The sequence below is a fragment of the Homalodisca vitripennis genome, chromosome 5 (assembly GCF_021130785.1).
Source record: "Homalodisca vitripennis isolate AUS2020 chromosome 5, UT_GWSS_2.1, whole genome shotgun sequence".
Classification (NCBI taxonomy): domain Eukaryota; kingdom Metazoa; phylum Arthropoda; class Insecta; order Hemiptera; family Cicadellidae; genus Homalodisca; species Homalodisca vitripennis.
The window spans coordinates 111525440-111586387 of NC_060211.1; the positions used below are offsets into that span (position 1 = coordinate 111525440).

The window sequence follows — 60948 nt, forward strand, 5'->3', positions numbered from 1 at the left end:
TAAAATGTTTGATAAAACTCGTAAAAAGTTTTATTCTGAACAAAAAGGTGTAAATAAAGTAGACAGAAAGTGAATAAATATTTTGTTAATGAACTTTTATTTCTAACAGTCCTAATTTCGTAGCCGTTACGAAGCATTTCCGGACCTATGCTTATATGAACTTTTTCATTATTTTTATATGTAGAATGAGCTTTTACAGTTTCTGTACATCTTTGGTAATCATCCTGTATAATAATATGAATGAGCATGGATGTAGTACACATTAAATCATAAAAGTTGCACATTTTTTATATTGCATGACTTAGGAAAAATATTTCTTTTTATCATAAAGTCACATTTTAAAGAAACCAAATTTTTCTAGCCAAAAAATAGTTTAGACATACGTTTTTACAAATAAATAGTGTAAAAATGTTAAGCGTGAGCTAAACAGTTTTTAATTAGCGCCGGTAACTGTATTACAGTATCAAAGCTGTCATTAATTACTGTTAAAAAAACAAATACCTCAAACCTATCCAGACGCTTCCGTAGGACTGTTTGTCCTACAAAAGTCCTAATGGTGATTGAATTGTGTCGGGCAGAAGACTGTGAGTGAAGATACTGGCTAACGAGGGATTCTCTGAAACGTTAGTGGCGTTCAGAGCTAAGCTATTTTATTTTCCTTTTTTATTTTCGTCATTATCCTCCTAAATAAAGAATGGAAAGCTGAGATTGCGCGATCACTTCGCTTCACCGATGGTTTTGGCTCCAATAAATGTGCCTACAATCTTCTTAAAACTATATATAATGCAACATAAAACTAGAAGTGCATAAACTCTAGGTTCATGCTTTGCAGACTGGATTTATCGTAAAAGTAATTATTTTCAGTCACTATAAAGACGTTTTATGAATTTGTCTTGCTCTAAATGACCTTACTAGAGATGGTGGGAACAGATATTTTCAAAGTATTTACATGAAAAGTGCTAGAACACTTCACACATTGACAGAATATTTGACTTAGAGATAGCCAGAGTGTCTCTGCCTCGGTTTTTGGATAGACAGTACTTCCCATGGAAGCCCACGAGATATTACGTTTAATTCGTTCACGTTTTAATTAAGAATGCCTGTCTCTGAGAACACGAACTGGTCCGATTTAATATGCACACTACCACTAAATTACTGGTATCGTTAAAATGAAAACCATTAATCGACATAGATTGGTCGTAAAAACTATTGTGCGTTGAAGATTGTTTTCTATTTTAGTAAGTATATAAAGTAGGTAATGAGAAAAGTAATAGTTTTTGTATTAAGTAATCTTATGAAACATGTAATAATCGTTAAAAGTCTAAAGAAAATAAGATATATATATAACAAAAATAATCTCTGCGCACGATAATTTCTTCTTAAGATCTTTAAGAGAACGTTGCGATTTCACTACCATTAATTCTAAATTAATCATTATGTAGTTAGTTCACATAAATACGAAGAAACACAATTCCGGATTAAATTAACACTTAAGTACTTTCAATTTAGATTCGAGATCCTTGATTTTTATCCTCCCGATAAAGCTGAGTAGCATGTTTGTTTTTTATATCGTAAGAACTCTTAAGAACCGGACGGCTGTAATGAAACTACTTTGAGTTTTCCCTCGTAAGAATAATGTTAAACTGCGTGCATGTTAACGCTCTAATTTTTTATCCTAGTGTTATGAAATAAAGTTTTTCTAGTAAAGTTTATACACTTTTAATAATTAAATTACAAAATACAACGAAGTTTGAATAACCTGTTTCTGTGGATATGTGAGTCATTTGGCACATAAATTCTCTTTGAAGATTGAAAAAACCTTCTAGAAAATAGTTATATTTTCTTAATTTTGTTTCCGATATTTTTTATCTTATTACACTATACAGCTCTTCGTTTTTTATTTTGAATTTCTTCATTATGAATATCAACAGAGCAAACAGTTAGCACGCTTTGATGAAACAGTTTAAATTTAATTCTATGAAAATAGCTAAGCTGAACTGTCATATTGTGTTTGTATTGTGTACATGTCTACATTTAGGCGTATGTCTGAAAGATTTTGTTACAAAATTGCCTACATCCGGATTGCCTGTTTTGCTTCATTATGACATTAACATCGTAGCTCTTAAAAGCTTTATGGTGTCCAATTTAGTATTTCAATAATACAAAAGATTGTGCAAACAACATTTTAATGAGCTGAAGAGTAATTGTAATAAGATTATTACGGAATTCAAAGGAAAAATTCCACTGCTAGAGATAAAAGATTTATTATCGCGAATAGACTCGTTCATGAAAAAATCAACACATTGCAAAAAAACATTAAACCACTTTGGTGTAACGCGATATCCTCAAATGTTAACTTTGTTCTTAGACATAAATTTCTTTTAGTTAAAATTTTAACTCATCAATATTACCTGTAACCTCCGCTTTTAACGAAAATAAAAATGCACAAGGAGATCTGTCTGATCAATCAAGACCAACTTATAATTTTAAAATTCATCATACTGATCCAAAAGATTCGTCGATAGCCTTCGATATCAAAGAAACACTGGAAATCTGTCTGTATATGTTCTCAAAGAAGGGGAATAAGTTTGAAGAAAGCCTTCTTACCTTTTGCTCTACCCATATATCTGACCAAATCAACTTAGTGCACGATGCATTAAAACACTTTCTACAAACAGCTCATAGTCTTCTAATTCTCAAACTCAAAAATGTTTTACTCACAAAAACATATTATTTATACATTTCACATGACATATTATTACCTATATGAACATGCTCCTTGCATAGATTATTAGTCTGTGAGGACTCTTTAAATCATAATTTCGATTATAATAACCTTTTTGTTATAATAACCATTATAATGCAGGAAAAAAGCTATCTTGATGTTTAATTTTATGTTAAATTAAGACTGGCCTTAACATATTTTAACCGAATAATTTATTTAATTATTTATGAGAGAAATTAACAATAATAATTTAAGTTATACATTTATAATTACTAGTCAACAGTTCTAACCAATCTGATTTTTTCATGAAGTTTTGTAATTAGAATGAACGGATGATAGATTTAATTTAAATCTCCTATTTTCCTTTAAAACTGTTTTGATGATTGTTCTTTCAGCGTAATAGCTAGTGATTCTAGAATAATGGAGGATGCGCCACGCTATCCCAGGATACTCGTACAGTAATATGGACTGGACGTAAGCGTAGTATCACAGACTATAGATAGAGATACTCGTATATCTATAGTCTGTGGTGGTAGTAGTATATGCAGTCCTGCGGTGATCCACGCCCAACACCTCACTTAGTTGTTTAAAAGCGCAGATAAACTTTCTCAAAGTGTTTTTAACATATTTATGTGTGGGTACCATCTCATTTTATGGTCAATTACAATCCCTAAGTACTTATACCGGTCCACACGTTCAATAATGCCGCAACCGCAAGCCGTCGATCGCGGATCACCGCAGGAATAGAGATTTAGATTTCTCCTACCTGGATCAATCAAGCTTTTAGCTACTATTGGCAGAGGCTTAGTTTTTCAATGTTCACTGTAAGGGGATTATGGTCAAAACAGTTTTTAGTTTTTACCAGGTCAATTGAAGCTTGGTTATAATCTTCGTCCTGTACGTGCAGCCTGAAGAAACCAACGCCGTATCGGCAAATAAGAAAAACTCACATTTGACACTTCTTTTACATACATTGTTAATATAGATAAGAAACAGAAGAGGACCTAGGGTACTTCCTTGCACTACTCTGTATTCAATACCTGACAAAACACTACTTACACTTCTAATTGAAACTACTTGAAATCGATTTTGAAAATAACTTTTGAACTATTCAATTGATGTGTTTTTAACTCCAATGCTCGTTTTCATAAGCCGTAGATAAGGCAAGGAAGATAACTACAACTTTGTTTTAAACTTAATTTACTCATAATTTATTTAGTTGTATCAAAGAATGCGTCCGAGCTATTTTTATTGGCTCTAAAGCAGGAATTATAAAGTATTGCTGTAAATTATTTATTTATTTTTATTTATTTATTTATTTTCAATTTTACATGACAGCTACAGGACATGATATAGCACAAACAAAGTACAAAACCTTCAATTATTCCCAAAACAGCTATCCTAACTAAAATTAATGTACTCTTAATATGAACTTTACATAACAAACTAAACTAAACTAAAACTGCTGGCAGTTACACAAATTAATATTAAAATTTCTTTACACAACATAAATAAATGAACTCTATACAATTTAAAAAAATAACAACTTGCTTCATTGTACACATACACTTCTACAATGAACAATAAATTAAATCAAAATAAAAGGTTGCTGCATATCTTTAAAATATTTTCCAAATTATCGTTAAAAATATCTATGTTTGATTGGTTTAAATTAAGAAACCGTAGAGCCTTGTACAAAGGCAAGTTATAATGAGAAACTGTTCTACATGTAGGTAAAGCAAATAAATTAAATTCTCTAAATATATGATGTGGTACATGCAAACCTATGTGACTTAACAAATACGAACTATCAACTGAATTATTAAGTAACTTACATAAAAAACTTATTGAGGCTAGTTCCCTTCTTATGGACAATTTTTTAATCTCAAACATTTCCCTTAAATTAGAAGTGGGCATGTCGTAAGGACATACATAATTATGTTGTTTGTAAAATAAACACAAACTGACACAAATTATGTTGTTCGTATTCAAATAATTTGTAAGTTGGAATTGTACACACTTGTGTACACATAAAATCTATTACATACTTTTATAATATTTTAAATATTGTTACTAATAAGGAGACAGAAAGTTTGTAAAGGTAATTTTGGCTCCGGATTTGTAAATTTGAACTACTTTTTGCAATATTCAGAGCTTCTGGAAATTTACCAAATTTTATGCTATAATTTTTAAGTATAAACTAGGATCAGATAAATGGTTAAAATCTAATAATGGACATAACCTCGAGGTTATGTCATCATAGCCCGGTGATCTTTGATACTACTCACTGCATCAAAGAGCATTTGCTGAGTGATAGGATGTAGTTCAAAGACAGAATCCTCAGGGTCTGTCGGCACCGGAAACCTCCACCGGCCCAGTAGGGCGTAAGCTGTTTGGCAATTGTTGGCAAAAACATTAATTAAATGGACTACATATTTCCTTTACTTTGCATGGATTGACAGTGTCGCCGGGGTCAAGAAATGTGTCTAGGGGGGAAGAACTCCTAACCCGCGGCCTACCAGCTATCTCGTTCACTACTGACCAGAACTGTTTTGCGACTCCAGAAACTTCATATATCTTGTTTTTATAGTAACTAAATTTGGCTTCCTTAATTAATGCATGAACAGTGTTTCGAAGAGGAACATATTCGTTTCGTAAGATAACAATGAATGGCTGCTTTTTAAGCCTTTTACTTAATTACCTATTCGTCTTATGGAAGTCAAAAGTTCAACATTTTGGAAACATTATAAAATTAAACTGCGACGCTCCAATAAACGAAGCACGTAGTTTTCAATCGTGCCAGAGTAGGCATGCCTCGGTGGCAATTTCTGTTCAGAACGGGTAATTAAAAAAATCTATAATTAATTTAGAACGAATACATTTTGTTTCACTCTTGCTATTCTAAGGCGGGCGACAACGAAAGCGTGGAAGTCTCGCCACAGGTGGGGTGTTTAGCTAGGCAATTACTCGTGTAATGATAGAGATGTATTTATTTAATCATTATGAACCGCATTACCTTTAAGATACATGTGACAGTCCCTATGATATTGGACAGTTCATCTCGAGAAACATCTAAATAATAATAATAAGATGATTAAATAATACTAAACGTAATTTAATTACCACATAATAATGAACACGGGCCAATAGAATTAAAAAATAATTTATTCGAGTCCTTTCCTCTCCGTTCGCCCTTGGCGAAAAAATAAGTACTATTTTGCCATTAATGCTAAATTACTGCTATTTTCATCAGATTGCCTAATTCCCGCCATCACACCGCCTCTACTATTAGTCCCCTGTATTAACAAATAGCAACACGTACTATAATGGCGTCGACATCCCAAAAATAATATATCTATGTGATGGGAACTGGCTGTCTCCTTCGTCCGAAACTGCCTAATGCTCCTACTATAGCAATAACAACTGTATTTAAGGGCCGTTTCAACTAACGAGACTTTTGAGTTCGATGTTAAATTATCAATTACCTAATGAACTTCTCAAGCATATGCTTTGAACGATGAATTGGTTGCTCTTGCATTTAGGCTATAATTTTTATCCCAAGCCAAATTGAAAATTGGCTTTTTTATCTACTCTTGTTTAAAAAATCGTTGCTGACAAAAGACAATGATTCTTTTCTCAGATAATTTACTAATTTGAGGAAACTATTTTGGAAAATGCATAAACTGTGGGTGCTTTTAGGGCTTTTAAGGTTCATTTTGTTTGTACCTAGTTCTCAAAGCAGCGTGGAAAATGTATTCTCTATGGATAATGTTCAGTGAAGTGATGAGAGAAATGTGCTAAAACTAAGTACGACTGAGCAAATATTAATCACTAAACGCAGTTTTTAAAATACCACTTGTTCTGGTTTTCTGAACTATTTAGTATTAGGCTACATCCAGAATGTCATACACATGGAGAACAGTAGTAGCTTCAAGTGAAAAGTATATGTAATGACAAGTTTACATTGATTTAATCATTGAGAATTTAATATTGTTTTGCTGAAATTAGTTTTTACTATGAAACTATAAATAACATAATTGACTTATATGCATGTAATGATGCAGCATGTTGAGTGTGGCAGACGCCCTAGTGAGCTCGCCGTATTATTATAATACTTATCGTCACTGGGCATTGACCAGCAGTGAAGGTGTTAAAATGTAATATTAACAGTTTCGAAGAAGTGCTTGTAGAAATTAGTTCTCCTTTCCGCAGGCAAGTTCCGCCCATTGGAAAACTGAGTCTTGTAAAAGAATTTCCTTAAACGGTTTAGAGCTATCTGAACTATATAAATCAAGAAGTATAAATTAATAGCCAAGTTAGACACATAATCTAAAATATAGTGTCATTTAAAGTTGCACTTTAATATTCCAAGGTAAATGTACAATCTGGATATAACAGGGAGCAGATTTCTATTTGTGGATAACACTGTAAATATGTGTAACGGTTGGAGCTAATAATGAAGTGTACCACGTATCACAACAGTTCCATAAGTTCATTAATGGATAAACTCGAAGAAAAACTAAAATTGAAACTGAAATTTAATGCTACCTGATAGCCCTGTGAGCCGCCTACTAATATAACATTGGCTTTGATAAAGTCTATAACCTTTGTGCCTGCTCTGTTATTGAAAGAAACCAATACAAATAAATGGGGCTATACTATTCTACCCACAATACTTAGTACCGCCATATAAAAGCAATCTGAAGAAATAAATATATACTTTTATCAACCAATCTATAATTTAATTTAATTAAATCAAAAGAATATAATTTTGTCATATTATATCGTATACAAGTTTAATATTATACAATATTGTATTATGTTGCGCTCATAATATTGTTATAATCCTTTTTTTATACAAATTAAATAATAAATATGTCTATATTAATCCAAAACACCACCAAGACAAACTAGTTATTTATTAAGAGATAAACTAGTTGTAAATCTCTCAGATCGTCTTAGCCAGGAAAGTTTTATTAGTAAAGTTTAGTTTATCTCCTATTGGGATGGTACTCGAAGACAGTGTGAAGTGCACAATCTTCAACTGAGTACGCTGTAACACAGTGACAGCTGAAATCTGCTGTCTATCTGTGTCTGAAGAGACGAAACAACGTTGAAACAGCTTTCACTAAGCGGAGTATCTACTCCTTTGCTAAAACTTAATTTTCCAAGTAAGCCAAGTGCATAGCACGGATAAACATTCCTTGCCTGGTCGTGCTCTAGTGGGCCTCTTGCTCACTAGAGAGGGGTTTCTCCATAATCTGAGTTCAGTAACTCCTCAGAGTTAAAACGTTGAAACAAGTGTGTTACAGCGTACTCAGTTGAATATTCTGCTCTTCGCACTGTTTTCTAGTACCATCCCAGCCAGTGTAGGAGATTAAACTCTACTGCGCAACTTTCTTGGCTAAGACGATCTGATAGATTTACACCTAGTCTATCTCTCGATGAGTTTTTTTGGTTATTACAAGCAGATTTATTATTGACTTTGTATAAAAATACAATCTAGTATAATCTTATGATTGCATTACAATTAATTTTATACGATGTAAAATGAAAAAATTATATTCCCTTTATTTCAGTCACTTAAACTATAGCTCGGCTGTTAAAATGATGTATTTATATCTTCCGATTGCTTGTCTATGTACACACGTTAAAACACGTGTGTTACAACGTACTCAGTTGAAGATTGTGTACTTCGCACTGTACAATTATGAGTCTAAAATCTACTGTTACCACTTATCACTTTCACTTTTTTAAGAGACAATATATTTTTCGTATGACAGAGTTACACAACATTTCTCCTGGTCTATAACTTCACTCACCAATATTTTGATAATTTTGGGTATACACGAACATCGCACCAGACGTGCTCATTACACCAGTCTACAGAATCCCCCCACTTAGTGGACCAATGCCATTAATTTTAAAAATTAAGTTACTAATTCTATATTGATATAAGAGATCTACACGTACGAAATCTGATCACCGTCCGAGTGAGCTGCTTACCCCACTTAGTATACATCAACCGTTGTAAGCTATTGATTGGCATAAACCGTAATATTGACGTCTTCAATAATATTATATTTCTAAATCTGTAAGTTGTCACTGTTTAGATTTTTCATTGATTTTGATAAAACTTATGGTTACAACAACTTGTGGTTGATAAAACTTGATAAAAAGTGTCACAACAATAGAAACCACGAAATCTAATGAAGTGTATTGAAGTGCTAATCATAAATAATAATAAATTTATGTATACTCGTAATAATGAAACACCAATGAATACACAATGTGTGTATTTTTTAATTCAGTGTAAAAATATACACTTAGCTAATAATGATTTTGTAGCAATACAACTTTAACTAATTAAATTGAAAAATATTCATTTAATATGATTTAACATGATGTTTTTTTATTAAGGACCGATAGGTCCTTCTTAACGTCGAGTCGTTTGCCCGTGCGTCTGTTTGTCTATCTGTGAGAAAACTCTTGATAAAAAGCTCTTATATACTTGAAACTTTGTACAATTGGTTCCTCTTGGTCCGAAGAGGACCTCTACTGTTGGGGTCAAAATCAAAGCTAAATAATAAAATTATAAATTTTCTATATTGGTCTATAGATAACAATGATGTACTAATTATTACAACCTGCACTGCTACTTTCTACCTCTTTTTTGATTAACTACATGCTAACGATTCGTTATAGTAAAAAACAACATATTCTCAATATGAATCATCAATGATATGAGATTAAATGCTTCATATATAATGCTAATATATATATATATATATATATATATATATATATATATATATATATATATATCTTTTTTTGGAAAAAAAGAGAAGTCAATCCCCTTTTATGCCTTACTCTGCCCGTCCTCATGGGCCACTGGCTTGTGTGAGCATCTTATCAAGCAGAATAAGGGGGAGAGTCGATACAGTACTAGGTCGATGGTACTGATAAAAATGCAAGGGTCAAAGTATCTATAACTCAGACTCAAAGTTCCAACATCTTAGACTGCTCGGCCATCGGCACTCCCATTTTATATGGTAAATGTATTCTTTTATTTAAATATAATAATCCCTTAAAATGCTTATGTTTATAAGACACAGGGAACGAATATTTCGATGTGCTATTAATATTGAACAAAGGATGACCACTAACTTTAAAATTTAATAAAAATAATCGATCTGAAAGAAACCTAAAATATAAATTAAATTAAGTACAATTTGTTATTTACTTGGTAATTTGAAATCATGTTATCAATAACCTATTGTTTCCTGAGCTATACCCTAAAACACAAGCTCTTGATTACATTCTGACTGAATATGCCATTAAAAGAATCCGTGCTGTCGAAAAAGCTGCCATTTTTTATTTAAGTGCCATGATAATCAGTCAGAAAAGGATCAAGCCTTGTCACTTTTTTTACTTGAAACAAATTATCGGTTCAGTGTTTACTTCCTCTAACCAAACCTCTTGTTTATTTAGGTAGTTAATTTAAATGAATACTAGTTATATAAGATTTTGTTTAACTGAGAAGATTTACAAATATATAAGTTACCTGTTTAGTAATGCTCAGCCTAACTGAATCGATAAGGATGTCTGTAACAGATGGTATTCACATTTGACCCTTCAAGTCTATACAGGGCACAAATATTTCTCCGTGCTGTTCATTTCGTACTATTCATAATAAAATTTACTTTTTTTGTGTTCAGTTTAAACTCACATGTAGAGTAAATTACTGCCAGGATGTGTAAAATGTAGTGTAATGTTACTATTTGGAGATCTGAAATAGGTAGGCCAGATTCGAAGCGGAACAATTAAGTATGGTTTCCTGAAGGCTGATTGTGTTTTGACTGCGGTATTTTACGTTGGCTGGTTATGCCCGCACCGCCAACCCGCGTGCTTTTCTCGGCAAAGTTATGTTTTGCGTGGGCTTATTACCCACCAGAAAAGACTTACTACCGAGTACCGGTGTGTTTGAGTTGACCTGGAACATTACTCATAACTGGACCTCACCCAGTAGAGCAGGGAGGGGAAATAAAATGGTGTGGCCACCAGCCAAAACACGTATATGGAGCTTGAAGCAAAGTTAGCTAGAATTACAACAGTTGGAGTGTGAAACTTTTAGTTCACTCTCTTTATTAACACCGTCCTTAGAGTGTATTGATAAAATATTGAAATTTTGCAGTCGTTTTCTCAAATATGTTCTTGTATGAATCCTACAATCAGAATAATGGTGTTTTATTCTTTTATAATGCTTCTATTTGCTTTGTTTCTTGGTCTAAACAGTTTCTCGACCTCGATAAACAGCTATCGACCGATCTCGCTCATCTCAACTTTCTCTAAAGTCATGGAGAAAATTGTTCTGGAACAGCTCACGAACTATTTTGACCAAAACAATGTGCTGACCAATGAACAGCACGGATTCCTAAAAGGCAAATCGACGGCAACCGCGCTGATACAACTAGTCGAATACATCGTAGACAAACTAGAGGAAGGCTGAATCGTTAACAGCCTTTTTTCTAGATTATAGCAAGGCCTTTGATTGTCTCAGCCACAACTGCCTACTACAAAAGCTACAAACAATAGGCATAGTAGGGAAATCAGCAGAATGGTTTCAGAGCTACCTAAAAACAGCAAGCGGAACTACAATACACATCTAACAATATATCACAGAAATATCAATCTGAACCCATCAGTATACAAAGAGGAGTTCCCCAAAGCTCTGTTTTAGGTCCAATGCTGTTCCTCTTACTAACAAATGATCTCCCTGTCCACCTGCAAGACAGCTGCCAGACTGTTATGTTCGCGGATGCCACTGTTGTAACTCTTGCACGAAAAGACAAGGAACAACTCTTATTTAGCACTTAAGAGGCTTTCACTGCGACCAACGAGTACTGTTCTTCCAACCACCTGGTCCTGAACAAATCTAAAACGGTACAGTTGGGCTTCACTACTAAGAGCAAGGAAGCAAACATTATGGCACTGCCTGGCCTGGAATCCAAGAAAAATACTAAACACCTTGGTATCTTAATCGATTCCAACCTAAATTTGAAACCCCACATCGACCAATTGTGTAAGAAATTGAGCTCTGGGATATATGTTATTCGCAGACTAAGTCAAGTAAGCAACTCAGAAATAGCAAGAACTGCTTACTTTGCTCTGCTGAAATCTCATCTGAGATACGGCATAGCTACATGGGGGGGGACTGCCTCTTCTAACCTAGAAAAGGTCCTCATCCGACAAAAAAAGCGGTCAGACACCTAACAGGACTTGGCTACCGGGACAGCTGCAGAACGGCCTTTGTTGAGCTAAATATTTTTACCGTTGTGGCAATCTACATACAAGAAGTCATCCTCCACACAATCTCAACTTCGCAGCTCAGAAATCAAGATGTCCACAAGTACGGAACAAGGAGCTCTACAGACTTTGTCCTGCCACCCCACCACTTGACACTCTACAGCAAGAAACCCTCTTACGCCGGAGCCAAGTTCTTCAACCTATTGCCAGATAACATGACAATTTTATAATTATAATATCGGCTGTTAAAAAGACCTTTCTACTCCATAGAAGAATATTTAAGATGGAAGGACTTCCCAGACTATACCCTACCTGACTTCGTTCCACAGCCCACGGACAATAATATACTACTTCCTCATACTTCATTCATTTTTCTGTAACAGTTGTGACGCCACGCTGATCTCCAAGATTATGCAAATAAAGATACTGTCTATTGTCTATTCTCAAAGTTCATTATAATGAAATTCTTGATTTTTATGTCGAATGGTTTTGGTAGAATAGTTTGTTATTTGAGCGTAAGAATTTAGTCCTATAGAGCATTATCGATGTCGAGCGCCGCTATACTGCAATAAATACAACTAAAAACGTTATTACTAAAACGTTGATTATTTTTGCTGTATTGATGAAATTTTTTATCTTGCATACGTTTTAAGAAATTGGTCTTCAGTACACATTTGGTAAAATGAAATCTTATCATTATTTAAAAATATGAACATATTATTATTTGGTAGAACAAAGGAAAGCAACGATAAATCTCACGGTCAATAGTAAAATATTACATTCCATTGTATTTAATTATCATATAATACTCTAAATATCCTTAATTAAAATGTATCGTATTATGATCATTATTATATCATTAAACATTCTTAAAATGTAATTGTAACTAAATAAATAAAAAGTTACAACAAGCTATTTTAAATAAAAATGTTTTTGATACAGTAGATATGATGCATGTAAAAATTTTTTTACATTCGGACCTATCTTGTTCAAACTCGTACAAGATAAACAAACAAAAAGTAGTTTGAGCCAAATTAAAGAAAACAACCTGTAAAGTGCTTCCAAATACAGCGGGAACCACCGCAATAGATCATTTTCTTTATGTGAATTTATGAGAAGACCTACCCCGTAAACAATGTTCATTAAAATATAATTAGGAAGAGCAAATAAAGAGGAAAAAATAAAAGGCGAAAAGAAGATTTTGATTAAGAACCCCACAATTTAACACAATGCCTTTGTGATTATACAAAGAAACGTCTGTTTGTACCTCTTCCCGTATAGTCAGAAGTTTATTTATTCACTTCCAGAGTGCATGCCTGGGAACATCACAAGCCGCTCCTCGTTAGTATATATTATGTAGTCGGTACGTAATTGTTGCTGTTAATTGCCTATTAGAGAAATCTGGTAATGTTAAGTATTAAACCTGTAGGTCTTCAACTTCGTCTTAATAAGGCCTTTCAGTTATAATATTTAATTAGTAATTCACTTCCAACGGCCTTAAAATATCTTATAGTCCACATTTCTTTATAGTTATTAAAAGTGGGCTTTAAAACATTTGTGTGAAAAAGCTTCGTTCATAAATTTTTATTTGCGAAAGATCCATCAAATTCCGAAGATCATATACACGTATCTTTTTATAGTTCCGTACCTTTGAAGAAGCTCTATATCCCCACGAATTCACTCGCTCATAAATGTAGCACATCCGTCACATTCAATTGTGTTCTGCTTTTTATCTTAATTATTTGTTTTCAGTGGTTGATTATAATATTTGAATGGTTGGTTTTTAAAAGCATCTTCGTGGAATATCAAACTTTAAAAACGAATACCAGCAGATACATTTACTGCAATATACACGCATACAAATTGAGTAAACATTCACTCTAAACACGGCTTATAGCTGTATCTTATCGCATAGAGCTGTTAAACGTTCAATATGGACTCCAGTTTATGATCTAGGTTCCACATCCGGTGCATAAAATCATTTATGCTCGGGTCCCGAATTACGATATTCCAATGCATGATAAAGTACTGCATAAAACCTGAACTAATCCATTCACTCAACTGTTTGTAGAATGGCAGGCAGTAAATGATATTGGTGGTGGCGCTTGACTGCGGCTGTGGCGGCGGGCAGTCCATCGCTAGCGGCAGCTGCTCAGTCAGTTCTCGCGCGGCAGTCGGCCTGCTACCAGGGAGCTCTTCCTTACAGGTACGCTGATTTGGGATTTTTATACATTACAAAATTGAAATAAACCAAAAACTTCGTGTTTTAAAAACTAAATATTTTAAATATAGCAAAAAGAACAAACATGACGTATATTGCCAACTTATCAAAACTTATACAACTGATAATATTATTTTCAAATAATTTTGAATTTATTCATATTGTTGTATAGGGCTTTGGAGCTCTAAATAGTAATTACAATAATTGGCTAACATGTATTTTTGACAATTATCAATAATTTACTTTAATTTAGTTATATGGAATTTCTGGAACTTTTTATTACTTGAATACACTGCGACAAATTTTAAATTTGGTAAACGTAGTACACCCATTTCAAAAGTAAGAACTAAAATTATTTATATTGTTTCACTTTTATCGTTATTTATATGTTTTGATGACAATATTATTTCTTATCTAATAGGACTACAAAAAAAATATGTACTGCTATTTTTATTATTGTTGGAGTTGATCTGCTATTGAAATTTGGTTACTTATTTATGATGTTCAAAATTAATTGTAATAGATAAACAGTTTTAGTTTCAGTCAAGATATTAGGATAAAATATAAATATTTTACACTTATTATTGTGTTTACGATTAACGAAATACTTAACCGCTCGTGTTTACTACTTAAGTATTTAATTCCTCCCATTTAATTGTAACTCATCCCACTCCTTACTAAATATACGATAATGTTTTTATGTTTCGTTGGCAATATAAACAGAGATGTAATTTACTTAAACCCTGCTCGTAAACTGCGTGTCACGTCGCCCCAGCTCTTAATCTGACAATCAACTTCTATTTGAGTCCTGTCCTTCTTTTGTGACACGTTACATGCCAGACATACAGACGTCAAAGCTTGTATTCGACATCTTGTGCTTCAGTGATAACTAAGAGATTTTAATATTTCTGATGATTGTATTTTTGTTTCCGAAAATACGTTCTCAAACATCATTGTTTGTCTGTTACATCATTACTTTTGATCTTTGGTAAAAAAAAAAATGGCTCTTACTGATTTCCAATATATAAGTGGAAATCAAATAAAAACTGTAATTAGGACTGAGCTTTGCATGGGTTAGCGAATTTTCGAAATATTCTACATCAACGTTTTGTAAAAAAGTTAAACTTTTTGTAGTCAAAAATCTTAAAATAACTATAATTGTTTGAGTATTAAACTACAGAAAGTTTCAATATACGGGTATATTTTACCGTATAAATCGATTTAGAACAACAAAAATTCAGATGATTTATGCAGTTATGTTATATAAGTACAGTACACATTTTGGAGAAGTGGCAGGATAGAGGCCAGAAATAACATACTTTGTCACTATAACACATCGTCATGACTAACTAATCAAATCTAAAATATGTTTTCCCAAATGGTGTGATATGGTTTAGTAGGGTCTATATGCATTTTTCAATATACCAAACATATTATTTCATGTATGTGAAAATAACATGACGAATAACGTAGCTGCGGTGAGAAGTGTTGATTCGATGTGAATTTTGAGTTTAGCTCAAGTTCACCTTCTTCCTAGTGTAGCGTCTGGAAACTGACGCTGCCACAGACTTGACATCTGGCATCTGGAGTCATGATCGTCTGAGGAGATCTAACAAGGCGGCGACGCAGACGCCCAAAATGAACTTTTTACATTGTTTTAACATCAGAGATACCTGGACTACTCAATATAGTGTAATTTAGGTATTCTCATTGTTTCATCAGGTGAACAATTGAGTGACGCAGCATTTTGTAGTCTGTGTCTCTAATGATGAACGAAATAAAGTAAAGAGTTCATTTTGGACTCTTTCGTTGACGATTTATTTTGGATTTCTTTAGACGAACATGACTAAAATATCAGGAGTTAAGTCTCTGACAGCGTTCGATTCCAGACGCTGCATTGGAGGAAGGTGAACAGGAGCTAAATTCAACATTCAAACATGATGAATGAAGGCTTATCTCTTTCTGGTGTTACTGGATATTTGAGAGTTATTGTTCAATCGGATTATACTCGTACTTTTAATTGTCTACAATAATAAAAACTAGTTTTACAAAATTGTTCTTTTTATCATGTGTGTTTTTTTTATGTTAACAAATTCAGTTTAAAGTAATTTATTATTGGAACCACCAATATTTTACCATTTCAATTAATATTAAAGATGTTATGATACCTGATTTCCGTATTTGCGGAGTTTGGATTAGCGGTACTCTATTGCACAAATAGAGTGTATGATTGTCTAAACAATAATTAAGTTATACTATACATTTGTTGGCAGTCCTTTAAAATGGTAGAGAAAGTATCATGAATAAAAATATACTAGTTTGACAATTATACAATAACACCTTTTAAGTACTCTGCCTGATCAGCATGTCAACACTCATTACTATAACAAAGAACACGTCACACCACGTGTCGCGTAACAGGCTACACTGAGGGTGCAAGCAAAATTTGAAGTATATCGCTCATCTCATTCTCCAGACGTCCTGCAGACAGGCAGACACACAACCATAAAGAAAATAAACGTTTACATCCCCCCGACAGACTAAAGAGATACTGTGCCAGCCTAATCAGTAAGTTAATCAGTATTGGGTGGCTGTCATGGCTTCAATGACGCTCAGCCAAATCTTATGGATGGACATGCACCATCATAGAAATCATTCATAGTTAAGTAGACGTTTCATACAAAAATTTGAAGTCTACAATTTCTCGAGATGTCTTGCATATAGTTAGGCTATATGTGTTACTATGTCGTTATACTCTACATTATACACTATTACTATACCCAGTTTGTTTTTAAATTTATTTATTATGTGATTTTCTCGTTGCTATTATGATTATCTATAAAACCAATATTAAAATATTCGCTAACGCTCAACCCTATCCTATGGAGTAAAAACGAACTTTCTCCGTAATCATTGTTGCTTATAAAAAAAAAGTACAAAAGTTTCATGTAAAATTTCAATCTATGGGTTAGTTTGTTGCGGATATACTGTAAATAGACAAACAGGCAGACAGGCAGAAATGAAATTCTTCAATTCCCTAAGTTATAGATAAGCTTCACTAACGCTCAGCTAATTACATACATATTGTGTAACAGGGCATATTCTACAGAGTATTAAAGACATGTGTATCATTTATACTTCTCAGATTCAAAAATCGAGCAACTAGTGAACACGTCTAACAAGACAAAAAATACTCATTCTAAGCCACATACGAATTTGACAGTTGAGTCGCAATTAATAACTAAAATCGCCTTTTCTCGTGAAATCTTCATGAAATAACCTTCATTGTGGATATTAACTATTAACCGTACTAAATCATTTACAATCTGAACAGTCCACATATATTTACTAAATGAGTAAGTATACTGAAACTATATTCGTATTTTCTATAGCATTAGCTATTTTAAGGGAAATATAAAATTTTAGTTGTGAGACATTAGTCCATATTTTATGAGGAAGGGGAAATAGATCGTTCCGTCATTTTTTAAATAATAGTCTAAAGGTACATGGTGTTTGGGAAATGTAGTAAAAAGACAGGAAATTGTCAAATGGACTAACAATATGTAATGTACCATTGTATATTGTCGTCAATCTACATGTTAACGCGCATGAAGCAATGTTTTTATCTACTATGTTGTGGTGAATGACGTGAAATAACTAGCATACTTGCTTTGCGTATTCTTATAAAAGTAACGGCTGTCTCTTGAAATACCTAAGGTTCCAACTGCAATAAGAATTACTAAACTTTAAATACTTGCAATGTATATGACAAAACAGACAGTGAATACTGTCAGATTTAAATTAATACATATATTGGATCTTTTATTCGTTAATTACTCATTTTCAGTCTGAAAACGTGAAAATTGTATAGGTTTGTATAATAAACTTTAACTATACATATAATGTAGGTATGTAGGTCAGTTACATTATTAAATAAGTACGCTTAAATGACTATAACGTGTTTTAGATGTTGTAATGCAGAGACAAAATGTTTCTCTTCCGTCAAGTTGTGAACAGACAATGCAAGCTGCAGAAAAAATACAGGAGTCTCACTTAACTGAGGCACAGTTAAAGTGCTATCTTACGGTCAGACCTAGAATCTACTTTTTACTGCCAGCGAACTCTGTTTTACTGGTCCTTAATCTCAGTGAGGCGTCTTGGTTTGGATCGTTTAATGCAAAATCTCATTAAATAAAATTTAAATTCATTACTTTAATTCGGGTTGAAGGTTTGGATAGCGATCAATTTTTAGAAACTATTGACAACTATAACGATTTTCGCTGAGCGGATTGACGCTGATAGTGTTCGCTCAAAGAAAGATAAAAGAGAATCATCACTGGTAAAGGTAATGTTATTGTTTACCATTCGAAAATCTACTGCTTCTACGCACGAACTCCTTAGCCGAAGAAACGAATCGAAGTCGAACCAGAAAGACATACCAAAAATGTCAGAGCATTAGCTCAGCGAATAAGATTGACACACTCTCAAACGCGTTTTTTTTTTTGTAGTTACGGAGTCCCGGATCCCAAAAGGGTAACCGACCTCTTTTAGTCTTTACCCTTACAGCATACGAGTGTACGAGTACCGATTACATACATCACCTGACTGTATTTATTTTAAGTTGTTCATACAACTTGTTCATACACTCACAGTATACTGCTGTAAGCAGTATAAAATCGGTATGTTTGTGTATGTGTGTATTTTATTTAGACTTTATTTTGACATCATTGGTGACTCAGCAGAGGAAATAAACATTTGCATCTTTCTACAAACTGACTGACGATGATGTTTCGACATCGAAAACGTCTTAGACATAAAGTAAGGTAAATAAAAACCAAGAGTTTAAGGTAAGATTTTTTTCATTCAGACGCTAAGAAATAAGAGAATATATTAAAGTTATCAATAAAAGTACATTCTTGTAAGATAATTTAACTACTTTATCAAACGACTAAGCGGGGGATGGTTCACCAAATCTCCCCTTTCCCGCCGAAACATGGATACGTTACGAGGTAATTTGCATTTTACATTTGATGTTCTGCATAATTGGTTATATAACATGCAGTTTTGTACACAGTTTTAAAATATGAAGGTTCTTTGAAAAAGTGTTTTCCTCTATAAATTAACTTTATAAATTACAATGGGTGATAATAACAAAATCCGACATAAAAATAGGAATACGTTTTTAAATAGGAATATTTAAATATTGGAAATTTCAATCTTGTTTTAATATAGGAAGAAACATATTTTAATCCTATTATCGTTATTTTCGTTTCATTCTCATTATTATTCAACATGATTTAACCTTAAAACCGCTACATCAAGTTGTAGTGGAATATTATAACAGCTTCTAAAAATACGGATGACTGACCATTGGGGGCATACATCGAAATTTCAAGATCTTCTGTATTTATGAAGTATCCATTTTTGAAAGTAACTTTTCCAGACAAAACAATAACTTGTGGCCAGTTAATTCCAAGATGTTCATTTTGTTCATATTAACTTTGTTGTTTTTGGAAGGAATAAAAAAATATTTATATTTACAGTATAAACCAGTATAAGACCTAACAAAAAGAAAACAAGATGATCAAGCACAAACAACTTTAACCATTAAATGTTATGGCTTAGTGTTCAAAGGCATGCAAATTTCCAGAGAATAGTTTCTCAGAAATGACTTTATTTTATTACCATGACAGTCATGTTGAGTTATTATTTTGAGTAATTATTATTGTTTATCAGTTAATTGCGTTGTAATTTTTATGTGTAGAAGTATTACTCGCAATCTCGTAACACATTACGCGTGAATTATTTTACAACAAATAAACGTGAACTATAGGATTTGTCTTATTTCAGATCGCAAATATTTATTGCGAATTCCAAACATAATAGGGAACCGTAAATGAACTAATGGCAAGAGTAAGTTGGATCGTTAATTTTGAACTTAAACAAAGTGATTTAGAAAAGGACCAATTCCATTTATGTGCATAATAGTTCCAATTTTATATTAATACAAAACTTCTTCCCCAACAGTATATTAAATCTTTGTAATAATTATTTTCTTATTTATAAACTGGGGGATGAATTATTCTCAGTTTCTTACTGTTGTAATTATTAATAATAGTGTTTTTCATGTCTATTAATATTACATCGAATTAGTATTATTTTGAATGAGCTATATTTAATAATAACTTTAAAATGGTAATTAAAAGTAATTCGTTCTGTTCTATATCTATTTAATTTATAAATTATTTTGTAAAGGATTTATGTTTATTCCTTGTATATTCAGTTTTAAAATGTTGTCTTCCTATATCTTTAAGATTCATTATTTTTTATTTTAGTTAAAAATTTAGTTTTTTTTCTTTTTTTTGTAAATTTATTACATATTTTCTTATATTTTCAAAATATAAGTTTTCAAATAAACTTTTCCTGTATACGTACGTGTGTGTGTTTTCATTACGTCGTCAAATCACAATCTTCAAATAAACCATTTTCAAACCACCGTTAGACTTTCAATTCTTATTTCTGGAATCGATAGGCGAATGCCTCAGCTTTATTGAACAGTAGTAACCAATCTGAATGAAAGCTATTTCGGACTACAATGCGACAACAAACAAGGAACCATGTACATTCCCAACAATTTATAAACACAAACAAACCGTTGGCTATTTCAGGTTTGAGTTGTCTTCGCTTAATTAAGTAATGCTTACATTCAACCCTAAACCTTACTGGACCTCTTCCTCTGGCCAATGAGAACTGATCAATAGAACTTTTCACGGAATAAAAAAGGAAGGAGGAGTCCATACGCTGCCAGGAGCCATGTAGAAGATCCCCCCTTTCAATATTTGGAATACGGCAACATCTACTCTCCATTCTTGTTTTAATTCTGGGAGGTCAAACAATACACCCAACTGTAATCGATTTATATATATATATATATATATATATATATATATTAAACACAACGTTAACGTTCCCGTTCGTTATAACGTTCGTTCGTTACATATATAATATAAAATATATAACATATGTTCCGACCATATGTTAGTTTGGTTATTTAAACACATATGTGAAAGAAACGGCCAAATACAAAATAATTGAATCGTAAAAAGTAAGGGCTCTGTGGTGTAATGATAGCACATTGACCCGGTAAGTGAGAGATTCGGGTTCGAGTCCCGGCGGAGCAAGTGCTTTGTGTGATTCAACGTTGATTGAAATTAAATGAGGCTATTGCTACTTATACAAATTTAATTAATATAAATAAAAGTAATTTTACAGGTATTTGGTCTTCCGATTATATGTTAGTTTGGTTTTTTTAAACACATATGTGAAAGAAACGACAAAATACAAAATAATTGAATCGTAAAAAGTAAGGGCTCTGTGGTTTAATGGTAGCACATTCACCCGGCAAGTGAGAGATCCGGATTCGAGTCCTGGCGGAGCAAGTACTTTTTGCGATTCAATGTTTATTGAAATTATATATATATATATTATATATATATATATATATATATATATATATATCTGGGTGTGTATATATATATATCTGGGTGTGTGTGCGTGCGCGCGCGCACACACACACACACACACACATTCATGAAATATGTATAAAAGGCAATAGTTTAATTTTGCCAAACTCCACGTTGTATTTACGAGGCGTAAGTGTAAATTCCCTCATTCAGGAGCTCAGATTGATTTGACCTTATCAGTTTTATGTTATTTGATAAGCAGCTGCTTAAACAAAATGTCAAAATAGGCATGTTTCATGCCTTCTTAAGGCTTTCGCATCATAAAAGTGTGACAAGGCTCGATTTTTCCAACAGTTTATATTCATGAACCGAGGCGTGTTATACACGAATAAAATACAAAACACACTAAATTTTCAAATTTGTCATGTCATCTTCAGTGAGAATTATTGTGATACTTCATATATTCAGATTGAAATCAATACAAAAGATAAGACAAATACAACTTTTTGGATTGAGGAGTAATGAAACATTTCCGTTGGATCTATCTTACTTGTGATATTTTATCTCCAAACGATACAATAAGAATAGCACGACCGCCAAAACGAAATGATGAGTGAAAACTGATGTCCCATCTTCAAACGAATGCCACGCTGCGATCTGTTTGTCGAATCGTGTCGCACACAGTCCAGCTGGAAAATTAACTCTATTTATAAATGTAATGGAGTTTATTATTGGCACTCTTCTTCATTTTTATTTTTGTAACTGCTCGATTGAAAACGTACGCCCAATACTTTGGACAGGGGGCTATAAATATCATGGAGTATATTTTCCAAACCCCCCATGAATACCAGACCTGCACACTCCAGGCTGTCAGATCAACAAATTTAGTGTGCACAGGTCTATTAATAAACTCGGATTATAATTCCCGTTTGATGTGAACTCAATACAATTGATCTTGGCATCTTTCACAAATAAATTAAACACTTAAGGTGGTGCGATCGGGCGTCGGTTGGATCTTTCAACTCTTAAAAAAATGATTTACAGTATGTATATGAAAGGAATATGACTTGTGGTATTTCATTTACATCATAAAATATATGCCACTTTCTGAAGCTGTAAATTATGCATATACACATTTTTACATTAGCCATTTTTATTTGGACCTGGTTACAAAATTGCCATTATTTTATACTTTAAAAGTATGAACCTTCACTTGGTAACAAAGACGTCATTTAAATTGCTTAGACGCTGTTTTAAATTTTACTTCTCGGGCAGTTATAAAATTCTCCTACTTTTCTTATTGGAAAGTCTCCAGGGGTTATCTTATAACTTTAAATGAAAAAATAGGCGAACTAAAAACCGACTGCAACAAACTTCAGTACAAAAACACGACTATAATAATTACAGATTAGTTCAATTATTTAGTAAACCACTGGCACTCCAAAGATGTGTACTGTTTTGAGTTTAGCATGATTTTCAAATATAAATTTTAACTTATAGTTCTGTGTATATTTATAAATGTTAACACATACTTAATTAACTGGCTATTATTTTTCTGGCAGTTTAATATGGCCATAGTTCAATCCGATCAAGAAAATACAGAGGAGGAGAAGCAAATGTTAGAAAAAAAAAACTACTGACATTAGGTTTGTCTAAGGTAAATATGACCGCAGACCTGTGTGTTTAGCCTTCCGTCTTCAAGTGTGAAGTCATTATTGACTTAGCAGATGCCTGTTGCCGGGTATTCACTTTGACACTCGATATATGCATTCATTACGGTATGCAAGATAAGTGCAAAATCATTAAACTATTATTTTTGTTAAAATTTGAATGGCTCCTCGAGGAGTCTAGATATAAACCAGACAAACAAGAATTAATATAGACATTTAAGTACTATTATTCTGATATTTTTGTACATTACCAACGAATCACAGTTACTCTCATCATTCTTAACGAACTGTAACAAAACTTGTTATAGTTACTGCAGTACTATAAGTAACAGCATACTACACATATAATGTAATTGTATATATTTGCGTGAGCGTTCTACACACCGCATTTCAAGAGTTTGAGTAACTGTACATGAACTTTTCGTTTTTATAGTTGGTTTCACATATACGAGTAATATTTGGTTATAGACCATTTCTAGGATCTACGTTCGGGTTTTATTGTAGCCTTTAATTAGTGTAGCAAAACTTATGGTCATGAAGAATGAAAGCAAATATGGTTCTTATTCCGACGTCTAAGCCAAAATGGGAGTAAGAGAATTCAAGCATACCGCTTCGAGGAAAGGAAGAAATCGACGACGAACTATTTCAGAATAAGCATTTAGGAAATTATTAATAGGAGACAAGTAAAATTTGATTTATGTTACAAATACATGTTTTAGTTATAACTCGTTTTACTGATGTAGGGCATGGTCGTCGTTAGTCATTAAATGACTGGACCTAAAGGTAATCGTTTTACTCAGTTTATTTCAGTTATCATCTACTCTCTTCTGTGCTGTTATGATAATTTTGCCATTTTGATCATTATAATTGAAAGCTTCGAAGTTGCTACAAATCCCAAAACCCTTTACAGCTTTAAAGCGGCATTACCATTTTCCTACTAAGTTAACAATTAGTATTATATACAGAAGCGATTAAAATTAAAATTGTGTGATTTTAACAAAGCGTACATCTTACACTGTTTAAGACACATTTAATATTTAGTGTAATAAAAGTACTGAATACTTGTATTACATGATCAAGTATTCCGAACACAAAAAGCATCGATGGCAAATTAAAATATTCCTTTAATTTATTCAGTAGAACTATATAATAATTACTTAAAACTTCAGAACGATCTCACACAAGTAGATGTATGGTCTCAAGCGAACTCAATGACTCTCAACCTTGACAAGTCCAGCTGCATCACTTTCAACCGCAATAAGTCTCCATTCTTACACACCTACTCAATCAGAGGTCATGCACTTCAAAGAAGCTTATCTGTCAAGGATCTTGGTGTGACTTTATCATCTAATCTATCTTGGGAATTTCACATCAGGAATATATGCAACAAGGCTGCTCGCAACTTGAGCTTGATACTGAGACTCACCAAGACCTTTAACGACATTCACTCATTGAAGATTTTGTACTATGCACATGTCAGACCCCATCTCGAGTACTGCAGCATCGTATGGTCACCGTGCCAGCACTACCTTGTGGATGATATTAAGAAGATACATAGACGTTTATTGCGACTTGTTGGGGTTCGTCTTGGTTATAGATACACAGAGGTCCCCATACAAGATATTGCTACTTTCCTGAACTTGCTCCATTACTCAGTTCTAGACGCTGTATTCAGGATGTGATGTTTCTCTACCGTTTAATCAACGCTGAGTTGGACTGCCCTGACCTTCTAGAAAAAATCAACTTCAAGGCATCGTTTGGAACCAGAGCCATGAATTCTTTCACCAAGGTCGCAGCTTCCTCCTCTTATGCAGCAAATGGCCCAATGCTGAGGATTCAGCGGCTAGGGAACAACATTCCATCCACCCTCGACATCTTTAACGGATCCAAATCTGCAATAAAAAGCCGGCTTGCATCACTGTAGCTGTTATTATTATTGGCTCGTCTCTACACCTACCCTGCCTGTGTTGTGTCTCAGTCTTTTATTTTATTATTGTTTTTCAAAACTGTTACCTACGTAATAGTTCATTTCTTGTTTTGCATCGATCTTGTTAAGCATCTTTCTTTGTTATTGTTATAATATTTATCTATTTATTGTTACACATTACTTGTTATCTATTTATACTTTCTTGTTATGCATCTTACAATTCATATCTATTTGTTTCATTATGTGTCTATTGTTTTGTTTACTGGTTGCATATTCTATTGTTTTTGCTTTTGTCTACTAATTAGTTTCTTTGGTCAATTATTATGCATCTAGATCAAATTGAAACTTACTTGTTAAAATGGTTATGCCGTTGAAATAAAAAATAATAATAATAAAAATAAAAAATTAAAATCATGGATCTTTATATACACTCGTGTAACCTTATTGAGACACAAGCAGTTGGGCACTAAGAATCTATTTCCCCTTCTGATTTTACAATTTCTTACATGCCACTATGCGTCTAAGGTTACAAAAAATGGCTGAAATTTCAAAAACTACCCAACCTCATTAATATTATATTGTCCAATAACAATTATATTCTATCGTAGTGGTCACTTACATTTGAGTTTTGAAGTAAATTAGTCCAATCTAACAAATATACAATCTCAGGAATGCATGACAAACCATTGAAAAAGTTATTATCTGTGTCGTCACTGCTAGTAATACTGACGTACGAAGGACAAGCGTACGAAGCTGCGGGAAACAACTACTAGCCTGTGTGTTAAGGATCCCATCCAATGACGTCATAACTTCTGACCTACAAGACAAATCTATATTTACAATAAATTGCGACTTTATTGGAAATCGGTGGTAACTTCTATGGACCAAATGTTAACTGAGGACAGTTCTTGAAAGCCTCAGGAGCCATTTGGGTGTAACCCAATATTGTGTAACTGAGTTCCACACCACTGTCTTGAACGTCTTAGGAATTTAAGCATTCTATTCAACAAAGATATCACAAGATCTATTATTGAGCGCCTATTCTTATAAATAGTGCAGTTCCAGGGAGATTGCCAAGAAATTCCTCTCCCCAATTGTCCTGTAAGCTTTATAAAACTTGAATTTGAATTAATGTTCATAGACGACTAGAAGTTACCGGTAGTTTTTCACACAATTTCCTACTAAACAACAGGCACGTCATAGGCATATCCTCGTAGTAAATGGCATAACAAACACTACTGAAAATAAGTAATGGTCTCTGGAAAATATTTCAATCTCTTGATCCATTTAATAAAAATCTTACTTTCAATTTAACGAACAACGTTTTGGGACTTTGAAATGGGAAAGTGCAGAAGTTTTTACGAGTACCATTGAAATGTAGATTTCTCTGCAACACTCAATAATATTTGAATGAATAAAATTCAAATTCAAATCTTTATTTTCACAAAACGTTACATATTATAGCAGTGCTATAGTAACAGGTGATATTGTCCACTATGATAAACTGTATTAATCATACAAGTAGAATTCGTCGATATAATATTCAATTTAAGTGCTAGTATAAAAATTACATTATTATTGGTGATATTGAATAAATATGCCACAGATAAAAGTAATGGAATATTATGGAATTAAATCATAAATATAAAATTCTGACAAACTTAATAAACTTAACAATAATAAATATTTCAACAATAAACTTAACCAATTGTACATATTTGCCACATTTTTACAAACTTCATATCTGGTATTTGATGTACCGGAAAGCCCCACCAGCGTCATCGAAGAAATTCGTCTACTGAGTAGAACATACCATCCATGAGGAGCTCACGGAGCCTCTTTCTGAAGATTGTTATTGATGATTTGTTTTTAAAAAATATTGGGAGTTTATTGAAAAGTTATCTTCCCATACAGCCAGGTGCTTTATCGTAAGAAGATGTATTATGAAGTAGAAGGATCATATTATTTCTATGTCTTGTAAGGTAGGATGATTGAGTGTAAAAGCTTTGGGGGAAACTGAGAGGGTTCTGTTTTACAAATGATATATATATATATATATATATATATATATATATATATATATTTTCTATTATATATTTTCCTATTTTTTTTAAAATAAGAGGTTTGCATAATCGCTGCAATTATTTCAGAAACACTTGAACTATTTTAGACTAGAGTGGAGAAATACCGTGAAGTCCGGGAAATAGGACGAAGTGCGTGATTTAATACTATATAGTGATGTTAGTTAAAGCTCTTATTATTTAATATGATGTTGAAACCCTATGATTAGTTTATAATCGGAAGAAGGAACGTTAATGTACATATTATTTCAGTATTTATTGTTAAGAGATTCAAAAGTTCAAAAAGTCTTCTTTAGTAATTTTTGATATTGTAGTAGCGTTTCCTTTTTTTGTCCCCGACCAAGGGATCAATGTTCTGTCTTGGGAGCATAAGGCACGTGTACTTTAAATTTTATCGTTTTATCGTTCTAGGCTATTGTGAACTTGAGAAACAAATATTTAGCTCTTCAGGAGGTTTCAACCCTATTTTAGCAATTATGGGTGGTTAATCCGAAAGACAAAACGTTTGTTTTTCTATGTATGTAGGGCCATATTTTATTTGTCTAGGTCATCAGAAGTTGGAGAAAGAAAAATATACTTCTTCCAGAGGTGGTGCTTATTATTATTATGGATGGTTAATCTTCATGAAACATCTCTTATTTGTCTATTGACAGCATAAGACATGTATATGTCTAAGGTTTTATTTCTAGGACATCGTGAAGTTGAAAAGCAAAATATAGCTTTTCTAGAGATTGCAATCCCATTTTAACTCCTATGGATGTTTGAGCTTTATAAAAATGCTTTAGTTTTCCTACTTTAGCCATGAGGCGTGTGCTATATTTCAACTTTCTAAAATATCGAAATTTTTAAAATTTTGTATGAGTGAGTGAATAAAAGAGATGCTATAAATAGTTATAACAGTAGTATATTATCTAAATTTATAGACGACAGAAGTGACGGATCAAACCATTTATTGTAATTTGGATATTCGAAATGAGTTTCCTTTGATATTCTGAGACGGCATACAGTTACAGTTAGAGGAATAAAAACGGAGACCTTAAACTCGTATGACCCAATAAACCATTCGATAATTAGAGCTTCCTAGGTATTTGCTTAAGAGATATTGTGAAGAATGGTATGTCTGACCGTTCATCAAATTGATATAGACACATGAAATTGCACATTAACTTAGTTTTTAATATTCAACATATTTACGGACTGACTTTTAAAACAATTTCTTAGCAAGAATCTGTATCCTATAAAGAATGTTTGAGCCAAGTTTTATGGTTTGAAGTCTTGCACCTTTTGAGGAAATGTGATTACTCAGCAGCCAGTCAGTTAGTCATGACGTATTTTGAATCGATCATTTTGATCGAAGGTTTTCTTACCTATACTCATTTGGGATTTGAACACGGAATACTTTTGGCTCTCAAGAGGCGAATATATATATATATATATATATATATATATATATATATATTCATCTTGTATATATTCATACACCACATCATTTAAAAACCTAGTGGATTCTAGTGGCTGGGCTTTTCAAAATATTAAGTGAACAAGTACATCGAAACTCGTATAGTCTGGAGTTATAAGACAACCAGAACTTACAAAATGCTAAATGGTGCTAAAGCATAGACTCCCAATTTTCAAGTTGTTCATGATTGTGGAATATTCTAGTGATCTAATAGAACTAAATAATGCAAAACATTTTGTCCCAGAGTTAGATGACCTATATAAATCAGTAACTTTCAGAGACCAGATATACCCAGAATCAGTGGCTCTATAGAGATCAAAGACATCCAAACACTTGGAGGTTCCTGTGATCGGAGAATTCAAGAACCACTATATGGAGCTGTAGCGGAATCACCTGGAAGGCATTACTATGTATATGCCAGAGGCTTCTACAGGTTAGGTTGTCCCAAGAGTTCCGCATTCAAAGTATTTAGAGCTGAAACCAATACACTTATCTTATGAACTACAACGAAAATTGTATTTAAATTGTTGCTAGCCAATCAAGAAATTTAAATGAAATAAATAATAAGTTTGGAATCACTCGCTTTCTTCCACAGTTGACTCCTCACCCATGAATGCTGTTTTCTTGGTCGGTAAATATTCATTTAACAAGTTTTATTGCGTTGTTTACGGTCGCGAGGCTGTCGCTTTAAGTGACGGCAAGTGATGCTGCCTGACCTACCATCATTATTTAAGCGTGAATGCGGACGCGCTATAAACTTTTACTAGCTTACCCGTTCAAGGCTAAAGGTTACAAACCGTTCATAAGAGATTATGCCGTTCATTAAACACAAACAAAGAGCTTTTTGAAAGATTAAAATTCACACAAACTTTGTTTGCGTTTGTCAAGAACACATAAAAGTCCTAGCCAGTCCAATTTTGCTAACGATTTAAAATGTTCAACCTTCAAATCTTCTGTAGCAATTATTTTATGCTCTAAAACAGGAAACGAGTCTTTATTGTAAGTTATGTTTATTACCGACACCCGCCAATTGTTCGGTACAAAGATTTCTAGCGGGCAGGAAGCGGCACTTGCTATTAATGCCCTTGGCCCTTTGCTTGGAGATGAGGACCAATCAAGTTTAACACGTCTCCAGTCATGCCGATGACATGCAAAGTACGGTAACTGCTTGGTGATTAGCCTCTCGTGGTTCATCTGTCATGGCGTAGTGTTTACTCCTGCAGACATTACCATTATTGCCTCAGCCGTAGTAACGCACCTTACCGGGAACTGTTAACCGAATCCATTGTCGAACAGAATAAAACAGGAAGCACCTTGAAACTGAAAACTGATCGTGGACTCCAGAAATAACCTCATATTGCTTGGAACGCCACCAAATCACAAGTAAACAACTCATTTTCTAAACTTATGGGCCAACAATGTCATCTCCGTCCTAGACGTGTAAGTGTTAGTAACGGGAATGCAGCTCAATTACAACTTCGTTACATCACTCGGATTTATTTCATCACATTATACACTATTAACTAAATTTACACCCTTGAAGTGTCTAGCATTTTTATAACTTAGATATGGACTTTGGAACGTAGAAATAGGTCACGTCAATTTTATTTGTAAATATCAATTCAATTATATACTAATATGAATTATCATGGACCACTCAGCTTGACTAGTTACAAGATAGCATCTTGTGCAAATAACCTTTCCGACACTAATTCTCAGGTTTTACAGACTACAGGTTCGAGAATCAAACTGCCTTTTCCAGTTTAACAATTACCATATTAAGACAACATTTAACATGGAAATGTGACTATAATGCTCAAAACGTTGTAAAAAGCCCATATATCTTTCGAACTACGGCGGATCCTTACTTCGTCTTTGAGCTAAGAAGTTTTGTTTAATGTACAATTTTACCGGACTATAAAGTCTCAGTTATGTCTTTAATATGCGGTTGAATTACATGCATGAATGAAGAAACATATATAACATTATGATTATTTATGAAAATATACGAGAATCAGAAGTGGAATTTAGATCCCCGCCGTCTCCATTCACAAAATGGCGAGGACTCGGATGGTACCAAGTCAAAGTTTGTTTCAATGTAAAATCGTAAAATGATTCAATTTCTTTTATTCTTCAAGTAAGTTAAAAATAAAATATCTTTCAAATAAATTGCTTGCTTTATTAATTTATTTATTATTCTCATACAGATTAGTTGACTAGCCTACTTTTAAAAACGTGGTAAGTTATTTACTAAAGTATTTACAAAAATGTTTACTACCACAATGTACACGGACACGCTATAGTCTTGACGTTTTCTTTGACGTCGCTGAAACATGTCCAATGTCAAATGCTGAAACATGCTGATGAATAATTCACTGATTATTAAACTGCCTAAGTCAACAAAACGCGCCAACTACTGTGGTAGGAACAGCACAGACATAGTCCATCAATATTACACGGTACATTGAAATTATTCTCTGTAAATCATCATTTTTAACTTAATGTGTTTGATTAACTATTAAAAGCTATCAACTAATTACATATCTTTCAAATAATACACGCGAATTGCTAGGTATTGGACTGTTGTCGAACCGAACTACTCGTAAGTCCCTGAACCAATGTTTTAACAACTTATTTTATATGTCTTACACATAGCTCGTTGATTTGTATTTATTGAAAACGTTCGTTGATTTTGGAGCTAAGAAAACACTAGCTTTATTATGTATGCTATGGCAACAGTGTAATCACTAAATAGTTGATATATTTGATATACTACAACTAATAAGTGTAGACATTTTTTGCATGTACTGATTCGATAGAACAATTATATGGAACAAACATATAGAAACGAATCAGTATATGAGTCTGATTAGCACAACTATATAATCTTCTGTTTCCCTATATTATACCTGGAATCACAAGACAATTAATGCTGATTCTCTGATTGGCTAGTACAGCCATGCGTCACGGTCGAGAGAGGGAAGACTTCACATTCTTATCGGCGACCTGCTTCTTGAAACGTGCTTGGACAGCGATCGTAAAATTTATTACGGATAAGGTATCTCGGGAATTTTTTTACAACATGTTTCACTCTTCGAGGAGATTCAAAATTGTGCAATCGTGATAAAAGGAGTTATGTCAAAAATTTAATTATGAACATTGAATTTAGGCCAGCACATGCTCGGCATTGCCGGGTTTAACCTTGATCGAGCGAAATTGTCAAAATTACGACCTTACACAACTATTTTCCAAAATCAACTGGCACCATTTTCAATTTCATATGCCAAGTGTTACGTTATTGTTGTAAATAAGGCACTTCAGTTATTGTACGTGTCTTGTGTTGTGCAATGTATTCCATTTTCGTATAAAATTATGGCGCAGAATCCTGATGTGCACCATGGAAAAAGTAAATCTTTTTAGAGCATGTCCTAAGCTTTTCTTAAGCTTAGGTGAGGAGTACTATTCATTAAATTTATATAAAAATTTAACAGTAAACTTTTTTTGTTAACATTTAAAATTAAGGCAACACCTTTTCACTGATATTCAATTTAGAGACTGTAGTAAAAGATTATAATATTGTAATAAAATAAGCTTTGTTATTATAATAGTAGGCATATTGTACAATACATGTTAATCAGCCAGTAAGGGAAAGCCTCTGTTCTGTAAAAGGTAGAACATGTGGGCCCTACGCAAAAATATTGCAGCCATAATTTACTTTTAAAAACGCTCTTAAAATAATAGTAACGTAATTAAAATTCTGGTAAGTATTTATTGGGAGAAATTTCTTATTTCGCAAAATGTTTTGGTTTTTTAGATATTTAAAACCTTATCACATTGGCTAGGTATATTAATGTTAAAATTTAAAGCATATAAATTAAAATAATCAAAATTTGTTAAAATATTAATTAAGTAAATACTAATGAGCCGAGATAGGATTTTCTCCAAGTGTTAAACAACTTACAACTGTAAAGTAGCTTTTATAAATGAACCTGGTCAACTATTGAAATGTCCAGCTTTTGTTTATTTTGGCCAAAACACCTGGTTGAAATTTTTCCTAATATCTATAACTTTGGTAAATAGTAATTACATTTTTATGTTTTAATGTTTTTGAAACTTTGCTTTAGTAATTTTTATAATTGAAATTACAATTAAAATTTAAAATTTTTTGAATAGGATCTAGCACTATAATTATTTGCTAATTTTTTGTTTTACTCTGTAGGAGGAGCCATTTATTTGTAAATCAGTAATATACAAGGCAAGGAGTACGTCATACCTTGTGACACGTAACAGGTTTTGCGGCGGTTTCATGCGAAATTTCAAGTCTATAGCTCAGGTAATTCTTGAAATGTCCTGTAGATAGACCGAAGATCATACAGAAAAGAGTTATTTTTATCCCTTCAGCAGACGAATGACAATAGTACCAACCTACTGAGTGATAGGCTTCAATGATGCTCAGCGAAATAAACTGCATGGTAAGACATACAACCGTCATATAACTCATTCTAGACTATGTAAAAATGAAATTACATCCCAAATTTAATTTACTCAAATTAAATATTTTTAGGATATTTTTCAGATTTGTTCATTAAGTTTCAGAGCAGTGTTTAAAAAATAAAAGTTTCGGTGAGCTAACGAGGGTACTACAACACCAGAGTGCGCTGAAATCAATGATTGCCACTGACTTTTAACATTCACACATGATACAAGCCACATGCTGCTACACGTGATAATATACCACATGTTAAAATATCATATTATTGTAACCAGCTTGTTTACAATATATTTATTCTGCTATTTTCTCGTTGTCATCATAGTTACCCAGAAGACCAAATATGTAAAAATATTCGCCAACGCTCCATCATTATTGAACTCAAAGTTGCCTATATAGGAAAGAAGCTCCATAAACACTTTCAAATGTATAGGTCAGTTAATTCTCGAGATATCAGGTGGAGAGACAGAAAGACACAGTAATGAAACTTTTCCAGCCCCTCGAATGATAGGCTTCGCTAGCGCTCAGATAATCATATACTAAATGGTTTTTCTGTGCTATAAAGAAATTATCTATACAAAATTTCCAATCACACTCTTTGTTGAGAATAATAGTTGTAGAATTGTAAGAAGTTTCAAGTTATATAAGAAAATGTAATAAATAAATAAATAATAATAAATAATATTAAGGAACATTTTCCCTTTTGCACACGTTACAAAAAAACTTAGGCGAGAGTTAAGATATAGAGCTGTACTGCTTCAAAAAGTACGTTTTATGGTTGGCTCACTTCTTATTGTTATAGTCAAAGTTTATGAGTTTATGGTTCAAGCTCATATTACATCTCTTTACATCTGTGTTCCATCTGAATCATTCCAATCTGCAGTGATCCACTTTAATTTGTTCTGCAAAAAAATATAAGAAAACTGGAACATGTTTTATTTATTCATTGAATATAGTATATTTTATTTTTTTAAACACATCTATATATATAAAAATGAAACTGTTCGTGTGTAACAGCATCACTCACAAACGGCTGGACGGATTCGCCTAATTTTTTTTTTAATTTGTTCGTCTTGATCTGTAGAAGGTTATAGGATACTTTTTATCCCTTTCCCGATTCAGGATTCCGCCCCACTGGTTACAGAAATACCCGTAAGAAATGCATTGCAGCAAACATATGTTATTAAGTGAAAGAGTCTTTTCAAATTTTTAATCAGCTGTTCTTTGTAAACATATATAATGCGACAAAAAATATATTTATATATAAATTTCTTTACACTTATAGTTTTAAAGCATAGAGTAAGCTTAAGAGAAACGACAAATTTTTTGTTTAAAACTGTTTCTGCAATCATAATAACTTATATAAAAATGAATGTTTGTGTGTTTGTCCTTTATAGACTCAGAAACTATTGGACCGATCACTATGAAAATTTGTATTTTTCTATGTAGAAGGTTTATACGCAATGCCCATTGATGTAACTAACCACCAGGCTGTACTGCAAGATATAAAAGTTATCAAAGCGCCTGCACATTATAAACTGCAATTACAACACAGTAGTTACGTATATTAAAATATCCAAACACTATTTGAAGGCAAAGAAATATACGGGCAAAGCTTAAGAGACGCGTGCGAAGCCGCGGGAAACAGCTAGTTTTTTCATAAATTTGGTTTATTCGGTGTAAAAATTTAACATTTTCTAATAATGTGTTATATAAGCCAGGATATCTCAATTTTTTTATTGATGAAAAAGAATATAAGTGAAGTACCGATAATATTGATGAAAGTAGAAGAAATAAATTAGAACGTTCTTACCGACTATACACAAACACGCAAGAAGTCATGTTGAACCCTCTGGAGAAATCTATTCTTTTGATCATAATCTTCCATTCCGATGGAATAACTTTGACCATGAACGATCAAATTCTGCAGCTTCCTCGTTCCCACAGAAACTCCATCACATCAATTGCAAATCATTATAAACTTATTAGAATATCTCTACCTTATATAGCTGCTACTGTCTTATATCTTGTTATCCATCAATCATGTTGAAAAGTTGTATCTACAGACCACTAATGATCGTACTTTGATTCTTGTGACGTAGACATGACCAGGAAATCTACTAAAGAATTCTGAATGATTAAAGAAAATCAATCTACTCCGGAGTCATCAAAGATTGCGAGTCGCTTATTAAGGGAATCCTCCGAGTCATTCCAAACAAAAATGTGCGACGTTGTTTTGGAAGTGTTAAAATGCTTAAAGTGGAAAATTATATTTAAAATCATAAAAGCTTAATGCGATGACGCGATATAATGGTTTTAAACTTGATAAATAGTTTCATCTTGTTCCTAGGCTCTTAGCCCGTCCATCTGTGCGATACCTCTGTCGTTATTTTCTATCAGGTCCTTTTATTATGTTCCGTTGTATCGTTTTATTTCCCTGCAATTCTCCTATAATTCAATATTATATTTTCATAATAATGGCATATTACTAAATTATGCGATACTGGCTAATTTACGATTTGCATTTAGTTAGTAAAATATTGGTATGTGGCAAATTATATAGGAATCAACTAAACACCTTACAGTCAGCGACGTTATGCACTGCACAATCGGTCCGATTGAACCTTAATTAGAGCTTTTTAAAAAGATACATGTTTACTATTATTTTATACAGAGTTAAAATTAATCCAGTATGTTTTATTAATTACTCTTAGTTCTATGTATAAAAGTTATCACCTTAGGTGCTATCACGCAGATACTACAGTATGGTTCGGTACTAACCTATTAAGTAAAATAAGGTGTTCTTGTTGTTTATTAATCGGGTACTTCATTCATTGATAAGCACTTAACCTAATGAATAAAAATATAATGAGTAATTGACCAATGTTATGTTACCCCTGACTAGGAGAAAATTTTCATAAGCTTCAGATGAGTGTCACTGGAAGAAATAATGCCATGCAGAAAACAAGCTAAGTGAGGGATCATTAAAAGCAACTTTAACAAAACATTGGTACTCGAAACCCATCATAAAACCTCGCATAACCGTTCAGCCCGGACGTGAGCAAGGTCGGAATCAGTGAAGCCAACACCGCTGTAAGCTGACTTTTATTGACCGTAAAACCAAGCACTTCTTTGAAGAGATTGGTGAGTCATGGTAGCGTAGGTCTACAAGTGTCAACATCTATAACGGCTGTCATTGTTAGTGGAGTCCTTCACTGGATGTCTGCACCGCTCATTAGCTCTGGAAGATATAATTCTAATAAGGAGAACATTGTTCCAAAGTTTCTGTTTTTGCTGGATAAGCCGACAACCTACATTTAGGTTGGCACTAGGTCAAGGCCATCGTAATAAACTAGTTTATCCTGTAAATAGCTAATCTCTTGTTGGCTCATTCACTGACATTTTCAAGAGAAACAGCCAAAACCTGTTGATGAATGGTTTTTTACAAGACAAGCGGTTAAAATGTTGCCAGGCAACTAATATCTGTCCTCGTAATCTCTCCGACACCCTCCTGTTGAGTCGTTGGACGACAGAACATGTCACTAGGTTCGGTCGAACTTCTTTGCACGACTCTGTTTCCTAAACCTTTATTTAGACAAACACTATTTTCACTTTAACCTTCAAACACTCTACATCAGATTTTGTAGATCCAGCAAAATGTTATATGAGTTCTAAACGTATACAAGAGACTGGCAGTATTAATGGCCGTCCAAGAAGTGATAGACCCTTAGTGCTAAGAATGAAGTCAAATCCTTAGAAATACTAGTAACATTTTGTAGAAGAGCCTAAATCATTTCGAAAAAACTATGATTTAGTATAAACGAAACTAGTAAACCGTTTTAGTTGTTTAGTTTGGTAAATAAGTAGAATTGTTAGCCCTTCAGTTCAGACGAAGTTGCGAAACATTAACACAGGGTTAATATGTTTTTCTAAAAACAAATTTTAAACAGTATAAAATGGCCATAAGGAACAGTCGAAAGAAAGGCTGTGTACACGTCTAGCTTGCATCTAAAAATATGAAATTGGAGAATTTGTTGCTCTTACTCTCTAATGGCAGGCATAATGTAGGTACCTATATACAGTATTCAGACATTTTAAATGCCATCATCTTACGCCCTTAATAGATTTCTAAACAGTTATGAGTTCAATTTCTAAAATTGTAGACTTTTACGAACCGACTTTACTTGCAGCCTTCTTGATTTTAATCCAGTAAAAACTATGTTAAACTTCAAACACTTTTACAGTCTTATTTCTAGTAGTGGAGGTATGAGAGATTCTCACTTTCAAGGTATAATTCCCAAATGATTTGATGTTATTTGTATAGTTTATTACAAAATAAATCCCATCCTGTTTTTGTATTTAATTATTTTAATATTCAAAATGTACACGCTTTATAAGAAAAACTAAAAAGAATTTGGCTATGTATTGAATATATTTTTAACATGAGATGTTTCTAATAATTCTACGCCTAAAAATAGGGCTAAGTCTCTGCAGTTTAGCATCTTTCTGATGGGGGAAAAATTAAGGTTCCTTCACTACAGCCGACTCTTAAACGCTTTATTTTTGTGATATAATTTGGGTAAAATTGTTGAGATGGAAAATTTGTTTAGTCTATTTAATATATTTAATTATATTCAAGCTCAGACTAGTTTTTCCGACAATTCTACCGGGGCTCGGATCCTCACGAGGCCTGCGGGTCACACCTTTACTGAGGTGGGGGGTGTATATGACGGAGTCCGGCCGAACATCTTTTCCGGGACCCACAAAAGCTGAGTAAGACCCTGATTGTATATTCCAATTTTTAAAACAACCAACATGCAAATATTTTACACTTAATTCAAAGATCCATTATATTGAAAACTCTTTTACTCCAAATACTTAAATATATATGTCTATTACCATTCTACAGTATAAAATCCCACGAATATAGCATTCTGTTACATTTTGCAAATGAAACAGCTGAACAAAATTGTCAGTTATTTCAGATCATTAATGACAAGATACACATTAGTTCTGTAATTAACTTATTTGAAGGAGTAATTTATTACCTGCAACAAACTGATGTTCCACAGCTGCTGTGCACGTACTGAAAATTCATTTTCCAGTGTTCTTAAAAAATTCATGCTAGTAAACCTTTTGTCTAAATGTTTGTCTTTTTCACGGCCACGTTTTTGGTTTTTATCATTAAATTTCCGCGAGTAATAATTACAGTTAGATGTCGTTTTTAAATGCACTAATTTTACAGCTTGTTGTAGATTTAGACCTAATAAGACAAACATATTCATAAAACTTTACATTTGTTTATTTAAACCATTTGTCAATATAAAAATGATCGTTTAAAATCACACGTTATATATCAGAGGAAGTATTTTGTTAATTTAAGCAATTTTTCAAAGTTTCAACATGTTTTAATCACCTCGTACTCTAATGGACTTTAAACTGTGATTAATTTAAAATCAAATTCATGTCCACTCTTATTGTATCAAATATTATTAAAATACTTCCAATAAACATATTATGCACTAATCTGTATTTTTATTTCGTAACGGTCTTAGCAGATATTCTTCAGAGTTTTTAACAAATGTTTGCAACTTATTTGATCCAAACATTTTACAACGGTTCTGGATTTACTAGTCATTATGTCCAGGCCATTTCTTTTTGCTCATGACGAGAGTATCAACCACGACCACCAAGATAGAAAGGTAGCATTCACTCTCATCCAATTCGTCTTGTGAGAGGAAACTTGTGTCCACCAAACTATATCCATAGCTAGAGAAATCTTGAAACTTACCGTCTTCGACTTTTTCACTGGTGTTCACCAAACTGTATCCATAGCTAGAGAAATCTTAACACTTACCATTTTACTAATCATGTCGCTCCGTTTAGAGAAAACCTTAACATTTAAGCTTTGTTTTAGAATTAAAAACAATACCTCCTGTTGTCTATTAGAGATCTGATCTAGATTCGTTGTCAGTATCAAAGACCACACACATAATTTATAATGAACACACTTTAGAAATCATTCAGCTGAATAAACAGTCACTAAGTGTAACTAATTCAACTCGGAGACAAGTGATACGAACCTGGTGCTTTATAAGGAGAAATTCCTAGGAATCATTACCCAAGACGGGAATACTTCAGAATATGACCGAAATCGTTGTCTTGCCTCATCTGCAAGGATACCTAAACATGTTCGGTAAGCAGAACTGTCTTCACGAAATACTTTCACTATGGAAGATGCACGTGGCTTACTTGGTACTCCTCTGAGATTGTCTGCGTGAGTGACAGCGATAACTGTCGATTGAAAAGTCCTAAAGACTAGAAAACTGGTAGATAGATCCTCTTGGTGCAAGGAAGAAACCTATTGATTTTAGCATCAAAAGATGTAGGAGCAGTGCCTGTGCGATAACTCTTAATAGACGTTTCCTATAGGCTTGAACATTGGTACATAGTTTTCTCTTGATCTAAGAAAGAACTCTATTGATTTTGTAGGCAAAATGTCAAAAAGAGAAGTTTTACTTGTATATTCGTATATGCGGCAATTCATACTTTCTGCCGATCCCTTCGATCCACTATATTGGTTTATTAGTATTACATTTGAACACCAAAAATGTTATTACGGTCAGAAGTTGGCCTTTAAAGATTAAACAACTACAATATTCACATAATATTCTTCAAGACTGATAAAGTGGGCACTGAAGAGAAGAAAACATAGAGAAAAGATGTGGACAAAGTTTATTAAATTACTATCTTAGATTTAGGGGGCGTGTTTGAACTGGTTGAGCCGTCATACACCATTCCCACCACGCTAATTGTTATAAGGTCATAGCTTTGTGCCAGAGCCTACATTTCCCTTCACAATCTCCCATAAGTTTCGTAAAAGTAAGAACTCAGCATAAATACCAAGAGCAGGAGAATTTTTCCACTAAACGTTAGAAACTACGTAAGTTATTTTAGTAATGATTTCATTTGCATATTTATAGGTCCTAGCGGTGAAATCTTCCTAAAACCATTCAAAGCTTTTAAGTCATGAATAACTCCAACAAATAATAAGAGTACTGAAAGAACACAACATAGGCTACATAAAAAAGTGTTTGAGAAAATTTAATATAATGCAATAAATACAACTGATTTTATATATATATCATGTCCTATTATTCTAAGTTATGTTAATTTTATATTTTCCAGACTTAACTCCATTGTTGCTGATTAATGGAGGAAGATTATTTCTCCAACTACACAGATTACGAGTACGACGTAGACGATGACTGCTTCTTTAACTTCTCCGACTACGGCAACAGCGCCGAGCCACGCTCTTGGGGCTGTTTCTACTGGGATGAGTTGCTGCCGGCTCTGGTGGTGTACAGTCTGACTCTGCTGCTAGGCGTGGTAGGCAACGTGCTCATCGTCTTCACCACCTGCCGCTACCGGCGCATGAAGACACCCACCAATGTGTTTCTCTCAAGCCTCGCCTGTGCCGACTTGCTGCTCATAATCATCTGCATCCCGGTCAAAGTGCGTTCATATTAACTGCTATACAATACAAAATGTTCATCTCATTCGGATTCTCGAAATACCTTAAAAAGTAATAGTTTAATTAGATTTCTAACACTATACAACAAAATTTGATTTGAAGACTTCAGTTTTCGAAAGATTATATTTAAAACATTAGAACACGCACTAAAATGATTTCCTATATAAACAGAGTAAGAAAGCGTTTTTTTTTTAAGAGATACTAACTAACATTTACATTTTAGTGGTATATAACTCTCATTTGTCCACCCTGGTAGCTAAGCTATTATCATATATTACTAACATATGTGAGTTTAGCAGGAATGATTCAGAAGACCGACAAAGAAAAATTCATAGGATACCCAAAATAATATTTAAAAATGTTTGATGCAATAACAATAATTTATCAGACCAAATAAACTTGCTATCCAGCCCCAGAATTGACTCTATAAAATATTAAATTTGTAAGACTATTGCAAAACAATACACCAGTTGACTATTGTAAAGTCCAACACTAGGCTTATATTGGAAAAAAAGGTTTTGCAGTAAAATCTATAATCTAAAATTCCTATAAAATTCCTATATTATTCTTAATATACATTTATATTAATAATTTTAGAGAGAGTTTTCTTAAACTTTCCGTCATGTTTATAGATATTTAATTATAGGAAGACATCACTCTTCTTCTGTCTCTAGAAATAATCTAGAGTACTCCCAAAACTTTGCCCGCTCTTCAATTAACTCCCATGATCAGCGATATTTAGACTAAAACTTAGTAAAAACTTTATACTTGGACTTTATATAAAATTAACTTAAATATTTTAAAGTTACAGTTTAAAAAAGTAATTAAACTTTGTAAATTTTAATACCCAAGAAATAGCAACTTACTTCCATAAGAAAGTTAATTATACTTTGTAGTTTACAAGTGGAAAACAACATAAAACTGGTGAATTAATACCAAAAGATGCAGAAAACAAATAATTGTGCAAATAATTTATCTATGTTTCATCAGATAAATAATTGTAATAAATGTAATGCAGATAAATACAAACTCCATAGTGTTAAAAGTATGATCAGATCATTTCTCGTAATACCATTGTTTAAATAATTAATATAAGCATTAACAAAAAATAAACTAAACCAATAAAAACAAAGTTTAATTTTGTTATACTGAACGAGAGAACAAAACCATATTTGGAAATGGGCATAAATAACACTCTCGTTGAAAATTCAGAGATAAAAGAATTTTATAGTGTAACTGAATTTGAAAATGGGGAGTTTCTTATTTGAATGTTTATATTTATTTGTAAGTTTTACTTATTTGTATGTTTTTAACTTATTACAACACTAAACTGTTTTTTTTATTGTTTTTTTTTTTAAGAAACAAGTTTCATATTACTTGAATATTCAAGTAAAATTAATTAAATAACAATGTAGGAGACACAAAAGGGAATTACAAAGTAAATGGTATTTACAATTACTTGTGATGTTGGTTTATAGCTGTTATATACTTGCTAAATATTCGAAGCTGAATAATAATACCTAAATATACGAACTATAATTATTTCAGTCTTTTCAGTTTCTCCGCCTCCTAAATCCCCCATAACAGTCCACTCCATGATCCTCTTCATTGAGGCACAACAGTGGATATGAGTTATTTTGGCTGTTAATGTAATTGGTTGAGCCTCTTTTGTACAGGATTTCCTAACACAGGATTTTTACCATTCCCACGTAAAACCATTTTTCATCTTTGTATACAGCCAACTTACAAGCTATCCATAAAAGGTTCAATTCTTTCTTATCTTCCAGTTTTCCATTCCTCTTCCTCTTTTAAACAACATCACTCCTTTTCAACATCTTTCCTTCAACTTTTACTCAAATTGAGCATCATTCTTCTTCTCTTTATGAGAAGAAAGTATCTTTAATAATAAAACTAGGTATTGGCTCTTTCACCCATGATAAATTCCATGTGGTTGCTAAGGGGGAGAACCAAAAATATCAGAGTTCATTATATAATTTATTAGCTAACAATTCAAAATAATTTTATTTTCAGAATATCCTTGCAAAGAGACTCACTGACCATTGTACACAGTCCCTTTTACCCATTGCTTTTTCAAAGTTCGTTATTAAATAGTTCTATTTCAAATCTTCCTCTTTCACATATAATAAATTGTGCCTGTAATCAAAACAATCGTCAATGAGTTTTTTCTCTGCTAATAAATTTAACCTAATTTTATTTCCAGCAAATTGAATATTACTTGAAAAGTATTCTAATAATTAAATTGACATGTTCACAGCTATATTTAGATAGTTAGATGACATCAAAAATAGTACGAGATCATAATATTAACAAGCTAAGACAATGTCCGTCTCTTGGTACTTTAGTTAATAGTGAGTAGAGAGATGTCCTGTATTCATTCTGTCATTGTGTAGGTAATTGGTAAGGCTGTCATTTGGTTGATTTAGTGTCAAGGGTCAAGACCATTCGTTAATACCTGTTTGGTTATTACATTCCTCTGGGGCTTTGTGAGTGATAAGAAATACTGTTTAAAATCTTTTTAATATAAATTTGTATGGTTAAATCATGCAATTATACTATTAGTACTATAATATAAATCACCAAACAATCCTAAAGCATCATGGTAATATATAGTGATGAATAAATCAAAACCTGCTTTGATGAATTTTACAGAGAAAATTCCCTTTATTCCTTGTGGCGGAATAAAGTAAGCTTTATTGTGCCACAAGGATATTGGGCTCTTGCAAGAATGGATATTGGGATGAAATTATGGGGATTGTTCTACCAGTAAACAGTCTATAAGTACCTTTTAACGCCTGAATTAGCACCTCATGAAAGGGGTGCTAAATTAACGCAGTGGACATGTCCATGATCTGAATATGCGCCCCTTTTGAAGAGATGGTCCTTATTCAGCATCTTGACCTTGTCCATATCATAATTTAGCATCCCCTTGAAATTGAGAGATGCTAAATCAGTGCTTATACCTTTACCCAAGTGATGAACAATCTCTTCTGGATAGAACAATAAACATATCACCTCTTGTAATATGATACCGTACTAGTTTTATATATTATTGTTACAAATTGTTAATAATATTTTTAATTACATTTCAAAGGGAAAATAATTAAATGTTTATTGTAAAAATTACATTGAAATTGTAATTGAAAACACATATGTACCAAAATTAGGCACTAAATTAAAACGTAGAGTAAATATTGGAGAATAAAAATTCAAAATAAGCAAAAATACATTCTATAGAGTTTTTTTCAATAATCAGTCATGAGAAATTATACATACTTCACTGAAAAATATACTGTTGCATTAATAAATTGTTTTTAGCGTCAATACAGACATAGAATTAATGAAAAATATTGAGGGCTCTGGGAGTCCTGTTCAATAAAGTTATGGAGAAATCTTTGGTAAGCACTACCATGAGGGTGATTGCAATAGACTAATTTTGAATACAAAATCTACTTAAAAGCATAGAAAATAAGGGACATTTTTGCAAACCTACCATTATGTTATGTTTTGTTTGGCCATTCCAAAATGGTTAAATAATTTTTTTATGCTTGAAAAAAATGTGTTTTACATGGGGTTTCAAACCTAATTCTTTGTGACAAAGATTTAATTTTGAACATGTAAATATTACAATTTTTATTGATAATACTATTAATGTAATTTTCTACATTTAAATGAAATTTTTAAGCAGTTTTGTAGTAATTGAGATAAAGAGTTCTCAGTGATCCATCATAGAGGTTTTAGATTAAAACGTGGTCCGCTTCACCATTTAGGGTGAGGCTGAGATGATTTCTTTATCATTTTTCACAGGATAGCATTGTTCAAACATATACACTATTACAACTTCTAAGAAGCGTTTCAATTTTTTAAATATTTCCTGTGAAAAGGTTTTTTATAAGGCAATAACAAAACAAAGCATTATGAAACAACGAGCATTTTATAACGTATAACAATGGCAAATGTCCAAAATCATGTTATATGGCCAAGGTTATTATGGGGTTTGGGTGTGAATGAGGAGTTTCTTCACCATAGTACGTTGTGTAAACATTTAAAATGCAATTTTTACTTCCACTACCACCTCACGACACAGTGTTATCCTTATTACAATTATTTATAAAGTACAGTGGAGTCCCGCTAATCCGAACACGTGTAATCCGAACGTCGGTTAATCCGAACAGGTCCAGGAGGAATTATTTATAACGATAATGAACAGTTATAGGAACTAATTACTTAAAAAATGAAAATGGGTGCATCATTTTGTACATAAACAAAGAAAACTTTAATTAAATAGACATACAGTATTTTATGAAGACAAATTGTGTAGGGTACAGTACATAAATAATGAAGTTAAATACAGTACCAAATTGAAACTTATAGGTTAAGTATGAGTATAGGTTAAGTATGAGTTAAATTACTGTTTAAGAAGTGAAATCAAACAAAAATTGGACGTACAGTATTGATATTATTATTTAGTACAATATTAATTGTTAAAAGACATAAATTCAGTTATTGTCTTCTGTCGCATAGAAGAGAGTCTATTGGATGACGCGTAGTTTCACCATCGTGTGATAAACATGATATCGGCAGTTGTATCAGTAGCCTGTTGCTCTAAGTATCGTAGTCCAAGGTTAAGCGCTGCTGCACCGTCTGCGTGTGGCACCAACTCTCCTTTATCACCCAGGTTCTCGTCGTCCCGTAGCGCGTGGACCCGTACAATATCCAGTACGCTCACATTGCTTAACAATAGAACTCTCACACTAAATACGGTAAATGTGCTTAGTATTCGCAAATACGTTTATTTGTCAAGAAATACAATGCAACAGTCAGAAAACATATTTTAATAAAAAAATGTTGATAATTCTATAACAAAATAGACCCATTCTCAAGTTTAAAACCGTATTTTTCTGTAATTCTGGCTAATCCGAACAATCACATAATCCGAATAGGGCTCGGTCCCAATTAGGTCGGATTAACGGGACTCTACTGTAGATAATAAACTGTACACGAACATAAAAAACAACATGTTACAATCAGTCGCTGTAAAATAAAATAATTAATGGAATATAAATTATTGGTAAAGATTCCTATCTTCAAAATGAAGTGTCTTGTTTTTTGTAACATTAACGATGGCAAATATCCAAAACTCTGTTACTGTTTGAAACATTGGTATTTAAACACTTTGGTTGCTCTGTTGGAACAGTAAATTATTACTGTTAAATGCATGACATTACTGGTAAATATTGATTCTGTCCATGCACTGAACAAGCACCCCCTGGTGTGACGTCAGAGTCAGATCAGGTGCTTATTCCAGGGGGTGCAAAGGCAGTGTCCACTACTTATCACTCTATAGATTAAAAATATACATACATTCTTTGATTTGAAATTCAATATTTATGTTATATGAAATAAAGATAATAATGAGCATTTTCTAGATAAGTGCTACAAAAAAAAACTAAATCAAATTATTTTTTAAGATCTTTTGTAACACTAAATGATGAAATTTGCTCATAATATGCTTGTATCTGAAATGTCACAGCACTATCAGATGAACTAATTCTGGAACCTTGATTATAGCACTGACTACTGGCTCTAGAGTAAAAATATTAATCTTTATTGCTTTGTTTCTCACGTATTTAATACTGTAATGATATTAGTAATGTTTTTAAACTAGATGTACAATGTCTTTGGACAGAATGGCACCTGTATAATAAATAGTACCATTATTAGGACAAAACTTCGTCTACTGCACACAAGATATTGTACTCATATTTTAACATTTACACATTATCAGAAGGTTCTAGTAGCAGTAGTATAAGGTGAGGGGGCAAGGGGAATAGAACCTTACCAAAAAGGCCCTAAAAGATTTAAAAAATATGTTTTTAACAGAAATTTTACTGTTTACTTTGAAAAATGCCTATATAATTTATTCAAATTTAGATTTACTCAGATTATTATACAACCTTGGTATGGTGTGCTCTTTAATCTGATTCATCCCCCCAAAGCCAAGTCCTACTTATTCCACTGTCTAGAAAGACACTGGTTAAAATGTTTAAGTGGATCATAAGGTTCCAATTGTTATTATATGTAAAATTAAAATAAAATATTTTTAACACACAATTTTTCTTCAGATTTCCAACTACTCATGGACTGTTAAATTGTAAATCTTTATGTTATTTACATGATAGAGTATTATAAAATAATCTCTACAAAGATTATTTTATATGTAAAAAAAGTTAGTAAAAATAATAGAAACCTGAAACATGTTGTAAAAGGTTAGGATTGTCTGAATATACAATATTAACAAATTAGACTTAAATGTTAAACTTTGTCAAAATTAGCCTGTAATGTGAATGCTGTCTATCATGTAAAATTGCATTACATTCCACCCTAAATTACATTTTAATGTTTTAATGTTATGTACATTTTTTAATGAGAAAAGTTAGAGAAATACAGTATCTGTCATTTTGCTCATAGCCAGAAATCAAATAGAAATGGTGTCATATAATCAAAATTTATAGCAATTTAATTTTTTACTCTTTTTTTGTGTTAAAAAACATCATGTATAAAAAATGTAAAAGGTTATTACATAATACATTCCAAAGCCAATATGGACTACTCCTTTTGTTATATTATTTGTGTATGCAAACCATATACACAAACACTTTTCAAAATAGCACTATTTTTATTCAAGATAGAGAAGTTTCCAGTATGAATGTTTAATCTAAAAACCAAGATTTGATTTTTACCTTCAACAATAATTCGCTTTCTCTACTATATTTAGTGGTGAAAATTAAAAAAGAATTCTCTATTGAGACCCAAAGACCAATCAATTAATGACTTACAGTGGTCTTGAACTTGGGTATATAATGTGAAAGTGTGCCAGCATTTTTAATGCCACAGCGTACGAACACATTAAAATTAAAGAAAACTTTAATGAAAAATCCTTAGTTTTACTCACAGCAACACTGTTAAACCTTCAAACCTTTAATACTTGGCTGTAGAATTAATCATATAATTAAAGGGGAGATGTGCACCATCTAATGATATGATTAATACACTTTATAGTTTTCTTGTAATGTGCTAACTTTTGAATCATCAAACTATGAAGGAAAATATTCAATAATCAATAAGAATATAGAAAAGTCCTAAAGCAATTAGAACTTTAATAATAATATCTTGTAAATGAGACTCCTTTTATACTTATATCTCCAAAATGACATTATTATAGATACTCTTTGTCAATGCAGGTAGCCAAGCTGTTCTCGTACACATGGGAAATGGGGTTCTTCCTGTGTAAGTCAGTTCATTACCTGCAGAACATGGTGGCCATCTGTTCTGTGCTCACGCTCACCGCAATAAGTGTTGAAAGGTGTGTAAACATGACTTTGGTTGACATTTGACAGCTGTGTATATGTATGTCTATCAGTTTGTGATCCAGCATACTGAACTACACTACAAAACATATTTTATTTTAACTTAAGAATTTGTTAGACTGTATCCAGGTGGGAATCTTCACTGAGCTGTGTCTTGCTAGTACATTAATTAGTTAATTTTCTTGAGTAAACATGCTTATCCTTTAATCGTAAAATATTAGTATTTTTAAAACAGCATGTTGTAACTAAAATAGTTTTCATAAGAAAAACATTGTAGAACATTTCTTTTTTAGACACAAAACTTAGTAAATTGATACGGAATTTAAAATTGGAAACATCGATCTTTTTAATTCACATACACCAATATTTCAGTATTGAATCTCAGTCTATCAGAACAATACTGATTGTTATACGAGTTAGATGGCTTGTACGTTGATGTAATTATTTAGTTATCATATATGACAGACATTTCTTGGTGGACTGAAGTTATTTTTGTACATTACTAAGAATATAACCAGAAACAAACAAACAACAGGATGAAAACAGTACAGGAAATGATTGGAAGTGAACTGGTACCAAACGTATTAATATCTTTTAATTTACCCCACAACTCTATGTGGAATAAGTGGACAGACATCCAGATCCTAAAGTGGTAGAGGGGTTAAGCGATTCAATTGCAAAATTAAAAGTTGAAACTTAGCTTTTCTTAACCTTTTGTAAGTACTGCTGGCCACTGCCATTCCTTTATCAGCTCAGAGTTGTTTTTATTAAATCATCTTCTCAGGTAGGGTTGCCAGCACTGTTAGACGTTGCAAAATCTGTGTCAGCTCAGAGAATTTATTTTTTCTCCTGAGGTTGAATGTTTAGCACTTTTGGCCACTAATTATTTCTTCACCCTCCCAGATGTCTAGCACAGCTCATCATTGAAAGAACTGTTCATTGTATTCTATGGGTTACTGAGAAAACACAAGAAAGAAACCACAATAACCAGTAGCGCTGGCCACTTAACATTTAAGACTATTCTTAAAACACCATTCTGAAGGAAGAGGATTAAATATGTGCTTATATTATCTAATATCTAAGTTTTCAGTTTACATCAAAACATTGCTCACACAATCAAATTATTTAAATATTTCTGTCTGACTATACAGAGCCATCTTCACTTAGCAAAATAACATAAGTAGTCTGCTAACAATAATCTGGATATCTTAGGCGCGATTCACACTGAACAGACGTCGGGCGGAGACGTGGCAGGGACATATGTCCCTTCGGCGTCTCTCCTATGTAAACAAATGACTCAATGCACAGACAGGCGACATGGCGCGGGCGGCCACCCTTTCGCCACCGCCACGTCCCTTCACTAACTGTCGTGGCGTATTTAAAGAGGCATGCCCCTTGTATTCGGAAGGCAAAATATTGTGATTTGTGGTTAGTTGTGCTGTTCCTTTTTACCATGCGAGACGACATCGAGTTCAACATAAAGTTCTGTGAGGAAGTTGAACAATATCCATGTTTGTACGACAACAGTCGTTCAGATTACTGCAACAGAAGTGCGCAGGATCAGGCCTGGCAGAAAATCCTTAACAAGGTCCAAAACTACGAAGAAACACTCACGGGACATCCTATAGAAGTTTTAGAAGCGTTGTGGATATAAATTTAACTCACGCATCACAACAAATGTACCACTATCTCTCTTACTTAACCACAGTGGATGAACCCAAAATCTTCTCTTTTTCTGTAAATTGGCTACGAACACTACATCTAACATATCTTGATCATCTTCGTCACTGCTCTCCATGTTTTATTGTTTAACTGATTATACACCAGACTTCTTAATGTAATAACATACAACAGTTAACTACATACAAAACCACTCTACTGGCAAGTTTTCTCACGACTGTCGCGCGTCTGTGGTTGCCAGTGTGCATTGCACACGCCACATCACTGCCTCGTCACTGCCTCGTCCGTGCCACGTCTCTGCCCGACGTTCGTTCAGTGTGAATTGCGCCTTATTGGTGTGCCAACCAGTGGAGAACTTAGATTCTATCTTTGGCTAGCAATGCAGAATACTGCAGGAAAACAAAATATTACCCTCTAAATGTCACAAGTCAGAGGAACTATAAAATGTAATGATATAAATAATGCCTACGGGTTCATAAGTTTTGCTTGTTTGAACAAAAACTATATTATATTGTGTTAGTCTAGTCTACATTTAAAAATATGAGGCATTTCACAAATTTGATTAGACAAATTCATATTTAATTGCTACTAGAATCTGTGAAATATAAAATAGAAAAAAAGATGAAAAATAGAAACATACCTAATGTAACTTAAAATAGAGGACAAAACGGACTCCTTTCTTAAAATGTTTTATTTTGAACAAGTATTATTAAATAATCTACTAAATTCTGAGCTATCTTATAAGTAACAATCATTTTTGTAGTATAGAATTTGTATATTTGTGAAGAGAAACATGTTTTTGAGGACCTGACTACTTCAATTACATTATCACTTTTTTAAACTTCTAATCACTGTCTAGGTTGATATTATCTTGCTCAGAACAAGTAAAATATTACAATAATTGATCAAAATTATAATTTTGATAATAATTTTAATAAGCCATCATTTTATGTGTACTGAACACTGCTGGAAAGAGATGTTTCCATGATCTTGTAGATTTCCGATAGCAATAACAATGCACAGGCATGATAACCAAATTAGAGAGCTGCTGTATACCACAATGCAATTTGTCATTTTTATACCAGAATCAATATGATTATTCCATAGCAGACTATGTCCTTACAAAACCTCTAATTATAACCAAATGTATCTTTTAAAGGTACTACGCTATTGTGCATCCTATGAAGGCAAAATATATTTGCACCATTAGTCAAGCAAAGAAAATAATTCTATCGACGTGGGTTGCTTCGGTCCTTCTTGCGATGCCAACTCTGCACATACAAGTAGGTGGATTCTCATTGAGCTGAGTGATGCAGTCATAACTTTTAATACATTGAGATTATTGTAATGAATGTAATTTTACTTGCCTTATAAGTCTGATAATATAAGTTTGTAAAACTTATTAATTTATTTGTAACTATCATTTATCCGCAGCTTTGCACACAATTTCCTAATGAACAGCTGGAACATCTTAGGCATATCCCTTTTATGACATACATAATACTTCTGTGATAAGTGATGGTCGTTGGAAATATAAGTAGGCATGCATTAGGTACATATCATTTTAGTGTTAATGGTTAAGAGAAACAGAGGTTACGGAAATTGCTCTTATATCAGGTTTTATGCGTGTATGAACATTTCTGAATGAAATTAATTATATTTCCATTGATTTTAGTGATATCTGTATACTACCCTCACATCGTGGTGCTTCTCTACTTGCTATTCCTGTCCACCATTCATCAGATTTAATAGGTCGTTCACTGTTCATACTTGCTGTTTATGGAACTCACTTCCTGACAATATCGGAAATATAGAGAGCCATACTCGCTTCGGGGTGATGGTCAGGGACTGGTTACCGACCGTGAAGGGGTAGTGCTTGGTGGTAGCTGTGGGGTGTATGTGGGTGAGTGGTGTGAATGGTTGAACGAATGAGGTCTTACATTATTAGTACTAGATTTTATTGATAATTTGATTAGATAATCTGAATAATATATTTAAGTTATTATGGTAATGTGTTGTATGAAGGATATTTCAGTATTATATAGCTTAGTTTATAACGGTCTTTATATTTAAAAAAAAATAGTTTTAAGAGAATGTTATTAGTATTGTTTGTATTTTTCATATTATCTTGGGGTTAAGTGGAAGAGAGGGCTAAACAGCCTTAACACCCACTCAAAAAATAAAGATATATTTTATTTAATTTCATTTCATTTCCGACATTACAACTGTATTTACCTTGTTACCCTAATCAATAAAATACCTATATACATAGGTCTCGGAAACCTGCTTCAGTCAAAAAGCATATTTTTCCTGTTGAGGTATGGCTAAAGGTAGGGACACACATAACCGCACCGCGCCCGACACGTCAGTCAGCCGTATGCTGGCCGTCATACGGTGAAAGAATTGCAGCGCAGTTTTCAACCTGCAAGTCCACACATGTCCGCACCGACACCAGACCGTCGTGGCCGCACCGTGCCCGCACCGTCACCGATATGTTTAGTTTGAATTTTGACGGGCACGGTGCGGTCTACGAGCGGCAATCATATGTTGTTTACTGTTGCGTTCTTCTTTTTAAAACTATTTAAGTAGTCTACCACGTTCTATTTTTAGTGAATTATTTAGTATAGCCTACTAACGCTACATCCTGTGTTCGCGTACAAAATCATATTTATTATTAAAATTATTACATTTTCTTACCTTAGAGTAAACTAGTCATATTTTCTTATTACAACAAATTTGAAACCCATGTTGTAACATTAAGTGATTTTAAACAACTAAATTCGAATTATGAAAAATCTATAAACATTTTTCATTAATTAAAAAATAACAAGCATGTAATTATTTGCTAAAAAAATCTATTTTTCTTCGATGTATTGATGTTACTTGATAAATTTATTCCGGTATTTTTGTAAGGGTTATATTTAGAATGTTTCTATGACATTTATATATTTTTTTGATTCTTTTCACTTCAGTAAAGTAAAAATAAAAATATTTTTATTTACAATAAGATTTTCAAGCAAGAAAATCCCATGTTAAAAATAAATAATAATAAATTCATTTATTTCCGATAATAACAAACTGAATATTACAAATAAAATACTGTATTGGTTGCCAGTGCTTAATAATAAATAATACTATGAAATAACGTATTTACAATAGCAGCAAATAACAAATACAAAAACAAATGTAACAACGTTGTACAATTTTTCTACTTAATTTATTTCTAATTTATGTACTTAGAGTAATAAAATACAAAAAGTAGGTTACATCCTTTTAGGTTTTTCTTTTTTTTTAAATAATAATTAGGCCAATAGATTTAGAAAATAAGGGAAATTTAGGTACCCCCATAAGGCTGTGCCTGTGTTGGGGATACTATATACAAAAAGGGTAAAAAAATAAAAATAGCGGAAAACTAGCAAGAATGAAATGATAAAAATGAGTTATTGTAGCTTATGTAGTAAATAATGTACTATTACGTTTCAAAGTTTAAATTTAGTATAACTATTGTGCTGTATTAAATAAAAAGGATTTATGCACGATTTACAATTAAAATATTAGGCTTTAAACATGCAACATTAAATATTATATTATAAATAATTATTTTATAATGCTCTAACGTGTCTATTTAAATATTATAACTTAGCAGACAAGACTAACCATACACTAATTTATTATCTTAAAAATATACTCAATATCATTTTTGTCCGATCAACCGTACTCTAATTTTTTTTAGAAAATATATTTATGTTTCTACTATTTTTTGACTAATTCTGGCAATAAATTATATGTCCTCGGAGCTATAAAAGAAAAATATTTTGTAAAATGTGTGTTTTGTATGTTCTTCAGTATATATTTTACAATATATTTACTATGTGTTACAAATTAATATAAACGGGCTTGCAACATAGCAAACTCTCTGGCATCACACTATAGCTCTTGGGTTTAATACAAAAAAAAAAAAAACACAAAATATACTGTTTATAGTGTATTTGACCGAAATTCACTCCAATGAAACACAATATAGAGATAAAAAAATATAACCAAGATAATGATATTTACAAATTTTACATACTAGCTGATTGTACAAAGCTTTACTGTAGCATTTCGATGTGTCATTCACCACAGCGATTAATAAAAATAATAACAATGAAATTAACAATTATCTCAATCAATACTTAATCTTCCGAATATTTTTTAAGTATCTGTCACTTCGAATTCAAAAGAAAACATGCTCTAATACAAACAGTGAGATTGTTGCGCTCGGACTGCATACGGACATGTGTGGCCTCACGGTAACCGAGCCGAGCCCGCACCGACACTCGGCCGACTCACGTATCGGGCACGGTGCGGTTATGTGTGTCCCAACCTTAAAAAGGCCAATGCACTGTGATCTGAGGTCTGTGTGCTCCCGTAACTACTAATTCTTATCAACCTGCAAGCTATAAAAGAACTCAGCTAGCATTTTGGGGTCTGCCTCTCTCACATCACAGGGCTCAGGATGGCGATGGGTTTGGGACTATGAGTTTTTAGGCCAGGCATAAGACGTACAGAGACCCAAGGCTCAACCGCCACTGTGTTTCAAGCAGAAGTTGGAGCCATATAACAATGTGCATAACTAATGATAACCAAGAAATATAATAAAGTAAAAATTCTTATTCTTTCAGACAGCCAGGTAACTCTTAAGACATTAAGAGACCACAAGTTTGTTCAAGGCTGGTGTTAAGTTGTTAGCAAATGCTAAAGGAACTGGCAAAACATAACCAGCTGGTGTGGGTATACCAGGTCATGAAGGCATCAGAAGAAATGAGGAGGCAGCCTCTCTTGCACGAAAGGAAGCAGGATCCACATTGACAGATCCGGAACCTTGTTTTGGTATACCCTTTAGTTATAGAAAAGAGTTCATAAAGAGATGGGAAAGACAAGTTAAAGTTTTCAAGTGGCATAACTCCCAAGGGTCAAGAATATCAAAGCTATTCATAGACCCACTACAGGAATGTAACAAAATAGCTTTGACCTTACCAAAAGAAAAGACTTCTGATGGGAATGTTAACACCCTATGGACCTCTCCGGAAACACCTTAGGAGACTAGGAGTGAGTGACTCAGAAGTGATACAGCCATCTCAAAAAGCATTTACTTCTAGCCCTTGTAATCTACCTGCTGTCTTGATTATGCATACATTTATATATGCATACAAATACATTTATGCATTCAGAGCTTTGTTCACTAAGGGAGGATTTATAATAGTGTTTAAATTAGCTGTTTTAAATTTTTCACTGGCGCAATTTGTAGTAAAACATAAAATAGACTTTATCTTTGCTGTATGCATAACACTAATGGTAAGCACTGTTACTTATAATTTTCTAAAATTTAAAGTAAACAAATGTTTCAGACTCTACAACAAACTACAGCTGAAAGTGTCAACAGCTAGCTATTTAGTGTCAGTTAAATGTGGAATATGAAACAGAAATATTATTATTATATTTCCAAACTTTAAAGTATATTCTGAGAAGTATTTTTTTCATCCTTCTCTTCATACAAACCTTCCTTGGACTTCAATGAATATTTAAATAAAGAATTAGCTGAATTGGTTCAGCCGTTCTCGAGATTAGCACTTAGCAACACGTTGAGCGATTCATTTTTATTTATAAGATTTAAATATTACCTTTCTTACACTATTTTTAAACTCAAATAAAAAATATATATAAATGGAAATATATAAATTAAACAATAACTTGTACAGGTTCACATGGAAGTGGGGCATTACTTTAAAGCATACTACTGTTCCTTGGACTATGACAACAGACCGCATTTACAGCTTTATATGGTCTACATGCTATTCCTGATATTCATCATTCCCACCACCGTCATGTTGGTGACATACAGCACCATCTGCTGGGAGATACGCCAAGTTATGAAGCAGAGGCACCATATGGTTAGTGGCCAAGCGTGAGTATGTCAATATACTATTCGTAGTCAGACGAGGTACCAGGTATGTATTCAGCTCTGTAACACAATTTGGTACTCTTCTACGATACCAAGTATCAACATGCATGGCTATATAAATAGTTTAAAAAAGTTCCAAGGATGGCAGTTATAAGGAATTCTATTTTTGCTAATAGACACAAACTATTTGTCTTTGAAAAGATACCACATATCAAGCTTATTAGATTTCAGTCACTTTAACAAACATGAAAACTTAACAAAGCTGAATGAAATTACTTGTTAGTTTGTGGGTGTAACAGCATTAGCAGAATGTTGCATACTTTAAACGAATGGTGTTGTTAACATAAGAGTTACATTTTACACGATGCTATATTATTGTTGGCTGAATATTCTAAAGCTTTCTCTTCTAACATCTAAGAACTTAACAGTATAAAATCGAAGATAAATTGTTTAATTTAAGTGATATGGATTGTTTTATGAATGTTGAGGATATAATTCAGTAAGGTGGTCACACAATCAAGAGTTCTAATGCTGTTCTGTTAATTTTCTACTAAAGTTTAGAGTTTTACAGTAAAATTAAGAAATAAATTATATTTAAATACTTACATAATTGAATAATTTGATTCATCATTGATGGAATCAGCATAGTTGCAAATTATTGTAATATAGAAAGATGTTAGATATATTAAATTTCTTTTGTTCCACTAAAACGTAAGCTTGTTATGTTGACAACTCATGCCCTAAACTTGAAAGATTTTCCTTCTTGGCAATCTTCTAATTGTGTGTATATCTTGTCTTCTTTGAGACGTACTACTTAAAATATCTGTAAAAGTTTTATGGTTATGAGTCAATTGCTACACTTTGATTAATGCCTTAGAATTTTTGAGGAAAGGATGGGTTTAAACCTCAAAACGTAATTTTATACATTATTGTAACAACATTGCAATACTTTCCACAAGTACTCTTATGCTGGAAAACAAACATATCTGTTTTAAAATCTGCAAGAAAAATACAGTTTGTCTTAAGAAATTTCTTTATAAATATTGATTACACTCTACTTTTAAAACCATAGAACTCCTTTCATTTTTTATATTACAAGGTTTTTCTTTTTTACTGAATGAACACCACCACGCAGATTATTGTATTGTATGCTTAAGTGAAATGCCATGGCTTAAATTTGCATTGAATTCTACTTGGCTTTTGCACAACAAATATATTTCTTCAGTTCTTTTGCTAAATCTTTTTACATTGTAAGGTTTTGAAATGAGCATGTTACAGCATTTTGAGACCTGAGAACATCCCTCTAGCGAGTAAACCTCAGAATGGAAACACTACAACAATCCTGCCTCCTCAAGACGATAAAGGAAGCAATGTCAGACAGGTATGAATACGTTATTTCCTTATATGGATGAATTACTACCCATAATCCACATGGCTTTACAACTTATTGTTTATTAAAGGAGAAAACCTTGAGCAGGTCCTGATAGTGTGTATGTATATACTATAGGGTATAATATGTATATTTGTTTAGCCATATTGTATTAGTTAATAAGTGAGTATCGTAAATCATCTGACAATTTTGTTCTTATAGACTTAAAAACTTTAAAGCAGTTTTTTAGCTGAGCGTCAGCGAAGCCTATTACTTGTGGGGCTGGACAATTTTCACTTGTATGTCCAAAACGAATTGACCCATAGACTTTAAATTTTTCATGACGCTTCATTTACATATTAGCAACACCAAGTTTGATGATACTCGATGGAACTTCATAGAATTTGGCTGAGGATTAGCAAATAATTTTACATTGGTCTTTTGGGTAACTATAATTACAATGATAAAATAGCAAAATAAATCAATTTGTAAACAAATCGAACATTTGAAATATCTTATGTGATTTTTATTTATAGAGTAAAATGAAACAGAATGGAAAGTCAATGTTATAACTTGGTGATAAAATTTAATTTCAGCACAATCTTGCATTGTAGTACTAGGGAAGGTAGTTCACAGGTTCCATCCTTTAAAGTTAAATATTTTGTGGAGGAACATGTAAAACTATTTAATTGAATGATGTTGATATACATGAACTTAAATGAAGGATATCAGATAAAAATTGCAAAAATAAAATCTTTATTTCACTTCCTCTAAATTTTTTTTTACTGGTTATGATCTGCCAGTGATGTATTAGCACATTCTGTTTTACCCTAGTTACTAAATTCAGCAAGACATCTAGGTTGTATTTGCTCAAAGGTATTCTACTCCTAATTCAATTTGTTCCAGGTGATAAAAATGCTTGTGCTAATTGTGGTTGTTTTTGTTGTCTGCTGGGCTCCAATACTTATACTGGACGTCTTAACAGCTTTCCAAGTCCTTGAGGAATATTCTACAGGGTTCTTGAAACATGTCAGAACTACCTTCCACCTTATGTCCTACTTTAACAGGTACATTACTTAGTAATTTATTATGATAAAAGTAGTTTGTATTATAATCAAAACTAAACTGCTATGATTGGACAGCTTGCAAAGCAACATAACCAAGTCTGCCTCTTTAATAATACCATTTTTTCATTTCATGTAATTTTACATTGTGACGAAATTTTAATAGGTGCTCAACAGCAGCTACATTTAATTGTAAAGAAACAAATTTCAGATTTGAGTAATATACATTTCAATGTGTTTATACGGAATATTTTTATCAACAATAACTTCAATTGATAAATATCACTGCCAAAGAGATGTTCCTATTATTATGAACATGTTATGTTTTTGGGTTTTATAGTAATACAATAAAATAATAAACACTATTTATTTGCCAGTCTCAGACATACCAATGTAAGAACACAATCAGAAGCATGTGATTGTTCTAAATAGGTTTACTACTTGTTAGTCACACATTTTGTTTTGTGTTAGTATTACTCCTTGAAGACTCTTGGAACAGTTGGAAATAGGTTTAAACTAGCTGTAGTTATTAATAACAACATACTTCCACATGTAAGTAATGATGTCTTTGAGGATGATGAATTCTTATGCCAGTAACATTGCCATTACCGATGATCTCAATTGAATGGTTGAAAAATTCATGCCTGAGTTTACACAGACCATTTTGAACTTATAACATGTCTGGTCATTCCTATTCAATTATTCAGAGATAGGAAGAGATTTATTAAAATCTTTTCATAATGGTCTGTTTTTTAACATTGTAATTTTTCAGCTGTGTTAATCCAATAATTTACGGCTTCATGTCAAAAAACTTCAGAGAAAGTTTCCAGAAGGCTTTGAGCAGATGTTGTCGACAGCATCTGAGACGTCAGCTGTCCGTGTCACAGAGCAGAGGAACTTCGATCCGTTTCCGAGACCGTTCCACAGTGGTCACTCAGATCACTTCTAACTGACCACCAGATAGATGCACAACTGTGGCTGGAGCACACTAACATGGCATTATTGCCAACACTATAGACCAATAATTGTGATGTCAGCAATTCCACAGGGAGAACAGTATACACACAATATTTTACAATAATGCAGGCATAAAAAAGATGCCAGTAAATATTGTGGAACATTACTTTTGCTCAAAATTAATGGACACTTGTCTATTATTGTTTTCTAACTTTAAAATGGTTTTAAAATGTATTAAATTTTATCCATACTGCACTTATAACTATTGAGTTGTTTAGTAAATAATTACAAGGCCCAATTCTACCTGATGCTAATTAGTTCAACAATTATTTAGTTTATCCCCCTTGACATGAACCAAGAGCACTTGCATATTACTTGAGTTAAATAAACGTAACTTATGTAATTGACTAGTTGGGAGATTTCTTCTTACTGCTTCATATGCATATTTTACATTTGCTTTAATATTCTCCTGAGAACAAATTGCTGCCCTTAATTTTAAAACGGAGATGCCAACAGCCTTGAGAGTTCCTTTTTTCCAAACAGTACTCTCCTTATTCTTCTCAATTTCTTTCTTGAGTATCTGAAATAGCAAAATGGTTTTCACAAACATTGTTCATTGTACAAATAATAATCTAGAGTGACCAGAAGCAGGCGTGTCCTCTGGTATACTTACCCCAGTTCCCTGGTCTGTGTTTTTCCAATCATAGATACATGGGTAAACTGAGAATTTCCCATAGCCACATGACATCCTGATTCTGATCTCCAACACCTGTGTCACAATGATCAAAATCCAAAGAGACTGCTCTGATTGCTCTATTTTTCCCCACCTCTCATCAGAGAAAGCTTCATCAGTCCCCAGAAGCATGCCAGTTGAGGGCCTGAAAATGGTTGGGTCTCCAGTCTGGCTCCAATCTTGAAATCCATTCACCATATATGATCCTAAGGATAGCAAGCTACAACCAGCATGTTTCTCGAGGTTATAGAGACATGCAAGCCATCCCACCAATGTCAAATCTTTGACACCATTGAGAGATGAAAGGTATTATAATTTTAAATACCTACTGACACATATAAATTAGATATGATTTCTCAAAATGCTTTCCTCTCGCAACTGCAAGTAAAAAAATTATCTCTTCACATATGAGATTGATCTATGTCAGAGATCTTAACTATGGTGGCTAAACTATGCTATACCTTAAAATATCATTGCCAAGTACCAGAAATTTACACAAAATAAGTAGATTTAGTTACAAAGGTGGCTATTGTTTTGTATATATATATATATATATATATATATATATATATATATATATATATATATATATATATATATATATATATATATAAAACCTATATGTTTTTGGCTTTCTACTTATTACACCAGTACACAACAGAATTCTTCTCAAAATCAAAACAATTAGTTGCTAGTTATTTTTTCTTTTCTGTGTGTATTTTGGCTTTCTATTAAACAGTATTGTATATTTTAAAATGTCTTAAAAACTATTGTATATTTAAAATATGAACTTGTGTTTAGTTGTATAGTAATCTTATTTGTTTAAAATTGTACCACCAATTTTTTTAATTTTAATGTTGTTATATGTACACACAATAAAGAGCAAAAGGAACAACAAACCCAAGTAATCAGTTTAGCCCTTTCATCCATCATTTGTG

At 32.7% G+C, this 60948-nt stretch overlaps 1 protein-coding gene across 2 annotated transcripts; it reads left to right on the top strand.

Annotated features, from left to right (window-relative positions):
• Window positions 1-14107: 14107 nt before the first annotated feature.
• Window positions 14108-60574, top strand: LOC124362704 (gastrin/cholecystokinin type B receptor-like). Of its 2 annotated transcripts, XM_046817419.1 has the most exons (8): window positions 14108-14237; window positions 40530-40856; window positions 48138-48259; window positions 51103-51226; window positions 55685-55890; window positions 57166-57268; window positions 58163-58323; window positions 59093-60574. In XM_046817419.1, exons 2-8 carry the CDS (start codon window positions 40554-40556, stop codon window positions 59271-59273), a joined length of 1200 nt encoding a protein of 399 aa, XP_046673375.1. In that variant the 5' UTR covers window positions 14108-14237; window positions 40530-40553; the 3' UTR covers window positions 59274-60574. The 2 variants fall into 2 exon arrangements, with proteins under 2 accessions (XP_046673375.1, XP_046673377.1); XM_046817421.1 differs by lacking the exon at window positions 57166-57268 and having other exon boundaries at window positions 55685-55876.
• Window positions 60575-60948: the final 374 nt, after the last annotated feature.

Bases quoted from the DNA above. Each gene is read 5' to 3' on its own strand.
- LOC124362704 (XM_046817419.1), top strand. From the start codon at position 40,554: ATGGAGGAAGATTATTTCTCCAACTACACAGATTACGAGTACGACGTA. The intron at 55,891-57,165 runs GTGAGTATGTCA...AGCATGTTACAG, and splicing joins CATATGGTTAGTGGCCAAGC to CATTTTGAGACCTGAGAACA. The intron at 57,269-58,162 runs GTATGAATACGT...AATTTGTTCCAG, and splicing joins AAGGAAGCAATGTCAGACAG to GTGATAAAAATGCTTGTGCT.